This window comes from Neovison vison, chromosome 3, assembly GCF_020171115.1.
Source record: "Neovison vison isolate M4711 chromosome 3, ASM_NN_V1, whole genome shotgun sequence".
Classification (NCBI taxonomy): Eukaryota; Metazoa; Chordata; class Mammalia; order Carnivora; family Mustelidae; genus Neogale; species Neogale vison.
The window spans coordinates 182,563,503-182,635,591 of record NC_058093.1 but is presented as its reverse complement, the minus strand read 5'-3'; the positions used below and the strand labels follow the sequence as shown (position 1 = coordinate 182,635,591).

Here is a 72,089-nt window from a genome sequence, read left to right as displayed (position 1 = left end):
CATGACATCATGTTGTCCATTCTATTTAAAAAAAAAAGAGTTAAAAATCATCTTTCTTAAATTAAGCAGAAACATGTAAAATCAAGGGATTTCAGGAATTCAGATCATTTTTTTCCCCCTCTGTGAAAGAGTCTTTCCTGAAGAGATTCTTCTATGATTGATGAAAAAGGACAGGAGGCATCAGTTGTTTTAAAGTCCATTTCAGGGGTGTCTGGGTGGTCAGTGGGTTAAAGCCTCTGCCTTCGGCTCAGGTCATGATCTCAGTGTCCTGGGGTTGAGCCCCACATCGGGTTCTCTGCTCAGCAGGGAGCCTGCTTCCCTTCTTCTCTCTCTGCCTGCTTCTCTGCCTATAAATAAAATCTTAAAAAAAAAAAAGTCCATTTCACTTTTAGACAGGGTAGATTCACTCTTATGAAAAGTGGGATATTTGTGTACTTTTATTCTTCTTCCTGACTCCTCTCTTAGGTCCTATGTGAGTTTATGTTTTGTAACATTGATAGTTCATTTTGTAACCATAGTTTTCTTTGTAAATGGTTCCTTGCTCACCATCAGTTCTTTTAACGCTGGGTATTCTATTCCTTGTTTCTTCATTTTGATTTCTCACTTAATTGGCTGGATTTCATTCTTAAATGCTTGAAAGGAAAACTTGGCTAGATATCATATTCCTGGATCACTTTCCTTTAGCATCTTATAAACATTGCTTCACTATTTTCTGGCATTAAATATTAGTCCTTGGTTTGTCCATTTAGCCCTTGGTTACATCAATACATAGTTCTTCAAAAAAGGACTCTAGGGTGCTGTATTTCTTGAGTTCTTTCATGTTTGGGACTTTGTGTACTAGAATGACATCTTGGTTGGTTGTAACATTCCTGGATTATACTTTCTTTCCCTTATAACTTTGCTCCAATGTATTTTGGCTATGAATGTTGTGGACAAGTCTAACACTTCAGATTGTCTCTAGAAGCTTCTCTATTTGGATGACTGAAAAAATTTTGATTTTTATTTGGAAGGTTAGTAACAACCAGGATAAGTTTCAATGGTCATAATTTTTGTATCAGTTTTCCAGAAAACATGTGCCCATGGTTGGGAGGTTTCCTTGTCCCTACATTTCAGGAAAATGCATTTCTTGACGTATCTTTGAATACTTTTAGTTTTCATTTGCTGACTTTTTTCCTTTAAGGGTATAACTTCTATCTATTGCATTATTTCTATTCTGAATGGTCTATTTTGTCTCCATTTACCTTGATTTTTTGAATCTGTTATTTTATGTTAGTAATTGACTTCTGACTTTAACTATTTTGCTTCTTGCTATTTCAAATCTAGTTCTTGGTTTTTCCATGCTCAATTTATTTCTTCAGTTCTGCAATTCTATGAACCTCAATCTGCATTTTTTCTAAATTCTACTTTGCCTATTCTCCGGAGTTCTTTTTAATGGTAAATCAGTGACTTAATGTACAGAAAAGATTATTTATAAGTTATTTGGCTTAAAATGAATATTTGACTGATGAAAATTGCAAATGTTAAAATACAATTTCGGCTTCAAGCTGAATCCACAAATCTAACTGTTCTATTCAGAAATACAAACTTCGCACAAAAATTTAAGCTTGAATTACTTTCTCTCTATACTTATTTCCCAAAGCCCCATGATTGATACATTTCCATATTCAACAAAAAGGAAGAGTTTTGCCTCCACAGGTGGAGTGGTATTTCCAGAACCAAAAACTCTAGGCATCTGTGCTGTTGCTTAGCAACCAGGAATCCCAGTGAGGATGCAGGAGCTAAGACTATACTTGCAGGATGAGTTTATCCAAGTAAAGAAGTCGGGCACGGTTGTGCAGGTGGTGCCCTGCACCAGGATATCTTCAATGGGGCATTCTAGGAGTTGCAATCCAGCCTGCACTCTGCAAAGCCATGGTCCCAGCATTGTTCTTCCTAGGGGGCTGGCCTTTTTTGTTGCTGTTTTTGTTTGTTAGTTTTAATTTTAAGCAATCTCTATCTTCAACATGGGACTTGAACCCACAAATCCCAAGATCAAGAGTCATGTACTCTACCCACTAACCAGCCAGGAGACTCTTGCCGCCTTCTGCCTGGTCTAGCTGGAAGGGCCTTCTTTTACTGAACAACTTGGTCTCCTACTGCTCATGCCTTCTTCTAATTTGTACAAAGGCACCTCACGTGGTCAAGAGTGAGGGGTGGCCCCAGACCACAGATGTATAAGTTTTGTCTGATGGCTTTTAGGTCAGCAGGGAACCCCAAACCCTCACTTTTAGGTGGGATCTTGGTTTTACAACCAGCCCCTCCTGGGCTCACCGTTCATGCGTGCCATTCTGCTCTTCTGTTCAGTGTTCATCCCTGACTTAGATAAGTGGAATTCTGCACCGTACTCACGTCCCTGCCAATTTATTTTGTGGCATGGTAGATTTGGTGAGCCTCTCTACTGCCCTGACGGATTCAGCATTATTTATTTATTTATTGAGGCTAGATCATTGCCATTCTACAGTCATTTGTCAACATGTGTTTTCCAAATGCCCGTGGTGTAAAGCACTTGAGGCATTTTTTTTTCCTTTAAGTTGTGTTTAAATTTCTTCCATTTCTTTTTTTTCTTCTTTTTTTTTTTTTTTTATAAAGATTTCATTTTTTTACTTGCCAGAGAGAGAGAGAGAGAGCGCGCGTGCGTGCAGGCAGACAGAGTGGCAGGCAGAGGCAGAGGGAGAAGCAGCCTCCCTGCTGAGCAAGGAGCCTCAATGTGGGACTGGATTCCAGAACGCTGGGATCATGACCCGAGCCAAGGCAGCCGCTTAACCGACTGAGCCACCCAGGCGTCCCAAATCTCTTCCGTTTCTTAACTGATGTGTTGTTCCTAATTGGGTCCTTTGTCATACAATGCTTCTTTTCTTCCCTCCCTTGCCACACCTCTTTCTCTGTCTCCTTTCTCTCTTCTCTTATTACTCTGTTGCAGCAGACTTGTATGCTAAGAGGAGCTTTTTTTCCTTAATTAAAACACTTTTTTAAAAAGTCATTTTTACGTTTACAGAAAATTAAGGGAAATTAAGGGAAAGTACAGAGATCCCACATACCCCTTCCCTCTGTGCCCCAATCTCCCATTATTAGCATCTTGCACTGGTGTGGGGTACATTTGTTATAAGTGATGAGCCAATATTGATCCCTTATTAGTAACTAAAGTCCCTGGTTTACATTAGGGTTCTGTCTTTGTGTTGTATATTCTGTGGATTTTGACAGATGTATCCAGCATTACACTATCATACAGAATAGTTTCACTGCCCTAAAATTCCCTGGCGCTCCCCCTATTCACCAGAGGAGGCTTTCATCACCTGAGTTCATTTTGGTGGCCCCATTGATTAAATCTGATATTCGCCAACATTCTATCTGTACTGCAAATAGGGAAGAAGTTCGGATTCCTGAGGATGAATAGTAATCTCCAAAGTATCACCCATTCTGCTCTATGCTGTAGATAAGAAGGCAGCCAATTGGTCCAGATGAGGGGATTGCCTTGGGACAGAAATTGTGGGTTCCATGACCATGGTCCCCTCTTAAATGTGAATGTCCCACTTAAGTCCTGGTAAAACCAAGCTGACAGAAATGAAGTTGGTTTACAACACATTTCCTGAATAAAATTTTCAGTAAAATACATTTTAAAATACATAACTGAAAAGAACCGGTTTGCTCAAGAGTGCAATTTACCTGCCTTTATTTATTGGCACGATGGGAAGTTAGTTAAAAATCTACTAGAAAGGGCGCCTGGGTGGCTCAGTGGGTTAAGCCGCTGCCTTCAGCTCAGGTCATGATCTCAGGGTCCTGGGATCGAGGCCCGCATCGGGCTCTCTGCTCAGCAGGGAGCCTGCTTCCTCCTCTCTCTCTGCCTGCCTCTCTGCCTGCTTGTGATCTCTCTCTGTCAAATAAATAAATAAAATCTTAAAAAAAAAAAAATCTACTAGAAACGTCTTCAATGTCTGACAGGGAAGGATAGCCATCTTTGGAGCTTGTTTTCCCTCATGATTCTAGTAACACTCTTCATAAAATAAATAGAAGCATTGAAGATAAGGTTTTGACATCATACTGGTAACGTTACTGACAATGTCCTACAAAAACATATGAGAAGTGCCAGAAGTTTAGAGATGTGAAAACAGCCCCAACTTTCAAAAGAAGGGAGAAAGGTTGATGGCAAAACCCAACAGCAAGTTATTCAAGAGTTATGCATGAGTATTTCTTAAACAAAGGAAGTAAGAGTTCCACGGGATACCATCCAGGTAGAATGGCAGACAGTTCTGAGTAGCCCATTCTGGCAAGTTTCTTGGCATCTTGAAGCATCTTTGGGAAAGAAATATATATCCTTCCTCTCCAAGCCTTCAAAGGAGAGGCTTCTTGACCTCAAGAGGAAGTTGGCACTTTGTTATATGACATAAGAAGCCACAGAGAAAGGACTAGTGTATGTTACCTGTTTAGCTCTGATATCAGCCAGACCTGTTTTTCAATCCTGACTGTGCCAGTTATCAGTGGTGTGACCAAGGGCAAATTAATGAGTGTGTCTAATCCCCAGTTTCTTTATCTACAAAATAGGGACACTGGCAGTTCCTATCTAATCAGGTTGTTATGGAGATTGAGAATATGCAAGTGAGATGTTTAGCCTGATGTGTGATACCTTGTGTGCTGCTCTCAAGGAGTGAAAGCTACTAGTCTTAAAAAAAAATTAATTTATTCATTTGAGAGAGACAGAGGGAGACCCTGAGCAAGGGAGAGGGTAAGGGGGAGGAGGAGAAGCAGACTGCCCACTGCAGACTGCGGATGTGGGGCTTGATCCCAGGACCCCGGGATCATGGCCTTGAACCACAGACAGATGCCTAACTGACTGAGCCACCCAAGTGCTCTAGAAGCTACTAGTTTTGGAAAGGCTCATTATGGTTATGCCCTGGATACCTCTTCAGCTGGAAAGTCACTCATCCTTGTAAAGGTCTTGTACATCTTGCTGGGGTTACTTTGGAGAAAATTCCTGGACTGACTGAATGTTGGAGTAGATGATCTTAACCTCTAAGATTCCATGACTCTTGAGCTTGTGCAAAACCATAGCTCCCAGGATGAACCGAAATGGTATTGGGCCCCAGAATGGCTCCCTTCTTCTCACTCATTTGGGATACTTGTGTTGCTGTGCCTGCCTCTTGCCTAGTTGTCACTGTGACTCTTCTACACCAGTGGGTGACACTCTTTGGGGGAAAACAATCCCAAGAATCTCTGGAAGTCAAGGCTGCCGCAGTTTGCTCTTCCTTATTCATGGGGCTTCCTCACCCATTCCACTTCTATTCTGAGTGTACCTACTTGGTCATGCAACAACAGTTCATAAGGTCTGTCCCCCAGAGCCCAGAGAGTTGCCACTGCAACTTCATGCATGTATTAATTCATCCAACAAAAGGCATGTGCTCACCTCTTTGGTCACTGCAAAGGAAAACCCTCAGGGGCCAGGCACACCAGATATTTGTGGCTTCAAGGAGCAGGGCTCTGTGGCGGGTGTGGGTGTTGGGGCTGGCACACACTGGGGATACTTTTCCTGTCATTTCCCAATCTGGCCAAGGCAAGTCTGCATCACCATTTCCCTAAGTTGGGAGGAAATTGTGTCTAATCAGAGATATTCAATCCTTTAATTCTAAGAAGTTAGTGTTTCCCAGGCTTTGAGATGGGAGGAGACAAAGGGAGACAAGATCATCAGAAATACAGCTGGGCTATAAGGAGGAATGTGACAGTAGCTCTAGTCGTGTCTTTGTTACCGCACGTGTTTATAAATGTAGATTTTTAAGGAAAACAGCCATTTCAGCAATTTAAGCTGGTGTTGGTTAGGCTTCTGCTTATAAAGAGTTCTTTGCCCAAAAACCTCATTCTCGACCCAAATTTCAAAAACAAAAGATCAGAGATTTTAACTGCAATTGTTTGATTAAGTGCCTCCGCTTGGCATTGCCGCACATTCGAGAACATTACAGCTCAGTGTCAAGAGTCCTGGTAGAAGTCACAACCAAGGAAAGAAAAAATCAAAAGCAGCAGCAGCAGGGAGTGATCTGAACATCGAAACGCTGCCAAGATCTGTCCTTCCCGGGACATAAAACTGAAACAAATCAGTAAATTTGCTTCATAATGAAATGCATACCACTTTTAAGCTGTGCTGTCTTTTCTGGAACATTTATGAATTCTGAACTTGTATGTTCATTTGTGGGTTTACCATTTGAGAGCGTGTCCCTCCTTAGCCAAAGTGGCTGTCCCTGTGGTTTTCTGCGTGTTTGCTAATCTGTAGCCACCCAGCAGAGGTCACAGAGAATGTGCCATGTCCCACTGCCCACATCCGGCTCCCACGTCCTCTGCCTCATAGGGTCGTCTCTGAGTGGCTCTATGCTGGGCTCTATGCTGAGAACATTCCTTTTCTCTGAAACTAAACTTCGGTTTGGAGTGTTTCTAAAACCTGACCTTCACCTTCACCTTCTGGAAGTACTTTTGTTATTTCACTGTTTAGGGTAATTCCCTTATTACATACTGCTTTTAAGAAGGTAAAAAATGAAACATTAGGGGCGTTGCCAGGGTTACCAACTCTGTCTTTTTTCCAGAACATATTTATCGGGGACTGCCCTCTGTTGACCACCATGTGGGTACTGTGGAGACCAGCAAGGAAAAAGATTAAATATAAGGTTAAGGCCAAGATCAGGTGTCCATCCTCTTCACTAAGGCAGGCTTTGGGGTTTGAAGGGCTCTGGGCCAATATTTTATATGAAGTCCCTAACTGTACAACTTGACTTAAATACGTATTACAATTTTGTAATGAATTTTCATGGATCAATGAGAGGTATATTGATTTATATCGGCAAAGATTGAGAATAATGGAGAGAGAGACCTATTTATTTGCTGGTTTATTGTCCATTAGTGCACTAGCTTTGAGGATTCCAGGCACCATCTCTCCTGTTATTTATTGTCAAGTCACCATTCCTGGTTAATGTCATAGCTCCTATTTTGAGAAAAAGTAGCCATGTGGAGTTGGCGCAGAGTGGTGGGCACAGGGCAAGGTTTAGGGGGTTGAGCACGTTTTGTTCAGTCCAGGCCAACCTAGAAAAGTGTCCTTTGAGGCACAGGAGGCTAGGCAGCTGACACCAAGCAAGGGTCCCTGGGGCTGTGTGGAGTGTTGTGTTGGCCAAACTCGGGTCACCTCTTGGGGACATGCTATTAGTGGAACTGTGTCGCCTAGCAACTTTCTAAGCACGCAACAGTAGGGAAGCAAAGTCCACCTTTTTTTTTTTTTTAAAGATTTTATTTATTTATTTGAGAAAGAAAGAAAATGAGAGAGAGAGAGAGAGCATGAGAGGGGAGAGGTCAGAGGGAGAAACAGACTTCCCATGGAGCAGGGAGCCGGATGTGAGTTCAATCCTGGGACTCCAGGATCATGACCTGAGCCAAAGGCAATTGCTTAACCTACTAAGTGACCCAGGCGCCCAAAATCCACTTCTTTAACCAAGACGCCGAGGAAGAGCTGTATTTGCCATCATAACCTAGTACCCACACATTTAACTGAAATGATACTTCCCAGGACAAGCCATATTCATACTCCATAAAACATTCTTCCATGCTATCTTATCCTACCCTAGCCTTCAAAAAGCTGGCCTGGTAATAGCATGAAGAATTCTTCCAAGTTTAATCTATTGCTATACTTCTGTCTTATTGCCCCAAACCTGATGCCCCCTGTGCCTGGCTTCTTTAGTAGGATCCTCCCTTGCTCTTGATTTTGGTTTCTACAAGAGGTGTTTTCTCTTGCCGGTTCCCTTGTCTCTAAGCATCAGAGCCCAGGGGCAAGTTCTACCTGAACTGCCACACCCAGTCTTGGCATCCAGACCCCACCCACCCCAACTCAGGTGCCGCGCCCCAGGTTCTGCTGTGTGGGAGGAAGGCTCAGACAGTGAAGGACGTAACTTATAGGCTGAACAAATGGAGAGTCTACCCCACGTTTCCTGAATCAGGGCAAGCCAGCTTTGTGACCCTGAGCATGATGGCTCATTGTCTGGGACCCTGGAAGAGCCCAGTAGCCAAAAATAAAGGCACAAAGACACCTCGGAAAGACCAGGTAAACCGAGCATACCGTCTGGGCAAAAGTCATTCCATTCATTGAAGTGGGATTTTCATGCTGCCTGTCTGTCCTGGTTGACTCTTCCTTGGGGAGTTTTTCAACTGCTAGCTGCTTGCACTTTTAAATTTACTCTTTTTGCAAAGTTGTCCCAGATGTAGGGGTAGTTTCTATATCCTTGGGGCATACTTACTGATAAATCAAGGGTAACCTCTGTCCCTCTGAGGGCCTGGGTCCTCTTTCTCAAACCAGCAACGAAGAGTGTATATGTCAAGGCTGGTATTTCTTCTTCTCTCCCTTAAAACCATTCTTGGAATGTCTAAAAAATTTCCTTTTGAGTTATAGGGCCTACCTCATATGAAGAACTAATGAATATAGGTGCCTGGGTGGCTCAGTCGGTTAAGCATCTGCCTCAGCTCAGGTCACGATTCCGGGGTCCTGGGATTGAGCCCCACATCATTCTCCCTGCTCATTTCTCCCTCTCCGTCTGCCTGACACTCCCCCTGCTTGTGCACACTCTCTTTCTCTGTCAAATAAATAAATAAAATCTATTTGATTTTAAAAGAACTAATGAGTGTATTAATTCTAATGTGTATCTAGCCATTTAACTTTGAGCTTGGAATCTTTTGGAATTATCTCATGAAATGCCTTTCCTCTACATAGGAAATCTTAGATCAGCAGGGCATTTCTCTTTGAGAAACATGAGAGAAAATCAATTATTTTGCAATAGCATTAGCCCTCTGGTAGGCAATACTCTGTAAGTACATACGTATGTTGCTAGGCTGAGGGTCTTCCTTTTGGGAGTGTCATTAACTCGGGGCAGGGAGTCTACTGGGTCAGCAGATAGACTGATCACACTGGAGCGGAAAGTCCATCTTAAGGTGATGTGGGGTCAGCAACTTGTTTATGACCCGCTACCTGCTGAACACTGTTTAAATATCGAAGGTTACAAAAGACAATGCTTTAACAAATGGAATTTCTTCCCAGGTGATCAGAAATTCACACTGGTGACTTGAAGCCCTTGTTCAAATAGGAACCATAAATCAGATGCTGAGCTGTATCCCAGTTCTGACTAGCTATTGGGCCCTGAACAATTCACAACCTTCTGGGCTGTGCTTTCTTCTATGCAAAAAAAAAAAGAAAAGAAAAGAAAAGAAAAAGGTGGGGGTATAGGGTGTTAGGCTCAGAATCAGTGTTTTCAAACTTTAGGTTATAAACTTAAAGGTTAGGAAATCAATTTAGTGAGTTAGGATGGCCTTTTGAAGAGTGGGATAGGATGGGATGTGATGAGATGGAATAGAATCAAATAAAATTAAATCAAAACGAATTAAATTGACTAGACTAGATGTATAGGGACCATTATATGTAGTTAGGGCACAGTCTGTTCCATGAATTGCTCATTTCAACAATGTTTGTGTCTGAGTACCAGATTCCCGATATAAAATGTGATTCATACTGTGGGTCTTGGGTAAGAAAAAAGGGATTAAAAAGCCTCTGAGCTAAACGGACAATCCCAAGTTTTTTTGGCATTCTGGTTCTATGTTCAATGATAAGTTAAGACCTAAAAATTACTTTCCTTTAGTTATCAATATATATATGACCAAGGTACCTTTTGGATCTCCAAAGATGAGTGACATAGGGAATGGAATATATTTTTGTCACAGAAGCATGTTTTGTTTTTAAATGTTAGAAGAACTGGGTATCCAGCAGGAGACCCAAAGGGATACAACAGTGGTGTTAAGCAAACATTGAAGGCAAGAACATTGTTCTTACGATTGTGTTCCTGGAACATATTTTTCCCTTGCTGGGTTCAAATGGTCATTTATATTTTGCAACTAAGTTTATTCCCATGTGTGACCAGAAGAGCATCACATTCCTACAAGTTTGTGAATAAATAAGTATGCCCATGTTGAGAATCTTATGGGCACTGAAATTTGGGGGGTGGGTAGGATTCTCACAGCATTCTGTACATTCATTCCTTCTTTAAAAAGGAAGGATTGACTATATCAGTAACCCCCAGGACTGTTCTAGATTCTAAGGACACAAGCGGCCTGTCCTCATGGCGCTTGCATTCCAGTGGGAGAGAGAGACAATAAGAAAGAAAACAGCAACAGTAAGTACAAAGCAAAGAATGAAACAGGCTTTTAGGGACTGAGTGGCTGGTCCAATGTTAGTGCAGACAATCCAGAAGGGCCTCTTTGATGGCTTAACGTATCAGCTGAGGTGTGAAAAGCAAGGAGGGGTCCCTGGGTGGCACAATTGGTTAAGTGTCTGACTCTTGGCTTCAGCTCAGGTCGTGATCTCAGGGTCATAATCTCAGGGTCTAGCTCCATGCTCAGAATGGAGTCTGCAGGAGGATGCCCTCTCTTTCTCCCCCTGCCCTTCCCCCTACTTGCTCATTCTCTTGTTCTCTTGCTCTCAAATAAATAAATAAATCTAAAAAAAAAAAAAAAAAAAAGGAAAGGAAAGCAAGAAGAACAATTACTCAAAGATCCGCCAAGACGAACAATATTTGTGGTTTGTGGCGCCACATCCCTTGCTCTGTTAGTGTTGATTAAATACATTTAAAATTTAAAAAAATCAGGGAGAAGAACACTGCAGGCTGAGGGAAGGGCAAGTTAGAGCTCTAAGGTGAGAATACGCTTAGCAAGTTCAAATATGAAGAAAGCAGGTCTGTGTGCTGGGGCAGAGGAGGAATCCGGAGCCCCAGGGCTGGGCAGGTGTGGCAGGGTCACAACCTGCAGGACTCTGCATCAGAGCAGAGAGTCTGGACTGTGTTCTGAAAAGAGCATGAAGCCTTTGCAAGCTTAAGCGAAAAAGAGTGTGAGAAAACAAATGTCAAGAAAATGAGTCTGGCCACTGAATAGAGAAGGGATTGTGGAGAAGCCACAGTGGGAAGGGACACCAGCCCAAGCAGCAGAGAAAGAAGTCTGGGCACCTTCTGGGGGGTACCTGTCCCCCATTCCATGCTGTCAGTAGCCAAAGCTTTCTTTCTTGGCCAGGTAGCAGAAGTTACACTTGCCTTCAATGGGCATCATTGGGATTCTTCTCTGTAGCCTCCACAATGTTTTATTTTGAAAGGGAAAGCCAAAGCCCATTGCCTAAGGATAATTCAAACTACCTGGTACTTGAAGAACAATACCTCTTCGGGGAAAATGGGAGAATGCCCAGTTCACCAGGTGCTTAGCAAGGGGAAAGGTGATATTCCCATAGCAGCAGATATCTGGCTTGGAGCACAGAGGGGCCATGACCATGGGGGAGACTGGGACAGGCCTGCAGTCATTACTCATTGGTGCCCAACTCCAAGGCTGTCAGTGCGGAGCTGCTGTCAGGGCCCACACAGGGGAGTCCTAAGATCAAAACAGCCATTTGTACTTCAAATAATCACTTGGGAATAACTTCTGAGATGCTTCTGAATGCTATTACCTTCAAAGAACCTACTTCTCCCATTTGGGAAATGGGTATTTTAACGTCTGCCAAGCCACCATTCTATGAGGCGTAATAGTGTCCAGAATGTTCTGGAGGCTTCCAGATGAAAGATCTTCAAGGGGCAGAACTTCCTGAAATCATGGAGGCCACCTCTAGAAGACGCAAGTCTCAAAGGTAAATACAAGCCTCCAGAGAAGTCCTTCTTCATGATATGTCCCATATCACTCAGCATTGCTCCTGCTGGGCTCATTGTTGATGACAGAGGAGGAACTAAGCAATTCTTGATTTCGGGAAGGAGAGCAGAGCACTGTGAACATATGGGTGTGATTGTCTCACCAACATAGGGTGGCGATAGGAGGGTCTGAACTCACAGATATACGTGTTTTCAGGAGAGGTGTCCAGGTAGCCTTGCCTTCTAGGTTTTGCAGACAACTTAAGTTGGGGATCCTGTCACCAGCAGACTCTACCTGGCCACCCAGAGATTTCTCTGCCTGATTTTTTTTTTTTTTTTAATAAATCAGAAAGGCAGATGCAATGTTGGGGTTCCCAGGATTGGGACTTGATTGAGAAGTTCCCCACCTCCTACTTGTGTTTACTCCCTTCTACCTGCCACCATTTACGGGAGCCCCCAGGGGCCAAGGGGCGCCCACACGGCCGGGAGACGTTGGATTTAGCCAAGCTCATTAGGAAAGGGTGCCCTTCCCACACAGTGGCTGTGCCTTGCAGGCACAAGGACGGGGAATTATGTGAGGAATGTGACAGCACCAAGTCTGAACACAGAGGATGGGACGTTGGCGCAGACCTGCTCAGTCTTGATTTCAGCCTCCGGAGGAGCTGGAGGACGTTGGCCACCTTTCTCTGCCTCACAGATGGGTGAGCCAGGCTGCCGGGGACTCTCCTGCCTTTCTGGAGGGTGGGGCCACACCCTTGCGACTTCAAACCAGCTATGTCAATGGGTGGGATGAAGAAGAGTGGGCCAGGTCCCTTGCTGGGGAGCAGGCGGCAGGGGATAGGGAAGGAAGGGAGCAGTAGCGTGTGCCCCTTGGGCAAACAGCTGGCTTGCTCTTCTTCGACTTCTCCCCACCCTGAGATGAGATCTGCAGCATGCTTTCAGAAGGACGGACGAAAACGTGTCCCGGGGAGAGAGAGGTAGAAAAGCTGCTCTGTGTGAAGACCCAAGGAGTCCGGGGTGGGGGTGGGGGGCAGGTGGGTGGATAAGATGGAACAATTAACTGTTTGCAAATGTGGAGGAATGTTAAGGAGAATGGAGATGAGATTCATTTTTTTATCAATGAATGGTGCCTGGGATGCTAAGTGGAAAGACCAGAGAAAAGTGTGTCTCAATAGGGGTGTTTTCTGGGGTGCCTGGGTTGCTCAGTGGATTAAGCCTCTGCCTTTGGCTCAGGTCATGATCTCAGGGTCCTGGGATCCAGCCCCACATGTGGCTCTCTGCTCAGCGGGGAGCATGCCTCCCCCTCCCCCTCCTCCTGCCTCTCTGCCTACTTGTGATCTCTCTCTCTCTGTCAAATAAATAAATAAAATCTTTAAAAAAAAAAATAAGGGTGTTTTCTCATGATGAGGACAGAGAAGAGTAGCGACTCCAGGTGGGCATGCCCAGAGTTCAAATCCCAGGCCTGTGACTCACCAGCTCTGCCATCCTGAATAAGTCAGACAACTACTGAGTTTGTTTTTGCATCTGTAAAATGGGCATTTGTTCAACCGTTTCTTATTGACTACCAATTACATGCTGTGTTCTAGGTATGGGAAACCCAGGAGTGGGGGAATAAAAGGGATACAACCCCACCATTTATAGTCTAATGGGGAGAAAGAATAAGGAACAAAGTAAAATAGCCACTGTGCTGTATAGTGAAAAGTATAAAGAGAGCAAAACACAGAACATAAAGAGAAGGTGGGGATATGTATGTGCATGTTCACAGTAAAAATCTCTGCCTCCTGAGGTTTTGAGAGGGAATGAAAATCTATCCATCAAAAGCCCTCCATACCCGATACCGGACTCTTTCCTGTCTTATTCAACAATGGAAAGGCTATTGACCCTTCGATGGCTCTCTGCCTCTTACTGTGTGACCATGGGCTTGTGATTTCTGTCTTCTTGAAAATGTTGTCTTAGGAGTAAATGAGCCTGTGTGTGGCCTGCTTGGAGTGGTGTCCAGCATGTAGTAGGTGCTATGGAAGTAACAACCAGGGTTCTGAGCACTTTTTCCCGAGTAGCAGGAACCCTGCTAGCCCCATCCATCAGCTGTCCCACCGTGGAGCACTGGAGAGGCAGAGTAAATACTCAGGCAGAGTAAGATGGGGCAACCAGCCAAGAGGGGGCTCACATCAAAATATGACCCCACCACCCCGAGAAAGTCCTGAGCACAACCTTCTTTTGACAAAGGGCAAATCCTATTGACGGTGTGGGTGTGGACCTTCAAGTCATCTCAGAGCCAAGATAATAACGGAAGTGCCACTTTGTTAACGATGCTGTCAAGGTTATCCCATTGCCAATGTCATGGGTGGGATTCGTTGTTCAGAGAGGTGACAGCTGAGGTGTGAACGAGTTGGGAAGGCTTCCCTTAGCTATGTGGGGTGCACTGACTAAGAATTCGGGTTTCTGTTTTACACCGGTGTAAATCATCATCCACATCCTTCCTAGTCTCTTATCGTCTGCTTGTTTCATGTAAGCCTCAGTACCAGATGGAGAGCTGAGACAAAGCCGGGACCACCCGTTTCCCCACTTACTGTGGAGAAAATGGAGGTGTGAGGACAACCAGTTGACCCTGCTCAGGTAGCCAGGGGTGGGGAGCTGGCAACGGAAACTTCGGGATCTGATTTCTGACCTCAAAGTTGGATTTCATCAAACTTTGCTAGTGACGTCACGTGTTTCTTAAAGTAAGTTAGAGTGATGTCATGATTACCCCTAGATCCTGTATGCTCCCACTCTTGGTTGGGGAGGGGGTTGGGTGGGACAGGAGCCAGCAACACCAGCCTGGGGTTGGGAGAGCATAGCACAAGGGAAAATATTGGATGGGTGTCACAGATCAGGGCAGGGCACTGTCCCAGAAGGACAGGATGGAGACTTGCAGCCCTAGCTCTCTCCCTTACCCAGAATCATAGCATTCTCCTCTTCACCCCATGGACCCTCTGGAGAGAAGACAGGAATTTGTATGGGGGCTGGGATTTTGTTGTTACTGTTGGCCAGAATGGTGGAGTTGAATTGGCCCCCAAAGGAAAGGCAGTCCCTAGAGTGCTGATTGAGTATGGGCTCCCTGCCCTGTGTCCAGAGGCTACCATTCCAGCTCTATTCAGTTGGCCTTCAGCCCTGAAGGCCCCCCTACAGTGCCATGACCTTGTCCCAGGGACTGCTGCCCCAGCTCTCAGGTGGGGCTGGTCAGTCACTCTCTTTGTTCCTCAAACTGTAGGGAACATAAGTGAAGGTGTCCGGAGGCCACTGTTGTTGGCTGAACTTATTCTGGCCCTACTTGAGTGAGACTGCAAGCCTGTCAGAGAAAGGGGAGTTGGAATCAAACTTTGCAAACCTCTTCCCAGTTCATAAGGCTGGAGATACGTTCTGTCAACATTTGACTTGACGTTCATGTCTCCGAGTGGGTATTACTGAGGCTTCTATTTACTGTTCAGGAGTAGGAAACTCAGAGCTATTACATTACAAAGCTTAAAAAAGATCAGAGCCATCAAGAAGCATCCGTGAAGAACAATCCATGTTCTTTAGGCATTCTTCAGTGGGTGGTAATGAGATACGGAATAGCATATGTGTGTATAATGACATTAATTAAAGAAGCAAAATTTACATAGAGTGCAGAAAGCAGGAATACATGGCTGGGTATTGATTAAAGTAGGAGGGAAAAGGAATTGATAGAAACAGAATTCAGTGATTATTTGCTCATACTTTCTGCTGAACTTAATACATGTCCACCTTAACCCACTGAGCCACTCAGGTGCCCCAACACATGTCCACCTTAAATAAATGTTTGTATATAAACGATCATCATTACAAAATAGTTCTGTTTTCTTGATTAGCTTCCCTGGATTTTTTGGTTTTCTCTTTTTCCCTCATGGTCTATGGGAGGAAGAAATAGAAATTGATGTGTCATTTGCAAAATCCCCTATTATTGGGGAACTCAAATCATCCCAAGTCTCTGTAACTTCATGCTGGTAAATTGTATTTCCAAGGAAGAAAATAGTGAATGGTGCAAACTTTTCTGCACAAAAATGGTCTGGAACGCATTTAAGTTGATTTTCATTTTCCTCTACTTTTTCACAAGTCATTTAATTTTTCCTTAGTTTATTTCTGGATGTTGCGGGGGGTGGGGTGGTTGGAAGGGGAGGCGCTGATATCCAGAATGATAAAGGCTAAGTCTGAACAGTCAGCTTTAATCTTTAGACACAAAGCGCCAGAAATATTGGAACCATTCCCATTGGCATGGAAAACTGAATGGTTTACTCACCAGGCTAGATGTGATGTTTCTTAGATTTTATGGTGAGGCTTATAATGATTATAATGATGTCTTAGAATGGCTTCAGTTAGCGTTTACTTTATTGTCAGTGATATGGTTAATGTGCATTTGTAGAGTGACGTTTTTAGTTTTGAAATCATTTCATTGTGTACTCCTTTAAATAACATGACAGAACTTGAAACTAGAAATACCAATCGGTATGGTAGCATGCATCTTATGTCCATACAGGTTATGCTACGCTGAAGCAGAGGTTTGAACTCTGGGCTACAGGAAAGCCAAAACACAAGAGATAACCTGGGCGTTATGTATTTGGGGAGTGCTTACACACCCCTGGTAATCGATGACTTCATGAAAGTAGCTTCTCACCCAAGGTCAGCGCATAACAATTCCTTCTCATACAAGCGGAGAACAACACATCACATCTTGGGGGACTGAGGAAGCAGGAGAGGAAAGCAGGGCAGGTAAGAGTACTGAAACGGGAGCTTTTGGGAACTTGGGTCTAGAGGTGCTTCCAACACTCCTTTCCTCTGAAGTTTAAACTTGGAATCTGAGTTTACTTTACAAACAATGGATCTCAAGCATCCTGGCTGAAAGTGCTGATGAATCAGAAGAAAGCACCCAGCTGGGGTCCTTCCAGTTAAGTCCTTGATGTCAGGACCCAGAGTGGGACATTCTCCCCCACCCTGGGGGAGGAGCTGAAACTTCCAGGGCGGGGCTGAGGGGCTGGGCTCCTCCTGGGGAGTGGGCTTTGTGGACTGCGCTAAGATCAGGCTCAGGTTGAGGGGGGAACTTTCTGCTTAAATAAGGTTGAGGTGATTATGGGGTCACTCTTGCTGTGACAGACATTTACACAGGTGCCAGGCTGCCCGAACCTCTCAGCTCCTTTGTGGAGCTCCCAGCCAGCATTTCCTGGCCCCATCGACAGATGGTTCTCTGAAGCTGGCTGGAGAAGAAAGACCTCTTGATAATGAGCTCAGTGCTCTCTCCCTCCCACCCCCTGGGCTCTCCCTTTCTCCGCCTTTCTCTCTCTCTCTCTCTCTCTCTCTGTGCAATCTCTCTGTCTGACAATTTACATTCCTTGGCATGAAAGGTGCAAGACTAAAAGTCTTGCCTTCCTGACCAGCTCAAGAGGAGAACGTGATGCCCCCCACCCCCCACCTTGGTGCACACATGTGATCATGTGTACCCTTGTTAACACAGGGAGAGGGTCTGAAATCTCACAGCTTCTGATGGGTGAACCTTCTGTTTCTGCTGGGCTGGTGTTAGGTCAGAGGCAGTCCTCCCAGCAGAGAAAGCAGTCTCCCTGTCTAGTGTAGGACTACACATTCACAGCTCCAGTTTCTAAGGTTTTCAGAACCCCGGTGTGGATTCACGCAGGAGCAGCTTGGTCTTGCGAGGGTCGGTATCCATCCCGGGTTGACAGGGTCCCAGCCCTTAGATTGCTGGTTTGTAAGAGGGTTGGGGTACCATGGGCAGTGTCTGTGGGAAAGGCTTTCCTTGGGAGCCCCTACTGCTTTGAGGGTCCTATTCTGAGAGAAGTTGTTCTTGTTTAAGGTTTCCCTTTGTGGATAACAATATGCCAAGAACCTGGCTTTGGGGCCATGATACAAACCTTCTGAGTACTGTTTAAGATATACATCAACTTAGACCTCGGTTTTGCTTTTTCTCACATTTAACGGAGCCAAATTTCTTATCTTCTGGTTTAAAAAAGTATACCAAAATCTATTGTGTTTAAGGGAACACACGGCCGTTGGCTCCTTGTCATGTCACCAGGAGAACATCGGCTTTCATTTCAGCTCCCTATTTTCATCCTTAATTACTTCCCCTCCATTTTGATTTCAAATATTCTTCACCATCTGTTGATAATTGATCATGAAGTTGATAGAACCTAATGGATCCCCATAAAGGATGAGGCTATTTAATGTTTTCCAGACGGAGGCAGTTGTCAGGAGAACCAAATGAGGCTGGAGGCCCCGGGACCCCATGACTCACGTAACCAGCTCAGTTTTCCAGAATCCATGTTCAAAGCATGGGATGAGGTGGAAATGAAGGGAGTGACCCCCCGTGTGTGTGTGTGGTAGAACCACCACGCTGTGGAATCTTATATCCTCAAGTTAACAACAACAACAACAACAGGCACTCTTTCTATCACACTCTGGATGGGCTCATTTTTGGTGAAATAACAATCCCAGAACTGACAGATGCCACAGATGTGAAGAGCAGACTGAGATCGCACCCCAATGATCACTACAGGGCTGTTCGTATCGATGCAAAATCGGTCGCCTTTCTCTTCCAAATTCATCTTTCTTTAACAAATGGTAAGCCAGGTGATATTTAAAATCCATTTCCAAGCTAGAGGAGAGCGTAGGGTGACCACAGATAGCAGGTACCAGGTGTCTGGGACTCATGCTAGTTGTAAGCCCTGTGTCATGGTATGTAGTTGACTTTGCTTCATGCCCTCATCACGCCACTTTGAACATCGATGCCGTCTACAAATAAATATTATATTTTAAGTTGCTCTGGAAGCCTGGTGTGTTTTTAGGCCATTTTTCCTAGTTATCACATCTGGGAGCCAAAGGAGGGGTTAGGGACTCCGGTCCCCATGCACGATGTTAGAAAGACTTACAACCAGCCCCTCCGTCTTCCTCATTTGCTGCTAGAATCTGAGATGAAATGATGTAACAAAAATTTACAGCCTTCACCCTGGGTGAGCCCCCCACGCGGGGTCCCTCTCTCCTCAGCGCCTCTCATTTGTTTTCCACGGTTCTCCTCAGTGGACATTTAATCCTCTTAGGCTCCCATTCTCTGGGGTTGCCCCGAACCTCTGGGAACAGAGGAAGGAATTAGCTGCGATCACATCAAATGGCAGGAAGACCAGGCGGGGCTGGTGATCCCGCTCAGGACTCTGTGCTTGGGGACAAGGCCTGGTAGGCTTTGGGGCACCGCGTGGGGGTGAGGCAAACAGAGTCGGGCTGTGGCAGGCGGGTCCTTCGGCATTAGCGAGGAAGCTTCTCGAAGGGCTGGAATAAGATGATATTCTTAAAAGACCTCGTCGGAAACTTCGGCTTGACGCAGGGGACTTCAGGGATGAGGGTTTCTCTGCGTCTCCTTTTTATTTTATTCCCAATAAGTCAAAGTGCTTTTGAGTTCCTGGCGTGAAGGACACTCTGAGCATTCAAGGATATGCAGCGTTATTATGACTGTGCTGGGTGGAGTGCAACCCGCTCCTTCAAAGCCTCAGGAAAGGAAACCCATGCAGTAAATTAGCCACAGATTCAAAGCGCCGGCTTCGGGCCCAACTATTCACGCTACGCCCTGGGTCACGTGTTTCGGCTGCTCTTTTCTCTGCCCTCCATGTAATCCCTGAAAAAAAAAAAAAAAAAAAAATAGAAGGCTTTTTGTGTGTCTGAGGACCGGTGGGGGTGGGGCTGGCCGTGCAAATCCTAGCCTCCCCCCACAACCCTTCCAAAATGCAAAGCTGCCCCCGGGGTTGCCAGGGAGATTTTTCAGCCTCCAAGGAAATTAAGGAGCTCCTGGAAGCGGCTTATTCTCCATTTGTGGCGAGTTCAAGTGGGACAATACCTCTGTGTGGCAAAGGATTACCCGGCCAGTCACAAAAGCATCAGGACCTTTTAATCTGAAAATCAAAATTGTGGACCTGCTGACCCCACCACCAGAGGAGGGCGTCATGCTGGAATGAAGGGACGTTTTCTTTCTCTCGAGGGGAGGGCAGAACTTTCTCGTATGGAAATATCACTGTCAGGCTCTGACATTTCAGGGCTAAGGGTACATGCTAACACCCCCTCAGGATCCCACCGAGGTTGGCTCTATCTGCCGGGTGCAGTGGGCTGCTGCCCTCTCAATCGCCTATGTTCTGTGAGGCCCCAGGGAAGAGGGAGTTTGGGAGCGTTTTGGAGGAACAAAGAATGCCTGGTGCCTCAGGTGGGACTCTCCATTCTCTCCAGACACAAGGGTTCCTCTAAAGAATGTGCAAGGGGTTCATTTTATTCCCCAGTTCATTCCTGGCCAGTTTTGTTTCTTTTAATTCAAGGGGCTGATCCACTGGGAACGCCAACATATCGAAGTACAAGTCGGAAGAATAATAAAATGTATATAATCTGTCTATGAGGTGTATTCCAAAGCCAAGTGTAAACTTTTTGCTAACTTGGGGGCTAACTTGTGGGCTACTCCTTTTTTGTTTGGATAGATAAGAGAGCAGGTTTTGTTTGTTTGTTTTGTTTTGTTTTTTAAGAGCACAGTTTTTGAATGTCAGGCATTACCAGTGGCATTCACTCCAAAGAGGCATCCAAGGAGCCTTGAACTTCTCTGGAGAGAGCCCTTGCGTTCATGACTAGGTCTCTTAGTGATTGGGATACAAGGGTGCACCTCTCTGCGTGTTTCGTCAACTGTGAAGTCCCTAAAGGCATTTCTGTGAGGTAACCCATCAAGATGGCCAGAAACTCTTATACCTGATCATGCGTGTTTCCAAGTTTGGGTTTAATGGATCCTGTTTATGAACCTATGTCTGTTGAAAAGACCAAGGGCTACTCTGGAAACCCAGAGAATATGGCAGCTGAGTCTTTGGGTGCCAAGTCTACAGTAATGCCTTTGGGGAACAGTGTTCTTCTAATCTGATGGTCTCTGAGCTCCTGGCCCTAGGAATTACCTTAGATGTGTTTCTGGAAATCATCAGCCATTTCCGCTGTCCTGTGGAAGGCAGACTGGAAGACAGACTGACTGAGAGCTGACCATGGTCTGGAAGAAGACAAAGCTAGGAACAGCACCCCTCTGGGGACTGCGTTGGCCTGTGGTATGCGCAGCTCTGGGTGCCCCAGCTGAGGGGTCCCTGAGGGCGGTGAGGAAGGGAGGAGGGAGGCGGGGCCAGAGCACAGAAGGCACTGCTGCTTCCGGGGGTGATGCCGGCAGTATGGAGTTCTCCAACAGCCGCTCTGTGGTGGGATCTGACGACATCCTGGGAGGAAGAATAAGATCACTATGGCTTGACTCCATTTTTCATAACAGAACTGAAGACTCAGATGGCTGAAGTGACTTCCAACGTGACAGAGGCTCGCAGATCGTGCTGAAATTCGAATCTAGCATTCTTTCTTCCATTTATTGGTCATGTTATTACCATTGTGAAGTAAAAGGATTGGTGGGTATTTGTTTCTCTAATGACCAAACACTATGATTAAGTAGTACCACTGGGTTCTAAGAAATGGGTCATTTTTGTTGAAATCCAAGGAAAAATAGATGATAATAAATGTATCTAATTTATTATTCCAGGAGCAATTTCAGCCTAAAAGAAGCCTTTATCAGGAAAGCAAATGCTGTGTTTCCTCCTCTCCCCTCCCGTTCCATTCCCTGTCCTCCCCTACCCTCCTTCATTTCCCCTCCTTTCCCCTCTCTCTTTTCCTCCCTGCCTCTGCTCCCTCCCCTTCATTCCACTATTTCCACTTTCGACTTAGCCTCCAAAATGGCAAATCTACTTTAATAATTGAAAATTTATTTCTTTAATTTTCAATTAGGTAACACATTAATGTGTTTCACACATCCGAAAATATGAAAATTATGGACCAGTACATTCCACATCTACCCAGTTTTCTCCTTTACCAAATCAGAACAAAGCAACAAGTAACCGTAATAATTGGCTTCTTGTATATCCTCTTAGAGATTTTCTTCATCCTTCCTTAAGCAAATATATTCTCCACTTGGCAATGTGCCCTGTATGTCTGTAGCCTAACGTAACACTGTATCTTGCAGACTATTCCCCATCAACACATATACAGCTTCCCTTATTCTTTTGGCAATTATGTCATATTGCATTGAATGCACACACTAGAATAAATTTAATAAAATTGATGAATGCACCAATCGCCTACTAATAAACATTCAGATTTTTTACACTCTTTTGCAGTTACAATGCTATATTATATAACCAAATATATGTACATGGTTACATACATAGATATACAACATATATGTAGGATCCATTCCTGGAAGTCAAATTTCAGGGTCAAGAATGGATGTGTGGATAATCTACTAGATATTTTCAAATAGCCATTCCTAGTTACCATATATATTTAGACACCTGCCATTCTATATGAATTTGCCTGTTAAGCCACAGCCTTAGCATAGGTGCTTGATTAAACTTTATTTTTGTCAAACTGCCAAGCTAGAAATTGCATCTTAATGGGGTTTTATTTAGCATTTCTCTTACTCTGAGTGATATTGTTTCTTCTTATGTTTAAGATGCACTTTTTCCCTAATCATTTCTGAGGTTGGCATCAGGAGTACGTGCCTCTCTTGTGCTGTTCCTGGGACCAGAGCACTTTAGTAGTGTGGGTCATGAATCAGCACGAGTTCCACTGACAGAGGGAGGAAATGGCATTCTCAGCTGAAGAGATGGCCAAGCAAAGACACAGAACTTTGCTGATGCAGGGCTTGTTTGGAAATGGATCATGTCCATACGGCAGGGCCACAGGTCCATGAGGAGGCACGTGGGACTAGAGAGCTAGGATGAAGCCACATAATGGAGAGCCTTGAATGCCAGGGCAAGGAGTTTATTTAGACTCTTCTGCCTGGTGTGGGAAACAACAGCAAGTTACTGGCTAGAAAATCAATATCTGGATCGCCCCCCGCTGCTAGTGCAATGTGCATTGCTGTGCCCCAGACATTTATATTGACAAGCAGAACATAGTAAAAAGTCACCCACAAAAAATAACATGAGTTGCAGAAAATCCTGGAGAGTCACAGACTGTTGGCGATTTGTAGTAGCTCAGAGGGTTGTGGTCCAGTTTCTGGTATCTTAGCAGCCCTGCCAGGCACTGGCCTTGATCCTAGATCGGATATCCTACCTCGACTCCTAACTCGGTCTCAAAAATAATGCTTTTGAGGGACGTCTGGGTGGCTCAGTCTGTTAAGCATCTGCCTGTGGCTCAGGTCATGATCTCAGCGTCCTGGGATCGAGTCCCTCATCAGGTTCCCTGCTCAGCAGAAAATCTGCTTTTCCCTCTGCTTGTGCTCTCTCTCTCTCTCAAATAAATAAATAAAATCTTAAAAAAAAAAAAAAGATAATACTTTTGGGAATTGAGACTGGAGGAGGGAGATGGAAACCACCCCCTCCCCCAAACTGGGAGCAGTTAGAGGACAGAGAGGTTGACCCTAGGACACTTTATTCCTAAACTGGATTCACTAGGTTAGTAGATAAAGGACAGGAGAAAAAGAAATTATACCAACTGAACCAGAAAAGTTAGGGGTTTCCAGAACTCAAGGTTTTCATTTCTGATCATTCTCACATGGATGAAGTTCAACATCCACTGATATCTCTTGTTTTCATAGATAAAAAGAACTTGTCACCAAGGAATGCAATGGGTGTCCTTTAAGTTAGTTCATACTGAAATGTAAATTGTTTTTTGCATTGGCTATTGATATGAGTGATTTTTGTGTTATGTGTTTTTTATTGGCCTGATCAGCCCAAATTGAGAAATGTACACTGACTTCTTATTTGCTCAGGGCATGGGGGAAGGAAGGAGATCCTGTCATTTTTCCGAAGCCCACAGATTCATTCATTGTGCCTTCAATAGAGGGGAAGAGACCTCTGCAACCTCTTTCTGAGGGTACATGTGAAGCTCTTTTATGAGCTTGACTTTTTCATGTAAAATATAAGCTATATAAACTTTCAGCCTTTCCATGAAAATGAATGGGTTTCATTTGTTAAGAAATGACCATAGAAATTGATTTTATTTAACCAGATTATTAGAACAAACGTGTAAGCAGAGACACACAAGACAATTTGGATAATTCTGCTTTACACTTGGAGATTAGGGAGTGTGTGAACAGATGTGAGTGTGTGTGAGCGTGTGAATGTGTGTCTGAAAAGCCACATAGCGGGAACTGTCCCTTTAGATGCTCTCTCATGCCGGGGTACGTCTTCACTTGGCATTCTTTGTTACCTCTCCTGCCCCATGGAGACAGATGGTGTCCACACTTACGCTTTGCCAGAGATAATTAGATCAACACTCAGCAATTCTCAGGCCTCCTGGTCCTTCCAGCTCTCACAGCTGATGGCGAGGACTCCCAGGGTGGATGAGTCTGTGAGAAGCTGGCCTTCAGTATCAAAATAATGAAAAGGCTTTAATGTGATTCTAAAAAATCATTCAACCAGGAAAAGTTGGCTCCAATGTGAAAAGCAGTTTTCCCTGAGTTCTCATTTACATAGGGTTTTCCAACTGCATTTTCTTAGGAACACAAAAATACCAGTGGCTTGCCCAATAATTTAGTTAAAAATGATTTCCTTATTAACTGTAGGTACTCCATACCATCCAAACAAATGCCGGTTTTTCTATGCATTATAACTTTTTCGGAGCCATAATTTCAAATTATCAGATGAAAACAAAATCAATGCGGGGCGCTTGGGTGGCTTAGTTAGTTAAGCCTCTGCCTTCTGCTCAGATCTTGGTCGCAGAGTCCTGGGATCCATCCCTGTACTGGGCTCTCTGCTCAGCAGGGAGCCTGCTTCTCCCTCTCCCCCTCCCCCTCCATCTTTGCTCGTGCTCATTCTTTCTCAAATACAAAAATAAAATCTTTTTTTAAAAAAGAGGAGACTATCAACGAAATCAGGGACTTGTCTATTACATCACCATGTTCTTCTTAACCCTTAGCAATCACAGTCAGAGTGCTCACCTACACATCGGTTAGTTATAAAACGAAGAAAACTTTGCAAATATGTTTCTTGGCTCTCATATAACCATACAATCTATGGGTGTGACTCTTTGATGACAAGACTCTCTTGGGATGGTTGTTGAGTTTTCCAAGTTTCCCCAGTGGTGAGTCCCTTTTTTCTGCATCTCCCCATCTTTAGTGTAGCGTGTGTTATACCTCGATGTGAAATTTTAAACTTGGCAAGACACTGACTCTACATTTTTCTTGCATACGTTTTATTCCTACGGAGCACAGTGCTCTTTTGTACACAGTACATGGTTGTATTAATGTCTGGAGCAATAAAAGGGCAAAGTTATGTCCATTTTTAGGGGAGATTCTAGAAGGCCATCCTCCCAATTCTGAGCATTACTGAGATCATCACAGCAGTGGAGTAGACACTCTACCTTAGCAGTACATGAGTACCTACCTGCTCGACGTCTTTTTCCTTCCTTTTTTATTTTTTAAAGCAGAATATACAAACACCCAAATACTCAGTTTAAAATACAAAAAAGTTAACATTTAGTCTTTTTTTGTTGTTGTTCCAGATTTTATTAAAGGGTAATATGTAGAAGATGATAACTTTGCATCTGGCTTTGTCACCCAAATACCAACCTGTTCAACTCCTCCACACAGAACCACTGTGAAAAATTGGGTAAGTATCCCTCTAGTTTCTAACTTCTACACTTTCATTACACATATCCTCATAAACAATATGTACTGCTGCTCTTTGTATTTTAAAATTATGTTATAAGTGGTATCATCTTAGAAAACAATTTCATTTTTTAGGGGCACCTAGGTGGTTCCGTCAGTTAAGTGTCTGCTTTCTGCTCAGGTCATGATCCCAGTGTCCTTGGATCAATCCCCACACTGGGCTCCCTGCTCAGCAGAGAGTCTGCTTCTCTCTCTGCCTCTCCCCCTGCTTGTGCTCCTCTCTCTCTCTCTCTCTCATAAATAAATAAAATCTTTTAAAAAAAACTTCATTTTTTAAAATCAGCATTACATTTTCAAAATCTATTATCATTTATATAATCAGCACGTAGCTGAATTTTAAAATTCAATCTCTGTATTTTAACATGTGAGTTAAATTAATTTAAAGTTCATGTGATTACTGGGTACATTTGTACTTATTTCTATCATTGTATGTATGTTTTCCATTCACCATGTTTTTTCTGAGACATGTTCTAACTTTTATTCATTACATTTGTTTGAAGTCATGAGTTCATTAAAAGTGCACCATTATGAAAAGATGCTCAACACCACCCATCATCAGGGAAATACAAATCAAAATCACAATGAGCTACCACTTCACACCTGTCAGTATGGCTAAAATCAAAAACACAAGAAACAACAAGTGTTGGTGAAGATGTGGAGAGAAAGGAACCATTGTGCTCTACTGGTGATAATGCAAATTGGTGCAGCCACTGTGGAAAAGAGTATGGAGTTTCCTCAAAAAGTTAAAAATAGAACTATCCTATGTTCTAGTAGTTTAACTGTTCAATATTTACCCAAAGAATATGAAAACACTAATTCAAAATGACATATGCACCCCTATGTTTATAGCAACATTGTTTACAGTAGCCATATTATGGAAACAGTAATGTGTTTATTGACAGATGAATGGATAAAGAAGATATGATATAGAAAATATATACAAAATGGAATACTACTCAGTCCTAAACAAGAATGAAATCCTTGCCATTTGCAACACTGGATGGAAGATCTGGATGAATCTAGAGGGTATGATGTTAAGTGAAATAAGTCAAGTCAGAGCAAAACAAATTACATATGGTTTCAATCATATGTGGACTTTAGGAAACAAAAACAAATGAACAAAGGAAAAAAGAGACCAAGAAAGAGACTCTTTTAAAAAAATATGTTTTATTTATTTATTTGAGAGAGAAAGAGTGAGCAAGACAGAGACAGTGTGTAAGTTGGGGGGTTGAGAGTGAGAGAGGGACAAGTAGACTCTCCACTGAGCAGGGAGTTCAATGTGGGTCTCAATCCCAGGACCCTGGTATCATGACCCAAGTTGAAGGCAGATGCTTAACAACCTGAGCCACCCAGGCACTCCCAAAAAATTATAGAGAACAAACTCATGCTTACTAGAGGGGAGATGGGGGAGAATGGATGAAGTAGGTGATGAAGATTAAAAAGTGCGCTTTCCATGATGAGCATGGAGTGACATACGGAATGGTTGAATTACTATATTGTATACCTGAACCTAATATAACATAGTATGTTAACTCTGCTGGAATTAAATTTTTTTTATTAGTCAACCATATGCATGAAATATTCATTTCATCCTTGCAGCAATCATTCCAGGCATATTTTATCATATCTTAAGACCCTAACTCATGAGTAATCCTGGGCAAGTTTCTTCCTTCTGCCCTTATTTTCCTCTTCTATTTGGCTAGTTACGTGGCCAGGAGTTTTTTCCATATGCTGATCATCTTTGATAACAACATCAACCATAGAAGTAATGAGGCTGTCATTTATTGAAAGACTGCTATAGTTTAGATAGCATTCCTAAAAAATAATAAGATCTTGGTAAACACTGGTTGCAAAATAGAGGAAAAGACAGAGATGATTGCCTTCGCAGCTGGACTAAGAATGTGTCATGACCACCATCTCAAATGAGACTTCTCATTCCTTCCATCTCAGTTTAGATAGGAGGTAAAGACAAATATATAATCACACTGGGAATCTCTGGCTTATACAGAGGTGAATGCTTTTGAAACTGTCATCCCATAGAGAATAGAGACATGACAATAAAGTTGTCTCATTCTCAATTCATGCTTGTCCTATTACTGTGATAAATTCTTCTTGAATTAATCACTTTCACATTCTTATCATTAGCAAGGTGTGGTGGTGGAGATAATACTCTGAACTGATAATTCCTTAAATTTCTAAACAAATCACAAGTAGAAACCAAATTATAGTCAATCTTTATATAGTTGTTTACTTATGATTCAGATCGCAAGTAATATATTGCTTGTTCTTTGATAAATCCAAAGAGAAAAAACTTTCTCAAAGAAATGATTGAGCAGGATCATTTGATGGAATAATATCCCTTAAATATGTGGGGCTTTTTTTAAAGAATGAGAATTGCACAAGCTTGAAATACCAACTTGTTCTCATTTTGGAAGATTTTTCCAAGAGCTATTTACTGGTGAATTGTTATTTTCCTTTTCTTTTTCTTTTTTAAAGATTTTATTTGTTTATTTGACAGACAGAGATCACAAATAGGGAGAGAGGTAGGCAGAGAGAGAGGAGGAAGCAGGCTCTCTGCTGAGCAGAGGACCCGACGTGGGACTTGATCCCAGGACCCTGAGACCATGACCTGAGCCGAAGGCAGAGGCTTTAACCCACTGAGCCACTCAGGTGCCCCGAATTGTTATTTTCTTATGTAGACTTTAGTGTTATTAATTTCTCTCTCAGCAATGCTTTAGCTGTGTTCCACACATTTTGGTATGCTCCATTTTTATTTTTCTTCACTTCAATGTATTCTTAAAAATATTTTCCTTGAGACTTTTTCCTTGACCCTGGATTATTTAGAAGTGTGTTGTCTAGTTTCCAAGTGTTTCAAGATTTTCCCGTTATTTTTCTATTATTTGTTTCTAGTTTGATCCCATTGTGGTCAGAGAACACACTCTGTGTGGTTTCAGCTCTTTAATATTTGTTGAGGTTTATTTTACAGCCCAAGATATGATTTGTCTTGGGAAGAGCTTTGTGAACCCTTGAAAAGAATAAGTCTTTTGCTGCACTGCATGAGGTATTCTATGAATGTTGATTATATCCTGTTGTAATGGCATTACTGAGTGTTTTATATCCTTTCTGATTTTCTGTCTAGTTGTTCTAATAGTCATTGAGAGAGGTGTTCCTTACTTTTATTTGTAACCTACCTATACTGTATTTGAAGAAAATTCCTTTCAGATAGAGTGTGTGTTTGTACATATGTGTATATGTATATATGTGTGTGTATGTGTATATATGTGACATATTTCTCCTTTTTAAAAAAATCTACTTTGCCAATATCTGCATTTTAATTTGTATATTTAAACCATTTATATTTAGTGTAATTATTGATATGTTAAAATTTAAGTCTGCTATTTTGTTTTTTGTTTTCTCATTGTTTCCTGAGTTTTTTTTTTCTCTTGCCTATGGTGTTTTTGAGTGTATCTCTTTATATAGATTTTTAGTGGTTCTAAGTGTTATATTATACATGTATAACTTATCACAATCTATTGATGTTGACATTTTATCAATTTGAGTGATGTGTAGAAACCTTACTCCTTTTCAGTTCTTTTACCATTCCTCTTTTACAATTGAATTGACTTAAATATTCCCTCTACATATGTTGAGAACCACATCAGAAAATGTTATACTTTTTCCTTCAAAATCAAACATAATTTACAAAACTCAAGGAAATGGTGAGTTTATTTACCCATATTTTTCCTTTTTCCATGATCTTTCATCTTTTCTAATATTTCCCAAATCCCCCCGCACCCCCCCTTTTTTTTTTTAATCATTTCCTTTCAGCTTCAGGAACTTCCATTAGCAATTACTTAGGGTAGGTCTACTGGTGACAAATTCTCTTAGTTTTCCTTTATCTGAATATGTGATGGTTTTCCTTATATCCCTGAAGGGTACTTTTGCCAAATATAGGATTCTGGAGTGAGAGTTATTTTCTTTTAGTATCTCCTGACGCTTACTCTTGACCCCCAAGGCTTCTGATGAGAAATCAATGGTCATTCAATTTGTTTTCCTTACAGCTAAGGTGTTATTTCTCTTTTGCTGCTTTCAAGATAATTTCTTTGTTTTTAGTTTGCACAAGTTTAATTATATTGTGTGTTGGCATGAATTTCTTTGGGTTTTTATTGTTTGGAGGTCACTCTGCTTCTTAATCTTCAGGTTTATGTCTTTTGCCAAATTTGAAAAAATAATTAGTAATTACTTCTCTGAGTGCCTTTAAGCCCTACTTTCTTTATTCTCTACTTCTGAAACTTTCATGACACAAGTATTAGGTTTTTTTTGTCATTGTACCACAAATCTCTGAGGCCCCGTTTATTTTGTTTTTTCAAAACAAAAGGTTTCTCTCTATTGTTAGAATTGGGCAATTTGTATTGTTCTATCTTCAAGGCCATTGATTGTTTTTTTTTTTTTCATCCTCTCTATTCTTCTGCTGAACCTATCCATAGAGTTTTTTTTTTTTTTCTAAAGATTTTATTTATTTCTTTGACAGAGAGAGATTACAAGTAGGCAGAGAGGCAGGCAGAGAGAGAGAGGAGGAAGCAGGCTCCCTGCCGAGCAGAGAGCCCGATGCGGGACTCAATCCCAGGACCCTGAGATCATGACCCGAGCCGAAGGCAGCGGCTTAACCCACTGAGCCACCCAGGCGCCCCTCCATAGAGTTTTTAATTTCAGTTACTATACACCTACGTTCTAAAATTTCCATTTGCTTCCTTCTTACTTCTTGATATTTTTTTCTATTTCTTTGCTGAAACTCTGTATCTTTAATTTGTTTCAAAACATGCTTGTAATTGCCCAATGAAACATTTTTTATGATGGCTGCTATAAAATCCTTGATTTCAGCATCTATGTCACCTAAGTGTTGGCCTCTGTTAATTACTTTTTCTCACTCACATTGAGATTTTCTATGTTCATGATATGACAAATGATTTTCAACTGTATCCTAGACATTTGGGCATTATATTATAAGATTCTGGATCTTATTTAAGACTTTTTTTTTAATAACAAATGTGTGTGTTTGTGTGTGTGTGTGTGTGTGTGTGTGATGTTACTGTCATTTAGTTTATTTCTACATAGAAGTCCCACATTGTTAATATTTTTGCTTTAGATATTCAACTATTTTAAAGATATTAAAAAGATAAGTGTCTTTTATATATAATATCATTTTTATTATATCCATCACCCTTTTTTTTTCTTTGTATATATCAAAATTTCTATCTACTGCCTTACTTTTTCTTCTTGAAAAACTTTCTTCAGTGTTTGTTAGGCAATGGATTCTTTCAGCGTTTGTTTGTCTAAAAAGTCTTTGTTCTGCCTTAATTTCTTTAATATATTTTCTCTGGACACAGAATGCTGGGATGATTGGTTTTTCTTTCCATAATTTAAAATACCTCTCAATTTTCTTTAGGCTTGATTAATTTCTGATGAGAAGTTGGCTCTAATTTTCCCCCCTCTGTGTAAATTTTCTTTATTCTCTGGATGCCTTCAAGATTGTTTTAAAATCTATTTTTCTGCAGTTTTATTCTGATGCACTTAAGTTGTTGTTGTTGTTTTTAATCTTGCTTCAATTTTCCTGAGATTCTTGTTTGTTGATCCTTACTTATTAACTTAAAAAGCCATTGTCTCTTCAAATATCTCTTCTGCCCATTCACTCTCTCTCTCTACTAAAATTATATGTATTTGATGTTGTTCTACAACATATCTGTTTTGTTCTATTATTTTTTTCTTTGCTTTTTGTGTTTCATGCTTTTTAGTTTCTATTTACCTATAGCTTTCCCTTTTTTTGTTCTGTTATGTCCATTTTACTGATAAGCCCGTTAGAGGATTTCTTCATCTCGGACATCATGTTTCTTATTATTAGCATTCACAATTGACTCTTTTTATGGTTTATATCTTTCTGCCCAAATTCCCCACCTGTTCATGCATGTTGTTCATCTGCTGTGCTAGATTTTGCAACATATTTAACATTTTTATTTAACTATTTATTTAAATATTTAACATTTCCCCCTATAGTTCCAATATCTGGGTCATTTTTGGATCAAGGTTGGTTGACTGTTTATTATCCTTGCCACAGTTTAACCTGGTACTGTAGGTGCTGGCTATCATTATCAAGAAAGAAAGGCAGAAAAAGCACCATAATGATTGAAAAGAAAGAAATAAACCTATGATTATTTCAGACACTATGATCATAGAAAATTCAATGAAACCCAATAAAAACAATAAGAGAACTTAGTAAGGTCAAATTTCAAAAATAAATACCATTTTTCAAGCTAATCAACAATTAGAAAATATTAGGAAAAAAAGAAATTCAAAATTGTAACATTATTTATAAAGCATTAGGAGTTAACAAATCACGAATACAAGTTGTTCAGAAAAATGTTAAAATTTAATTTAATTTTGTAAAATACAATTTGAATAAATGGAGAATTAACCATGTTCTTGGAATGACTAATTGTTTGAGGACATTAATTCTCCCAACAGTGTTCAGTAATGTCAAAAATACCTCAATCAAATAATATATATGTGGTTTTAAGAAAGTTGGTAAACTTATTCTAAAATGTATATGGCATAATATTGTAATATTTAACAGTCTGTGAAGAGTTAAGTCAACTTTGAAAAAGGAGAGCACAGAATGGGATCTTGCTCTACAGGCTATTAACATATGCTTCAAAGACACAGTGCTAAAAACAGTGTGGCACTAGTCAAGAAAAGATAAAAGTCCAATGAAATAGCATAGAGCGGTCAGACAGATTGCTGTGTACTTGGAAACTGATCAATGGAGAAACGATGATTAAATCGGTGACTTCAGTGGTATACCAGCCAAAGAGTTCTCCAAGGGTGGAGGGGGAAGACTCACTTTATAGCATTTGTTGATTCCCATTGTATAAATACTCCCACCACAGCCAATTTCAAACTACCAACAATTTCACAACCAAACTGCAAAATGTCTTAATGTTCGACAATCAGCTCTTGACATCTGGTACAAGGCTCATCAGGCTCAGATTCAGAAAGGACCTCAGCCACACCTTGTAGGAGATTACCTGGGGATAGCCACAGTTATAGACACCTTGGATATTACATGTGGGAAGTTATGCCATGGTTCAGCTATTAGGAATTATAGTGAAACCTTTGAATATTTAGCAATGGGGCTAATCATGATTTGCTTTGAAAGAACTCATTAGGTGAAATTTTGGTTGGAATTTCTAGTCATGCCATTAAAGAAGACAATGGTTCTGACCCCTAATGAATAACTCAGGAATAGAATCGTTGCTAGAGTTGGAATGATTGCAAAATTGGTTTCAGGTTATGGTACATCAGACAGTATAAATGATATGGACAGAGACCAAAGAAATCACATAGGAGACTAATTGTTTAGATACATCAGAAAGTGGTGATTATGGATGGAGAGTTCCCTAGAGACAAAAGAGGAAATAAATATAAAGAGATGTAATTACTGGAAAAGAGAGACCAAGCACATGTGAGATGTATCAGGGAATATGGGTCTATGTACTTCACCATCAACCTTGTCTTCCAAATGTGGACACTGGCCAAGGGGTGTGGGGTCTCCTGATTTTGTTTGGAGCTTTATCTACAACTCTCTCCTCCTTCCAGTATCAAGTACTCCTGGTTCTGGTTGCCTCTGTATCCTTCTGTTCCTTTCCTACTCTTTCCCCCACCCCCAACCCAACCCACAGATATTTTAAAAACTGCTCTAGGGACAGGCCCTGTTTCCAAGTGATTGTGGATATATTTGACTTCTTCTAGCATGTTAGGTTGTATCTGTCAGACCATCAGAGCTTAAGAAAATTCTCAGGATAAAAGTGTTAACTCTTGTGTGTATTTTTGCTCTTTAAAGAGCAAAGGAGGGCAGTCTTTGTGTTCTAATTATGACCAATTCTTGCTCTGTAGATTTCAGGTCCCGAAAGCAAGAGGAAAATACAGAGCCTCTGCCAGTGCCTGAAAGACTTAAAGTGGCCTGGTTGTGTCTCCAGTGCCTAGCAGTATGTCTGCACACACTTATTTAGACCTGACACTATACAAATGCATATTGTGCAGTATTTGGTATCTGTTATGGACTGTATGCTTGTGTCCCCCGCACCCCAAATTTATATGTTAAAACTCTAATCTCCATTGGGATGGTCTTAGGAGTTGGGGCTTTTGGGAGATAATTAGGTCACAAGATGGGGAGCCCTCATATGGGATTGGTGTCCATATAAGAGACAGGAGCTCTCTCTCTCTCCCTCCCTCCCTTCATCCCTCTCTTTCTCTACCCTGTGAACAAGAAGATGGCCATCTACAAACCACAAAGAGTTCTCATCAGACAGAAGATCTGCTAGCACCTTGATCTTGGACTTGCTAGCTTCCAGAACTATGAGAAGTGTTTCTTGTTTGGGCCATCCAGTCTATGGTAATTTATTAGAGCAGCCTAAGCCGCATCCTTAAAACAAATGAAGGCTAAGACAGCATCCTTAAGAGAAATGGGGGCTATTCTAACGTGGAAGAAACACTGCTTGTGATATTTGTTTCCTTAAGTAGTTAGACAAAAGACTTTCAACATGACAAGGAAGGTATACTTGGAGAAGTTGGATTACCATCCATGTGAAGAAAATAGGCAGGAATTCTCTATAAGGTTGTATCTAACAATATCTTCACAGGGGTGCATTCAACATAAAAATAAATAAATAAGAGAAAAAGGCACAACTACTCCCCTAAATATGAAAATTAGCAATCAATTATCTATGTTAAAATTAGTCATAGAAAATGAACAGTACTAATATCTTCATTTAAATTAAGGCTGGTTCACTTAATTGACACTTGCAAGTCTATTTATGGACGGCAAGGGATGGCTTTAAGAGGGGCTCCAGCTACCTGGAATAATCTCCATGAGACTGGGCCCCTTGGACAGGGGTACAGAAGACTCCTCTGAAACAACTGGAGCCCAAATTCCCAGCCTGGTAGCTCTTGCTTCATTTGACTATAAGCTTGCCCTCTGCCCAGGACCATAGGTTTGGGGCCAGGAGGTAGACCTGGGTAAGGCGAAGCATGTGACTCCAGGCAGTGAGGTGCTGAGAGCCTAAGTCTTTCACAACCAGAGGCTGAAGAAAACAAGACAGAGGGTCCCAGTGGACCAGAGCTCATTCACTGTGCCCAGGGTTCCCAACACTAGCAGAGATAGAATCATGAGGCTGAGCTGGGCCACACACTAGGGTGTAGGGTTGTTACTGATGGCCACCAAGTCCTCCACCACCAGCCTCCCCCAATAATGACCACAGTTGCTAATGAGTGCTGTTGACCATGTTTGTGACAAATATTTTTTGAAATATGATGAATTAGGATAAATTACTCCTTTTCACTTCTGTAACTATATTTTATGCTTCTTCCCCTCTTCCAGGATTCTGGAAGAGCCTAAAGTGGTTGTCATTAAAAAAAAAAAAATAGGTGGCATGGGGACAGATTCAGACAAAACTTCTTGTTGGAAGACATTGGGTCCTTAGGTGGTAAGAGCTGTCCTGTAGAGCCATCAGAAAGTGGCCCCCAGATATAGGTGAAACTGTAATCAGTAATAATAGCTAATATGTCCTATGCCAGAGACTATTGTAGTCATCCTACAAGCCATAACTCATTTAATGATCTTAACAGTTATGGGAGGTGAGCATTGTTATTGTCCCCATATGAAGAAGCTGAGCTGGAATGCATAACTCATCCAAAGTCTAGTCTCTTATAATAAAGGGTGAGCTGTGATGCGAACCCAGGAGACTGACTGAGAGCTGCCAGATGCCACCACTTAGCCCCACCTCTCATGACTGTGCTTGAGGTAAGTGTGCTCCATGCCTGCTCAGAACCTGAACAAGTCACTTCCACCTCCCGTGTCTTCCTTCACTTCCTCATCCCTGAAAGAAGCGGGCATGACAGAAGGGAGAGGAGGATGCTGCAGAAGGGCACCAGAAGAATTGCCAGTAATCATCTGGGTGTCCTAGAGAATTTACTCTGCTTCTCTGAGACATATCTCCACGAATCCACACAGACCTTGCACTTGGCGCCATTGGTGTCTCTGTTTCCTTCTGAAAAAATAGTGAGGCTCACAGATGGAAGGGACGCTGAGCTAGATGAGGGACCCATAGTTGTCTGGATAATTCTATGCCCGGCTCTTAAACATTGAACCATTTGGTCTCTCCTAATACTCTTCTGTGATTCTGAAGTCTATTAAACCTACTTTGCAGAATTGGTCGGAGGATGAAATGAGGCAACACTTTTGAGTGTAAACAAAACCCCCCATGCAAATGGAAGGTACGGCTGTGGTGTAGATGATGCACCACCCCAGCTCTCCAGTGTGTGGTGAATTTGCACACATCCTGGGGGCTGAAGGTGCTGGGATCTGGGCAGAAGTAAAAGAAAACAGAGAGTCTGCTCACATTCCACTCCAAGTTGGGGAGACTTTCTAAATGAGAAGAATACAAAATTATGAATACCAAATTTCTAGGGCTCTTCCTCATGTCTTGAAAGGGGTTTACTCTGAATCTGCAATAGGAAGTTGTGTGACTCAGTGTAATCACTTAACCTCTCTGAGACTCAAGTCACTGGCTGGAAAATGAAGATAATTATCCCTAACCTCAGAAATGAGTTTCCTTGAAGCTAAATGTTTGATTTCATTTGGAATTATGATGAGATGGTTTATGTCATTTAAAACAAAAATGGGGGAGGGGCCTGAATGGCTCAGTTGGTTAGCTGTTTGACCCTTGATTTCTGCTCAGGTCATGATTTCAGGTCATGAGATGGGGCCCCATGCTGGGTTCCATGCTGTGCATGAAGCCTGGTTGGGATTCATTCTCTCTCCTTCTCTCTGCCCCACCCACTTATGCCCCTCTCTCTATATAAACAAACAAACAAACAAATAAATAAGAAATTGACAGTAGGAAATAAATGAATAAATGAATAAATAATAAATGAGGGCCCAAGGGGTTATAAGCAATATGGAAACAACGCTGAAATTAAGGGTGGCTTAGAACAGATGCCCCGAAGCACAATGTGAACACCAATACAACAGGAATCTAAGAGAAAGCTACCAAGCAAGGCAACACACTAGGGTAAGGGCAGTAGTAAATGGAAGTAGATAATTCGAGAACTACTTGAGTAACTTGAGAACTAGTTGAGTAGTTAGCTCATGAACAAGTGCTCAAAGCAAAAGCTTCATACCAGGGTTTGCAATGACTCCTGCCAAGAGCTGTGAATGGAAGGGCAGACAAGATGCCCAGTCCCAGAGGAGTCACTGAGAGCATCATGCAGAGATGCTCTGCATCTTTAGTATCGGGAGGGCCCGATACTAAAAAATGTAATGTGTGATTTTAAGAGACTAAATCAGATTTTGGGAACCAACATCATCTTGGAAAGCCTTAATACTTATTCTAGTCATGCTTCCATTGCTCAAATTTTCTTTTGTGGGGAAATCTTTAGACCCTAATGTAGGTTCTGTAGACTGCTCAAAGTGCTGGCAAATCTTTCTTAGAGTGTCTAGATTTGTGAAATAGAATAAAATCATTTTGTGCAGTCTAGTGGTAAAGGTAAGGGAATGATCTGGGTGATGACATTTTTGCCAAAAAAAAAAAAAAAAGAGCAAATAAGTATCAAGTAATAAGACAGATTTGTGTGTGTGTTGTTAATATCCCAGTGTCCATGATATTTCCCAAAGAAGAACAGAGGTAAACTGTTAAAATACATTTATCGACTCCTAACGTAGCTATCCTTATTTGAAGAATTCCTGGTGTGTTTCCTTAGAATGGGAAGGAACATTTAATGATCTCTAAAGCTCTTCTATTACTTCATGTCTACTACCTACTCACAAGGTTGTCTTGAAGATTAAATGTCAGAATACTTGGAACGCACTTAGCATGATACCTAGAACACAGTAAGTACTTCGTAAATGTTAGGTAATATATTGTTGGTGTTCAGAACCTTCTGTTTTCAAGTCACCCTGCTGGGAGCACCTAAAAATTACCTAATTTAATGCACATAAGTGTTAGAGATTATAGTCTTCATACTTCAGGTTGAAATCCTAAATCTCAATAGAAGTGAGGAAGCAGTGAGCAGGAGGATTCCAGCCTGGGTTATCGTGGGTCTGTGCTCAGCCCTCCTTCAGATCACTGGGGTCTTGTGTGTGCTTTCATGTTACACGCAGTATTGCTACAGGAAACTCTGCAGATGGAGGTAGGTTAGATGTTACTCTCCCACTTAATAGGTGAGGAATTTGATGAGGTTCCCCTCACCTACCAAACTGGGGAAACCAAACTTGAACCCACATTGACAGCCTTCCAGTCCGGAGTTCTTTCTGAACAGGTGTACACACTTTATCTCATGCCAAGTCAAAAAAGTTCATTTGTAGATTTATCATAATTTATAACCCCCTTATTTCCTGAACTGTGGCCCCAACACATCATGCAATAACATAAGATTCATGGAAATGTTATTCACTAGGATATCTTTGTGGTGAGCAGGAAAGGATTGGGCATAAATCATGTAATCATCGGGATCTGCTGTAAAATGTTTGTGGAAAATGGTCAAACTTCTTTACAGAAAAGATATACCAATATCATCTGCTTGCTTTGCCACAACTTCCCATTTCAAATTTCTCTGTTTCTGCATGAATCTGGAGTCTTGTCATCTCAGTAGGAAATGATCATTGCTGGGTGAAATGCATGAAATTCTCAAGACTTGAAGTCATCTTTGATGGAGGCACTTTTGGTCTGTCATGAGGCATCTCACCAGGTCTCTATGACAGCACTTAGACTGATTTATGTGGGCATCAAAGACGAGCCATTTACAACCTATGGATTATGCCATCACCGTGGGTCACGAATCATGGCACATTGTTCTACCATTATTATGGTGGTGCAAGTTTTTCAACTGTTGTTCATTTTTTTTAAAGATTTTATTTATTTTTTTGACAGAGAGATCACAAGTAGGCAGAGAGGCAGGCAGAGAGAGAGAGAGAGAGGGGAGGAAACAGGGTCCCTGCAGAGCAGAGAGCCCAATGCGGGACTCGATCCCAGGACCCTGAGATCATGACCTGAGCCGAAGGCAGGGGCTTAACCCACTGAGCCACCCAGGCGCCCCTACTGTTGTTCATTTTAAAAATTCATATAAAATGGTTCTAGCGTGTGGATACTCTGATGTTTATGTTATTGGGCAAATGGTCTTTTACTCCATTTTCTTTTGTTGGAGACTGGGGCGTCGTATGGTAAAAATAACCCTTATGACCCCTTGGGCTTCCTGGTGACTGGGGTGCTAGAAGATTAACAATGACATAGACCTTTGAGCATTTTTGTGCTTTGCAGAGGGAGGAGCCAACCATGTTGATGCTGTGGGATTGTGCCACATGGGAGTTCTCCATTAAATGCTGGGCTTCATTTGTCCTGTTTGCTCATGAGACACCATTACTCTTCTGACTCTGTCTACCCTCCTGCTTACCGGGAAGGTCCTATGGCTTTGGATTTGTTAACAGTCATTTCTGTGGTAAAGACTTAAGACAAATCTGGACTCTGTTTTTTTAATTGGTTAATGTTTAAACAACTGGGCTTAGATATTTGGGTTGAAGAAAGAGGTCTGTTTGGTTAGTCAGTGCTTGGGGCAAGTGCATTCATTAGTAAGCACATACTTACATTAGTTTCAGTAAAAACACATTTGTTTGTACAAACATGGAACAGAGTAGGAAAATGTTTACAGCATCCCCATTTACCAACTCAGAAAGGACTTACCCTGCAGACAAACAGATGACTCAACCTCTCCCTCCACCCCCCCCCACCCTCACCCCCGCTGTGTGTTAGCATGGAAAGTAGCTGAAGCTCCTTGGGATGGTTTGTAAACATTGAATTTGCCTCCTATAAGGAGCTCTGGCTGTCCCAAATCAGAGGTATATCCTCCAGCATCCTTGACAGGTGCTTCTCTAGCTCTTCCTGAACAAGTTCAAAGACAGGATCTCTTCCTCCTTAGACAAAGATTATTGCTTTTCTAAACAATTCTGCTAGAATGTTCTTTTTCCATTGAGGCAAAGTCTGGATCCTTATAAGCTCTTACTATCTGTTGTAATTCCATCATCTGGAGCCAAGCAAAACAAAGCTTTTTCCTTCTTCAGACAATAGTGCTTCAAACATTTGAAGGAAGCTCTGTCAACCACCCTTTGTTTTTTGTCTCCAGTAAACATTTAGTTCTTTAAGCAACTCTTCTAAGACATGGCTTCTAGTTCTTGCACAATCTGGGCACCCTGCCCTGCCCTTGGGTTTGGCTTGGTCCAGAGACAAAATTACCCCTTCCCCTTGAATTTCTTCTGATAGACTGGAAATACAAAGCCACCAATGAACATCAGAAAGTAATTGTTTTTGAACACAATATTATCACTAGAAAATCATGGAAATGTACCTGATCTTCTGGTTAATTGGGTAGAGATGTGCGTTCTGAAATCTTAAATGATTTAGTTGCTATCACTTCTCCTTCCGCAAAAGTAGTGTGGATAGGCTCAGCTGGCATTACTCTGGGGTGGAGGGGAAGGCAAGTGAGGTACGGGAACAGCTGGAAAGTCCATTGGGGGGATGGAGGGGAGGAGACATTCACAGGCGGCTTCCAAGTGGCCTTGATATGTGCTTGTCCCTTTCAAAGATTGAGAACTCCTGACCTAAAGATTGTTCTGCCTTTGGAGGAAAGGTAACTGATTTGTCCCTCTTGGGTTCCAGAGAGGAATCCTGCTCATTGCCAGAGTGAACCTCCCATCCAAGTACTAACCAGGCCCGACCCTGCTTAGCTTCCGAGATCAGACGAGATCGGGCGCGTTCAGGATGGTATGGCCGTAGACGAGAGTGAACCTACTTAAACCCACTGAACCACTTTTTCAGAATTTTCAGGAAAGGATAAAAAAATTGTCTGTGAATTTGGAAGCTGATTCTGGACTCTGATGTCCAACACACAAACTGTTAGGAATGTTGTGTCCCATGGGAACACCAAGCGCCCAACTGCTTATGTTCCCACTCAGCACGACCTGTGTGTGTTCCCTCCCAGGACCCCCTGCCAATCTCTCCCTTGATGTTTTAAGGGGCCCTAAATGATGTCCAGACTCAGAAGCAGAAGGGATTACAGTTGGAGATCATTTTGAAGTTTAATGTCTTGGAACATTTTTCTTTCAAATTTGTTATTTTAAGCACACATTGTGATTTAATGACTCTTTTTGGGAGTTCAGTTTGTGGTTGAGGTCCGAGCACTGAGGAATGCATGTTTAATTTTTTTCATCCTATAACGAGCATTTCGTCTTAGACTAAATAGATGCACATTTTAGAAATCCCACAGAATCGCTGAAACGCTGATGTTTATATAAATGCTTGCATGTTTGAGTGAATTTTGTTAAAGGAAACAATCAGAGCTGGTTCCAAAGACTTTGTGGAACTCTGCTAAGTCCTTAATTCCCCATCTGTACCAATCCCTCCCTCATTTATGTCCCCACATAGGACTTGATGCATGTACGTAGCACCGAACCTGCTGAAGGACCCTGGGTCTTCCCCACGGATTCTGGCGGTCGTGACGATGAAGAGCCTGTCTTGTGCACTTGGACCCAGTGCCTCGCACAAAAGTGTTCACTTGCTGGGCTGAGGCTAGTCTCTGGCTGAGTTTGGACCCAGGGGTGGAGTTTTTAATCCTCTAGAAGAAGCCGCGAAGGGAACTGGATCGATACCTGGATGGAAACTGAAAAGGAAAGACATTTACAGGAGGATCTGTGACAACAAAAAAGCTTCTGTCTTCTCCGGGAGGCGGGGGAAATAAATGGACCACCTTTTCAGTTTCCTTACAATTGTAACCAAGGCAAGGCTCTGGTTTTACTTGAGCAAACATCTCCCAACACCAGAAAGGTGGTGAGCTATTGGCCACGTAAGAAAAAAATTGTCCAAAAACTTCTCTTTTGTTGGCTCGGCTCAGTGGGCTCTGTTTCTAGGAAACATATCCACACCTTTTTCTGTCTCCGGATCAGTAGTTCAGAACAGGCCAACCATGCCTGTTGCAGAAAAAAAGTATGCTTAATTTTAATGAACAAAAATAGGGAATGACTGAATGCTCAGAGTGGGATAGAAAACACACAAGAATAGTTCCAGGGGACCTCTCAGCCACGCGAGTAAGAAAAACCATTTAACAACATGCACATGATTTCCCGGTCATACGCATGGAATTCCTAGACCTAATTACTGCTATTCCCACTACTGGACATGAATATGCAAAAAAGGAGCAGTATTACCCAAATACATGCAGAGCATATACAGAGAAAGAGACATTGCAGATAAACAAATTATAGCTTGAACTCTGGTTCAGCCACACAGAGAGATCTCGGGTGAATTGACTATCTGGAGAGTTTTCTAAGTTCGGTGAATTCTATGACAATTGGAAAACAAATGTATTTTTTGGCAGAATTCTGAAGTGGGAAGAGGTGGGAAAAGAGGGTCACTCCCAGGCCCACCAGCTGGCAAAGGAGCTCAAGCCATTTTAATGGTAGTGCACAGAGCGCTGTCAGGGTTTCCAAAAGGGATTTTAATAGTCGTGTGGTCAGAGTTCCCTGAGTCAATAGCTCCCATTTCCACTCTAGCTGCCAGCTGGCCAAGTGGGGGACCACCTAGGTTGCCTACCCCCTCAAAGAAATGGGGAGGCAGGTTCTTTCCTTCTATAGTTTGCCTACCTGCCACTGTCCCTGGCTGTCTGACATTCCACCATTCGAGTGACATGCCCTAACTCACTCTTGGCTCCCAGTTAAAATTCAAATCCTACTCCCAAAGACAGTATTGGAAACCTTTGTTATTTCTCTCAAACTGATTTCTGCTTCTGAATGGGCTTTAGCACCTGTTTGGAAAGCAGGGATTGTGGGGAGGGGGAGAAGAGCAGATCCGCCTGGGTTTAGGAGCCTTCCTAGGTGTTGGTCACACATCAGCCTTCTTCACTCTCCTTCCGCGCGGCTCCTCCCCCATATGACACTGCGGCTTGTGCCATGGAAAGCTAGAGTGTGTTTGTAATCCCAGGACTCTGAGCTTGGCTTAATGTCTCATCTTGGCCACTGGGACAGATGAGAGGCTTGGGAGGCACTTGGGCGATCAGACTTGATTGCTTTTGTACTTTTGCACTGTCCTGAGAACATGCCTGAGTTAGCCTGCGGGGCAGCTCAGACACGCGCGGATCAAAGCCAGGGGGTACCAGCAAGCCCAGCCGGCATCACCCTCGGGCAGCCAGAAACCAGCCCAGTCGCAGAAATGTGAGGGAACCGCCCAGATCGCTGGCAGGCCTGAGGCTCAGGGACCACATAAATGTATATTGTTGTGTGCCACTCGTGGTCTGGGGTTGTTTGCTGGGTGGTGTTATTGTGATCATGGAGAGCTGATACATCTGAGAAGAAAGGGCCCAGGATAGAGAAGGCTGAGAAGTACCAAGGCCAAGTTTGCCCCCCTCACAATTATAAACACGTGGGCCTGCCTCCGCCTTTGGGCGGCTAGAAGACAGCAGAATGTAAACATGATCATAACAGTGCAGTCAGCCTGCCCTTTGCAGCAGAGGTTGGGTGGGGGTGGCGGGGGAGAGACTGGCTTGTCCTCTCCCAGTAGAGGGATGTGACATCATGTCTTCATTGGAGGGGGTAGGAGGAGGGACCCAGATTCATCTTCTGGCTACTGTGCATTAGTGACAATGTTACAGTTTCATCCAATCCATCCATGGTCCTGTGAGCTAGGAATCCTCTTCCCTACTCTTCAGACGGGAAGACTGAGACCTGGAGAGATCAAGTAACTTAATTATGCTAAGCATCAGGGCTGGCAGACCTGTGGGCAGCTGGTAACCACGTTAGGCTTTGCAGGCGTAGGGCAGCTTCTGTTACAAGCCAGCCCTGCTGGTGTGTCATGAAAGCAACCCAAAGACAACACCCCAGAGCACAAGGGCACACCAACACACACGTAGTTATGAATGCTAAACTGAATTTCATGTAAATTTCAAAAGTCACAAACAATATTCTTTTGTTGTTGTTGTTTTCCAACCCTGGTAAAAAACCATTCTTAGTTCACAAGCTGTACAAAAATAGGCAGTGGGCCAGAGCTCGCCTACCCCTGATATGAACGCCAGGGCTCAGATTCAAGCCTATAAAATTCTGCAAATGGCTGGGAAGCCAAAAACTCTTTGTGGAGGAGTGTGGATGTTTCTTAGGTCCCTTGCCTTTATTACTACCGCTGAATACCTCCCTACATAAAAACAGATAAACATCAATAAAATGTCCAGCTCACTTTGGAATGTGTTAGACAGGCATGCCCAACTCCTGACCCTTTCTTTCTCTGCCGTTCTCTTGGGGTCCAGTAGATTGACTCCGCTTGTGCCCTGTTTGTGTACACACGTTCTTGTGTACATGCGTGTGCAGTGCCTGTGTGTACATGTGCATTCCTGCATGCGTGTACGTGCCTGTGTGTGTAGGTGTGGAAGACAGAATTTAGCGAAATAATGGCCCAGGATGAAAGATAACATATACGGATAAGGCAGGTACACAGCGCTATTACTACCTCCCTGCTGCAGAGAGGGAGACTGAGGTGCCTTAGCTACCCATGTGCACCCCTCACTCTCCTGGGAAGAGATGGACCCCTCGGGTCCTGGCTGTCCCGTGAAGCCTTTACCTGCCACCAGCTCCCTCTGACTCGCACTCCGCCTTAGGCTCTCCCACCAGTACAAACCGGAAAATAAGTGGTCAGGACAAGATTAAAAGATCCAGCACGGACTGTTTCCAGTCATGAGTGGAAAGTCCTTGTAGGAGACAGTCCTTTCCGCTGGCCTCTGTGAAGTTCGGATATGTGCCGGGGTCTCATGTCATCCCTTGATAACGAGATGACGTCAGAGACGCGGATCCAAAGCAATCGTTGCACGTGCCGTCACGCCCCATTGCTGGAGTTTCGCCCCTGAGACTAGCCAGGTGCCCTTCTTGTCCCTGGTTGACATACCCCCCCAAAGCCTTCCCATGAGAACACAAGCACTAGCGTCTCCCACCTGGCTTGTCCAAAGGGTTCTCCATCTGGAGAGAGGGCTCGTCTCCTCTAGGCCACTTCTGCCCTGCCCATCCCTGTGCCACCAGGGCTCCGACCAGCAGACTTGAGGATCATCCTCCCCTCAGCTCATGACTTCCCATTAACAAGGCAGAAAGCCTCCACGGAATTGTTCGTTTTCTAGATTCTTCTCTGCCACGTGATATAGTGCAAGTAGACACTGGTGCAGGTCATATATGTGTCGGATTCTGAAACCCCCTGGTCTCCCTTTCCCCGTGGTCGGCCTTGTGAGTTTTAATATCTGAAACTTGGTTCCTTTCTCTGTAGCATGGGTGCTTGTAATCATAGTTGTGCAAGCATTTTAAAGACTCTAAAGTCCCACATGTAGATAAGTAAAAATTACATTATACCCACGGAGGGTTAGCAGCTCCGATTACAACAGCGCTCAGTGTCTGGGAGACATTTACCAGACTGCATGTGATTGCGGTACAATCACAAAGCTTAGGGGGCCGGCCCTCCGTTTCCAGCATAGGGCAGTCCACCAGCCCAGCCGCATCCCTGCTAGGGGCCCAGTGTCCCCTGAAGGTGCTCTGCCACTCCCGGATTTCATTATCCAAACACTTTCAATGCTGACACATGCAACTTTTTAAAATCTGCAGCCACCCCCTTTTACAGGCAGGTTCTACAGCCTTACTGACTCTTTCTTAACCTACTGCAAGCAAAACGCAGAGACAGTTTAAAACTACTACATGCAACCAACATGCGGTAGAAGAGGTCATGCATTTCTCCTCTTGTCTTTTAAGAATGTAGGATGAGTCATAAACAGGTATGATTTCATCTCAACAAATACTGGAATAGTGAAATGCGTTTTTATCTTTTCTGTTGCATCTCTTTTCTCTTCGGGTTGTGGCAACTATGCTGTTCTCCTGGGCAGTTCACGCCCGTGACCCACCGTCTGTAGAGTAATGCTCACCATATGACAGGTGCCATGAAACAGCTCTGATTGCTGGTGGAATATTCTCCACATGCTGGTCAAGGTGTCAAGTTTGGGCAGGTGAGATGGGGCCAGATAAGGAAAGGTCTTACCCTCAGAAACGACCCTAAATGTCATGGAGAGTTATTGGGAGGCTTAATGCGCTGGGTTGATGTGGACTTAACTTGCATCTTAGAAAGTTTAGTTGGGCAGTGGAGTGGTGATGGTTTGAAAGGAACCATCAAGGCAGGGAGATCAAGTTAGGAAGTGACTTGAATCATCGAGCAGAGGAAAGATGACCATTTTAAACCAAGACAGTGGAGCTGGAGAAGGGGAAGTTGATTTTATGTCCACTTAGGGAAAAACACTTGACAGATCAGTTGGATGATGAGGGCAAAGGGGAGAGAAAACTCCCAGGTCGGGCTTAGGACAATGGTGGACCACAGTGATGGTATCCGTAAGAGGGAAAATGAATGGGAAGTCATTTGTGGAGGAAAGAGGTGTGTCCCGTTTCTGATGTGTTTGGTTTGAAGTGCTTTGGAGACTTCCAGGAACCAGCATCCAGTAAGAACTGGGTAATGCATGTCAAGGCCAGAAAGAGTAATCAGCTTTCAGGTGGTAGAGGAAAACTGGGAGTTAAATGAAATCACCGGGAAGATCAGAGGATATGAGGAAAGAAGGCTGTGAATGAGGCCATAATGAATTCTAACATTGATGTTGTGGACACAGGCAGGGGAGCCCGTGAAGGGGGCTGGAGATCTGGGAGCACGGAGGAACAGGACTCAAAACATGAGCTGGGAGGGAGTCAAGGGAAATCAAAATGTCAAATTAAGGATGTCCAAGAGTGTCAAATACGTAGATGGTGTTAAGAAGTAAGGACCCAAAAGTGTCTGGTGGAATTTGCCTTCCAGAAGGCAATGCAAACATTTTGACAACAGTTTCACGTGAGAAGAAATTACCTTTATGTTCTTGTTTACTCCGAGATTCTCCAAGTCTGTGATGGCTAGTGATTGATTCATGAGGCCCATGTTTGAAAGAAGCTTAAGATAGGAGCTCTAGATATTTCTGTCCCTAAAAATTCCTAATAACCATCTTCCTTTTCTTTTCTTTTCTTTTTTTTTTTTTTAAGATTTTGTTTATTTATTTGACACAGAGAGAGAGATCACAAGTAGGCAGAAAGGCAGGCACAGAGAGAGAGGGAGAAGCAGGCTTTCCACTGAGCAGAGACCCTGATGCTGGGCTCAATCCCAGGACCCTTAGATCATGACCTGAGCCAAAGGCAGAGGCTCAACCCACTGAGCCACCCAGGCGTCCCCCATATTCCTTTTCTAGCCAAGTTATGTTTCAGTTTAACATCATTGAGAATTCAGTCCTTTTTTACTTTCTGCCAGTTTGAAGGGTGGTTAAAATCGGGGTAGCGTTATGTGAAACTAGGGTCGATTGTATCTAGAAATTAGACTCAGCTCCAAATGACTGCTCATGTTGGCTGAAATCTTGATGCCAATTCTGATTTTCCATTCAGAGAAACAGCAGTGAGCTGGATTTCCTCTTCAACTCTGTGGTCCAGTGCCCATTCCCTGGAGCAGGGCACTCGTTTTCCCACTACTGAACTCAACGGCCCGATGTCCTGGTATTTGTGGGTGAGGAGGCAGGATATAATAAGCAGTGATTTCATTTGTTTCTGCAAGTTACAGAAAATGTGCTGGGTCCTTCCTCGGGGTCTTGTGTCAAGAGGTTGGGACCCAGCTGAGACGTGAAGCCGCTCCTGTCTAATTGCTATTGGCGATCAGTGCAAAGCACAGCCTGAGCAAAGTCCTCAAAATGTTTACGTGCCAGGTTGGCAAACTGTATTAGTCCAGCATTTAAAATCCATACATGTTCCTTCTTTAAAGAACTCCAGATGTCCTCAGAGGAATGAGTGGGGGTTAGCAAAGATGTTGCAAAGCCATGCACGGCCCGCAGGTAAAGAACTGTCTCGACACGGTAGAGACGAGTTCCATAAGCTGGAATGAGCCATGTGTTATGACGACATTTCTCTCTCTCTTTTTTTAAATTTAAGATTTATTTATTTATTTATTTGACAGAGAGAGAGTGAGAGAGAGCACAAGCAGGGGGAGCAGCAGAGGGAGAGGGAGAAGCTGTCTCCCTGCTGAGCAAGGAGCCCAATGTGAGGCTTGATCCCAGGACCCTGAAGTCATGACCTGAGCTGAAGGCAGATACTTAACTGACTGAGCCACCCAGGCATCTATGATGACATTTCATTGCAAACTCTTTACTGGCTGCTAGAGTCTTTACTGTTACTTAAATTATTTCTCATATAACGTCACTTACTATTGTTCTAAAAGTAAAGAAAAGCTATGTATTCAGAGATCACATAAAGTGCATTTATTCACTTGCAAAGTGAACTGGGGAGACGTGCCTGTATTCGTCTGTGTCTCAGGTATAGTCACAGACACATTCCGGAGGCTGCACCTGTTCTAAATTCGTGAATGGGATCTTCGATCACAGATGTCTGAGGACAAATTTGGGACTAGAATGAAAAGTCTCACCAGTTTATTTAACTTTTTTTTTAAGTTCCAAAGAGTTGGTTTCAAAATCAGTTGTGAAACAGAACTTTCATTTTTAGAATTTGAAAGCCCCAGGTATTTTTTTTTTTTTTTAAGTTGTCTGGAGCTCAGTACCTTGAGTCTAGATCCTTCCTAGCACGGGTGGGACACACACCACAGGCTCTGCTGCCTTTGCCTCCCCATGCCTTGAAGCAGAGAACTGCAGAGTTTAACTGATCATCTGGCTTATTTTATCCACAATTGATTTTCATTGGTTGGGAGACGAATAATTCCTTTTTATCTCTTTTTTTTGGCTAACTCAATTAAATCAGCCCTCAAATATACCATGGAATTAGTGTGGGCATATAGTCTTATTCTTGAAGAAACAGACCTAACTTTCTAATTTCCAATAGAATACCTTTTTTTTTTTTTTTTTAATTTAAAACTTGCCTTGGGGCGCCTGGGTGGCTCAGTGGGTTAAGCCGCTGCCTTTGGCTCAGGTCATGATCTCAGGGTCCTGGGATCGAGTCCCACATCGGGCTCTCTGCTCAGCAGGGAGCCTGCTTCCTCCTCTCTCTCTCTGCCTGCCTCTCCATCTACTTGTGATTTCTCTCTGTCAAATAAATAAATAAAATCTTAAAAAAAAAAAAAAAACTTGCCTTTAACTTCCTGGTGATTTAAAGAAAAATTCAAATATCACAAATAATAGTAGGTCCAGATGGAGCTGAAAGGACTCTAAGACCCATTCCAAAGAAAAAAGTCTCTTCCATAAATGATTTGATATTTGATATTGATCAAAGCATCATGGGAATCACGGCAGAAAAGTCAGACCAACCTGCAGGATTTTAGCAGTTTAAGAAAAAGATGTCGGTGGGCTTTATCTTTGGCCTCCATGCAAACAGTTTGCTAAGGTTGTGGTGGTTTCTCAAATGGAGTTGTAAGGATTTTGTGGCCCTCTGGGGCACGGTGTAGTGAGGTGCCCCAGGGACAAGCCCCCTCCGCAGATGACAGGTCCCATCCCAGCAAGACCATAGGCCTCCGCCCCGGCGAGGCAACATGAATGCTGGGATCATTTTTTCTTCCTCAAGAGCCAACAGAAATGTGTGTGGGTGAGGAACAGAAGTCCGTAGAAAGGACAGGTTTTATCCCAGGAGCTTGCCCAGACACAAAAGGGCACCAACCTGGAAACAGGGTTGTGCCCACATCTCACTCTGGGAGGCCCCGGAGGCGAACCCCAAACCCCAAGGCTGGAGGTGTCGGCTTCAGGAAACACTGGAGCACAATGTGTGGTGACGCAGGGACACAGGCTGGACACATGCGAAGGCAAGAAGTGACAAAAATAAACCCGCGAGCAGGCGGGGAGCCCACATCACAAAGGATTCTATGAGGTTTCTGGAAGAGCTGATGCCTCACTTCCCATCAAATTTGGATTAGCCGTGGCAAAAGAGGAAAGAGAACAAATAAAGGAAATCCACAGATAATCCCCAAACCTCCATTTGAGCTAATAGTTTAAATTCCTTCGATGCCAAGTCAAGCCTTTTTTTGTTTACCAGCGTTGATAATGAGGGACAAAATAAACCAATCTCACTTTAACCTCCTTCCTGTGCATGTGGTTGGAAACAGGGTCTGGGCTGAGGTAATCCTTACTGGGGGCAAATCTGCACGAGTCCCACCCTGGAGTGGGGTTGGGGTGCGGAAAGAGTACTGGCTGTCCCTACCCCCAGTGGCACTGGCCACAGTATCGCCTGAGGAGGAATTGTGGGAAGCAAGCCCTGTTGCTATTGGGGGCGGGGGCAGTGATAGGTACAGAAAACGGACAGTAGGTCAGTGAGGGGCAATGTGGGGGGTGCTCTGGTGGTCCTAGCCGGGGTTGGGGGTGGTAGTGTGAGATGGGACCTACCATGCACCCACCCCAGTCCAGAGCTGCTAAGCACAGCAACAGGGAGAGGCAAAGAAGGGCGAAGAAGCTGAGAACAAGAAACATCAGCGAGCTGCATGGTGTTGACGCAGAGATCTCTCTCTGGATCTGCCTGTCTTGGACACCCACTAGATTCAATCCACAGTATTGGCCATGAGAAAACCAATCCCCAGCTAGAAGTCTCCTCGGCATGTCACTGCCTTTTCAGTGTGTCTGGAACCACAGCCCCAACACCAATGCTCAAGTAGTGACTGGCTTTCTTCACATTTCCAGACACCAAGCCTTACTCAAAGCTGGGTTCCAAGACGCCCTTTCCCTGGTGAACCCCCTTCTAAGATGACTTTACCTGCTTTTTCTGACCTTCTCAGGTCATTTTGCCTGGGGCCTCTTCCCCAAAGAGTAGAAGCAGCTCCAAGTTTGCAGGTCTGCCCTGAGCGCAGCTGTGTCACTGAGGATCTTTGCGCATCATTTTTCTGCTGTGTTTCTCTTGCCTCATCTGCAAAATGGGAATAAAACTAGCCATCTCTCTTCATCTCATGGCTGATAAAGACTAGAACAACTTATCCTTTCTATTTAATAAGCAAATTCCCAGAACACATCATAAGGAATTTCTTTCCTTCTCTCTTTCTCCCTTCTTCCTTCCTTCTTTCTCTCCTTCCCTCCTGCCCTCCGTCTTTCCTATACATTTTTGCTTTTCTTTTTCTGTTTTTCTTTCTGGAAATAGTTCTGGAAGAAACTTCTAGCATTCCCCTATTGATATGCTGGTTCTTTTTAACTCTTTTCCATTTGGTAATAATTTTATAAATGTGTTCTGGAAAAAATGTTTTAAAAGATGAAATGATATAAGTAACAATAAAACAGTGGATAAGAAAGCCTATTAGAACCTAATACTCAACCAATGGAAGTCGGTTACTTGTTACTAAAGAACTGGAATCTTCTGGGGGCCCAGGAGGTACAAAGGTCAGACTGAGCCTCAAATTCCGTGCAGTTTCAACAGGACCCATTTTCATACATATTCCTTCTCGAAAGTAGATCTCCTAAACAGCCCTGGAAGGACATTTGTAACCACCTCAAGTTCTTTTCCCTTAGGTATCTGAAATGATTTAACCTAAAAACAAGCCTCAGTGGGCTTCTTGGCAGCTGTTGATATTTTTAGCCTCTTAAGTCAGGATTGCCTCTGTCTCTGTTCTGAAAAGAGTTTAAAAATCCAGCCTACTAGTTAACTGCTATGCCCTTTAAGAGTTCCCAGTTCAGGGAGTCAACTCTGGTAGCCTCACTCTGAGGACAGAAAATGAGCCCAGCCCTTCCCCAGTCCCCCTCACTGGTCCTCCCCATCTTCCACCGCCCCTCATGTCCCTCTGAGAGCCCGCTGAGGAAGCAGAAGGAGGAGGAAAACAGCACCGCCTACTCCCTGGGGCTGCTGAGGGGGAGAACATGCTCCTCACTGGAAAAAGAAAGGGGCTTTTGACCTTGCCCTAGGTCAACAGAGGTGCACTCAGCAGCAGCGTCCTCTGAGTACTCCGTTAGGGTGGAGGCCCCTCCTCCAACTGGTCTCTAACCTACCCAGTAACCCCTTCTCAGAGCCTCATGCTCCAGGGCCATAGGTGCAAATGGCCCGTGGCATGGAGTCACCATGCCCTCTTACTTCCTTCTAGGGGAGAAGGCAGTTGATCCTGCACAGCTTTGGGGCCTCCTAAGTGAGCCCTGCTGTCCCTAAGAATCAAAGGCACACAGCCTTTCAAACAATATCTCCACATAAAAGTTGTTGGAAATAACACATCCACAGAGAGAGCTCAGGCAGCTATTGAGGGAAAACAAAACAGGGTCTGCCTGTCCCATTCTGCTTTGTTTTGTTTTGTTCTCTTCTCTCCTCCCTCCCCTTCCCCCTCTGCCTTTTCTCCCCCTATCTTCCCATCTTCTATGTGTGTGTGTGTGTGTGTGTGTGTGTGTGTGTGTTTTAGGACGGGAGGTGCGGTGTGGGCACACCCATAGAATTAAAATGTAGCAGTTATTATTATTGTTACTCCCTTGTTTTGGAGAAAAGCAGTGATGAGTTACAGCCCTAGGGCCTTGCTGTTGTTGTTCTTACCTGCCACCAGGAGACTGTGCAAGCCATCCCACCAACAGCAATAAGCAAGGGCTTAGCCCCCACTTCTTCCCAGAGAGAGGATCTCCCAGTTTGCAAAGAGCTGTCTGTTGTGATCTTCAAGGTCTTTGCTTGGCCTTGGCAATTTGGTGTCCCTTGAACTTTTTACAAAACACGAGACTCCTTTCACATAAGGCATTTGAAATCCAACCAGTTTTGCAGACCATCTGTTATGCAGTAATGTGCAAATTAGCAATAAATAATTCCAGATTCTTTTTTGCAAACCCAGTTATAAACAAATGCTCCACATGCCGAAATGGAAGTCATTTTCCCTTTGAAAACTCATTAAATGGTGCACGATGGGAAGAGGTTGAGGGAGAAGTTCCCTAGCAGATGCCAGGGAGGGTTACTACTGCACACAGATAATAACATGCAGCCAAACACTGACAAATCTTCGAGAATCTTCTGCTTGCTTCGTATGGACTCTCTTCCTGCTGTGCATTTGCCCCAGTGTCTTACCATCTGGTATGTATGTATGCCTATAAAACCCCTTAGGGCTAATCTGTGTGCAAGAGTCTTATTTGTTCTTTTAAGCAGTTAAAACATGGGAAAACAGGGCGCCTGGGTGGCTCAGTGGGTTAAGTGTCTGCCTTCGGCTCAGGTCATGGTCTCAGGGTCCTGGGTTTGAGCCCCGCATCAGGCTCTCTGCTCAGCAGGGAGTCTGCTTCCCCCTTTCTCTCTGCCTGCCTCTCTGCCTACTTGTGATCTCTCTCTCTCTGCCAAATAAATAAATAAAACTTAAAAAGAAAACACGGGAAAATGATTTCTTGTCTGCAAAACAATAAGATATCACAAATAAAAATTACATTTGACCTATTTATTCCTAACAGCTTGTCAGGAAACCAAGTTTCCTCAGTGCTTCACAAACTAAGCCACTGCCATTTCTGAACACTCTGCTTGACATCCCTGCTAAGTGGTTCTTGGGGGAGGGTTTATGGGAAGTAGGAGAAAGATGGTAAGAAGAGAAGTCTCAGAAGAGTGGATTGTAACTCTCATCAAAGCTAATTATTTATTGTCTTGGAGCAAAATCAGATTTCCAGGAGCAGCTTTCAGGCAGAATTGGGATGTGGGTCCAGTTCTCTGGGACTGTCTCTGTTCTTTTCTGAAGGGTGTCTCTTGGAGCACTAATTCCCTTCTACAAGTGAGGTCAATGAGTCTAAAAGCAAATACTTAGTTTTACCTTATTTTCAGTAAGAGACTTTTTTTTTTTCTTTGAAGAGATGAAGAGGAAGGCTCATTCTAGAGCCCAGGTAAATATGAACTCATGGCAAGCTAGACAGTTTTGTCTTCTAGTAATGAATAGAAGTTTGGCTTGATGAACATGCCTCCAGATTGCATGTATAAAATCTGCACAAAATGCCCTCCCCAACAAAAGTGTCACAACCAGAATCCACTGGAGAGCTACCAAGAGCAAGCAGAAACTGAAGGAAAGTGGACCTTGAAGGATGAGAACTGAACTGGGTTTAGTTTTCTAGGAGTTTTCTATTGCTGCACAATAAAATCATCACAAATTTAGTGCCCTAAAAAAATACGGATGCATTTTCTCATAGTTTCTGTAGGTGAGACCTCTGAGGACATTGCAGCTGGATCTTTTGTTCAGGGTCTTACCAGATTGCAGTCAAGGTGACAGCCAGTGTTGCAATCTTGTCTAAGGCCTGGGTCTTCTTGCCACTCACAGGTTGTTGGCAGAAGTCAGTGGCTTGCTGCTATGGGACCGAAGTGCTCTCAGCTCCTAGAGGCCACCCACTGTGCCCTGCCACAGGGTCCTCCCCCCTACATAGAGGCTTGGCTTCTTCAAGGCCAATAGGACAGTATTTGCTGCTCTTGTCTCTCCAACTTCTTGTAAAAGCTCACCCCATTAGATCAGGCCCACCTAAGATAATCTTCCCTTTGGTGCATTCCATGTCAACTGATTGGAAACCTTAATTATGTCTGAAAAATCCCTCACCTTTCCCACAAAATTAATCTAGTCACACAAGTGAAATCCCAATCCTCCCCACAACTCTCCCCCATACCCAGGGGTGGAAACTTTCCAAGGCATGTGCACTAGAAGCGGGAATCTTGGAAACCATCTCTGAACTCTGCCTACCACAGTGAAATTTACATGCCTGATGGCACTCTCCAATTTTAATTACAAATATAAATAGTCTTGTTCAAGTTTAAGGAGTCAGAAGTCATCTGACAAGATAACTAGAAGATTAGGAGGATACTAGAAGGAAAGAAACTGTAGAGAGAGTGAGCCCATAACTCTGCATATAAACTCATCATGAATAATAAACTCCTCTAACTATTGAACCAAGAGTGTGCATGGGAGACTTCAAGAGGCCTGGGAAACAAACAAACAAACAAACAAAAACGAAAAACAACAAGGAACTAAAAGAACCAAGAAATTTTGCCTGATGGACACTACAGGAGAGGCCATTTGGAGACATGCTAGAACAGAACTTGACACTTCTCAGAGGACTGTAACTAAGCCCAGAGTCTCTACATGTATTATTCACAATATTCATTATATAATAAAAATTTACTAGACATACAAAGAAACAATATATGTGACCCTAGTCAAGAAAAAAAATCCATAAATACTGACTCCAGAATAAACTAACATGAAATTAGCAAATAGGGACTTTAAAAGAGCTCTTACAAAGTTGTTCAAAAGCCTATAAATAGTGCCACCAATGCTTTCATTTTCTTTGCATTTGCATACTTCCATGTTTATCCCTTTATTTTAAATCCCTCTTGTTACTTTTAGTGATTTTCTAATTTTCAGCCTTTACTTGGGCTTTGTTGTTTTAGTACAATCTGGAAATGTCTTGTTTGCAATAGGAAAACTTACCCTTCTTTGTGTATATCAGAATAATTTTTATTCCTTATATATTAATTTCTGAATACTATTTCTCTTATCTGATTACTTTCTCTTTTTCTCATTTTTGTTTGTATGATCAGGTTTCATTTACTGCCCGCTTTTCCTTCTGCTAATGGTTATTTTGTCCTCCTTGGTGTTTGTAATCTTTACAATACTTTCAAGGCCCCACTCTTCTCTCTCAGCTCCTTAATCATCCCCAGATGAGATATTTGGTCTTTTATCACTTCTTTTCTTCCTTCTTTATCTTTTCCAACATCTAGGTTTTGCTGAGATATTATATTCCACTCATTGTATCAAAACTCACTTGCAGTTGTCCTCTGTTTTAAGTGTACTTATGTTGAATTTATATGGCATATCCTTAGGAAGTTTATCTTTGACTGTTAAATTATCTATCTAGCTAGTCACTTATTTCAGATTTCATTGCTTGTCACTTTTCTTCTCCTTTTCACCTTTCCTTTCACTTTCTAATTCATGTGTCCTTTGTTTAGAGCTCTTTAAAAATTACTTTCCTAATAGCTATACACCGGTTGTATAGTCTCTGAATCTTTGAGTATTGCAAATATTTTTTCTTTCAACTGGACAAATGAACAAGATGTTTGGAATATAGATTTCATAAACTGTAATGCTTAATTCTTTCTAGTTTATAGATATTATTCTGCCATTTTCTAGCATCCTGATGCTATAAAAGAAAATCTCTGTTGCAATTCTGACTCTTTCGGCTTTGTAAATAAATCATTCTTTCTCTCTGGAATTCATCACATTTTCTATTTTTCCTTGGAGTAAGATACACCTAGCTGTATGCCTTTTCTCATTTAATCTGCCTGGAACTCAGTAATTATGTGCAGTTTGACCTGTTACATTATAATTTTTCATTTGTGATTATTGCATCTGGGTTCATAAATGAAGTTCACCTCTGTTTTCCTTTATTTTGTGGTCCTTGTTGGGTTGTGATATCAAAATGCTAACTTTGTAAAATTAATTTCCTATTTTCAGGAGCAACAACTTTCAGGTTTGCACGGGTCCTGTCAGCTCCTTGAAAGTTTGGTAGACTTTATTTGTAAAGCCGACATCAGGCACTTGTTGAATTTTATTTATCTAGTTAAGGTTAAACAGGGTTTTGTTTACCATTTTAGTTAATTTAATGGCTATTAGTTTACTTGGGATTTCTATTTTCCCTCTTGTATTTTTTTAGAAATTCATTTTATCCAGGTTTTCAATTATATTGGAGTTCATTTGCTTATAATATTTTTCATAATTTTAAAACTGTATGTTATATCAAGGGTTATTTCTCCATAACCATTTTAAATTTGGTTTATTTGTGTGTTTTTTCTTTTCCTCATGATCATATTTTCCGAGAGATTTAAATTACTTAGCTTTTCAATGAATTGGCTTTATCTCATTTTTTGTTGTTGTTTTGGTTTTATAAATTTTTGGTTTTATATTTTCTTCATTAAGTTTTCTTTGACTGCACTGTTTTTTTTAATAGTATCTTGAATTGAATTTTTAGCCCATTTATTTTTATTTTGTCTTTGTTTTAGATATAGGTATTCATAATTAGTAATGTCTAAGTTGGTCCAACAGATTTTGAATATTTTATAACTCTCAGAGTTTCTCTTTTAACCTGGATTACCTAGTAACTTTTTGAATTTAGTTTCTAGTCATACAGGATTTTGTTAGCTACCTTGTCATTGCTGATTTCTGTTTTCATTACATTATTTTCAGAAAATAGAATCTGGATAATGTAGAATATTATAGCCTATGTTGTGAATTGTTTTGGTAAATGTTCCATGTGTGCTCAAAAATAATGTGCATTTTATTGATTAAGATCAAGTTTGATATATTGGATTGAAATATATCGAAAACTCCAACTGCAAGTGTTGAGCTATTTCTCACTTTGGTCCTATTGGTTGGTACCCTATTTCAAGACTGTATCATTAAGTAGTATTTTCCTGATCAGTATAACCCTTGGTCCTTGCAAGAGATTCTCTCTCCTGGATACCCACAGCATTGAGGCCCTTGTGTTTCAGAAATGCACAAAAGTGAAATTAATAACCCAAGCTCTCACTCATGACTAACTCTGTTCAGTCCCCAGGAAAATAACTTGCCCACATCTCTTGTGTTATGCCCTTGACATAAAAGGCAACTATTTCAAAATGTCATAAAGGCTTATGGGTGTGCTACTGATGACCTTGGAGAAGGACATTGCTTTTGGAGGGCTGGGAAGGATTTCAGCAGTGGAAGAATGTAGGTAAGAGAAAATAAAAATGAATTAGCTTGTCAGAGCCTTCCTCTCAAGGAGGACAGGGCAATAGATGCTCACATATTGAGGTAGTATGACCCAGTAGTATGGAGTGTCATTTATTTTGGTTTGACTCTCTTGGTTCCTAATTTGTAGTTCCAGAGGTTGGACATAAAAACCAAGGAACATTCTGTAATGTAAAAAAATACTGATATTACTCTTAAATTTATAGATGTGTTGATTTAAACATAAGGCTAGCAAGTTGATGATGTTAAATGCTAGATTCATAAAATTATTTTATAACATTTACTTAAATTTCATAAAACAAAAACAATGTTTTTTTATTTAGAATGTTAATATTTATTAAGTGTAGTGAATTCAATTTTTGAATTTTGCTTTTGGATTTTAATGGATAATTTTGAATACTTTAGAAATAAATTAATTTTGCAATAATTTTAGATGTTTTGTTTTTCATTTACCTTAATTTATGTATATGCATAGATTGAGGAAAAAAAACACCCATACTTAGAACAATTATGTTTTAGCACTTTATGGTACCTAAAAGAAAAGGAGTACAAATAGAGGTCAAAATGGGGAAAAAATAATGCAAAAGTAGAGCCACAAAAAAGAAAAAGTAGGAAAAGAATAAAAGATGTTTTCCAAACTCTGGTCTTCTTAAATGTTTAAAAACTGGAAAAATTTTAAATTAGCAGATTTCTTTTAAAGGTAACATAAAATGGAAACAAAAGATTTTATTTATAAATACTTAATCCCTTATTAAAACAAAAATATGAACAGTAAAGTATCTTCATCAAATTTACAAGTTGATAAAGTCATATGAAATCCCTAATATTTCATAATCTTCACTAAATGAAGATTTAATTACTGATTTTGAAAATGACAGAAAAAAGTCAACCTTAATGCACTAATTACAACTCTGACCCGTCCTTTAGGGATAAAGTTGGCAAATTCTAATAGAAAAATGAAGCCTGAGTGATGTTTATTGAATAATGATCCTGGAAAATGGACATCATATGCATGTGATGGTGTGAGGATATTTCCAGAAACTGTAATGCAACAGAATTTGCAGTCTTCCTTTGGTTGATATGGCAGAAATTTTGAGGTTTCATTTTATACCAAAATCCTTTAAGTGAAGGGAAAAAATATACCTTAGTGTGTTAGGCTAAAACTAAACATATTGTTACTACAGTCAAAATGGTTTTTTTTTGTTTGTTTTTTGTTTTTAAGATTTTATTTATTTATTTGATGGAAAGAGAGATCACAAGTAGGGGGAGCAGCAGGCAGAGGGAGGGGGAGAAGCAGGCTTCTTGCTGAACAGGGGGCCTGATGTGGGACTTGATCCCAGCACCCTGGAATCATGACCTGAGCTAAAGGCCGAAACCTAATGACTGAGCCACCCAGGCACCCACCCCAACTCACTTCTATATAAAGACTAGGTTTTGGCCATTAAAGACACAGCAAAATGTAATCTTAATAAAAGGGAGACATCCAGATGGCCAAAAGACACATGAATAGCTGCTCAACATTACTCATCATCAGGGAAATGCAAATCAAAACTATATGGTGACATCATCTCACACATTTCAGAATGGCTAAAATCAACAACACAGGAAACAACAGGTGTTGACAAGGATGCAGAGAAAGAGGAACCCTCATGCACTGTTGGTGGGAATGCAAACTGGTACAACCTCTTGGAGGTTCCTCAAAAAGTTAAAAATGGAACTACCTTATGATCTGGTAATCGCCCTACTGGGCATTTACTCCCACAATATCAAAACACTAATTCAAAGGGAAACATGCACCTCTGTGTTTATAGAAGCATTATTTATGATAGCCAAGATATGGAAGCAGCCCAAGTGTCCATCAACTGATGAACGGATAAAGAAGAGGTGGTACAGGAATATTGTTCAGCCATAAAAAAGAATAAAGTCTGTCCATTTGCAACAACATGGATGGAGCTAGAGAGTGTAGTGTTAAGCAAAATAAACCAGTCAGAGAAAGACAAATACCATATGATTTCACCCATAGGTGGAACTTAAGAAATAAAACAAAAGAGCAAAAGAAATAAAAAAGGAGAGAGAGACAAAAAGACTCTTTTTTAAAAAGATTTTATTTATGTATTTATTTGTCAGAGAAAGAGAGAAAGAGAGTGAGCACAAGCAGGCAAGGTGGCAGGCAGAGGCAGAGAGAGAAGCAGGCTCCCCACTGAGCAAGGAGCCTGATGTGAGACTCGATCCCAGAACCCTGGGATCATGACCTGAGCCTAAGGCAGCGGCTTAACTGACTGAGCCACCCAGGAATCACAAAAAGACTCTTAACTATAGAGAACAAACTGAGGGTTACCCGCAGGGAGGTGGGATAAAGGAGGGTGCTTGTTGTGATGAGAACGGGACGACATATGGAAGTGCTGAATCTCTATATGGTACACCTGAAACTAATGTAATGCTGTATGTTAACTATATTGGAATTATTAAAAAGAAATTAAAAAATAAGAAAAAAAGAAAAAGATTTCAAAACTGAGGGAAGAAAAACACATTAGAAGAGAGTGACATATAAAAGTAAATAGACAAAAGCCGAAAAAGAGAGCGAGATTTAAATACATTGAGCAATATAACTGCTACCTTCAACTTTCTTTATCATAACCCCAAATTAAAAAATTGGGAAGCAGAAAAACCGAAATACAACTGGCTCTAGATGGTGAGAATCATAATACAAATGACAGGATAAATTTAAATGATGATTATAAACAAATTAAACATATATAAAATAAAAATATTTCCTAAGATTTTCTGTGGTGAAGATAATTAACATAAATAACCCATTATATGGCTATGTATCATGATATATCAGATTTATAACTGTTTTTGAATCTAAGAATTTTTTTAACATTTTTTTCATTTAACATTTTTATTGACATTCTGCTTGCTATTCCTCAGGTGGAATATTTTCTCCAAATTCAAATTAATTAAATTCAATGTAATAACTACAAAGACAAAAAACTTCAGTTCATTTGAAAGTGCTTCACTGACATGTGACAACAGAATATAAATTTATGTAAAATTTGAATTATGGAAGTGCCACTCATGACTCCATTGAAAGGAAGACAAGAAAATAAATTTCACAAGTAGGTATATAATAATTTATTAATTACATGGATCTTTATTGTTTTATTCTCCCGAACATCACCAGCCATCAACATTCCACTTGGGCATATGCAATAATAAATAAATTCGGTTATCTTTGATATTGTGCCAACCTTCACTCTACACATATTTTTCAATTTAGATAAAATTACTTGAATAACACAACTTGCTAAAAGCAGATTCTAGAAGAAATAGAAAACCAGAATAATACTATTTTTAGTAAACAACTCGAATTTGTAATTAAACACATTCCCCAAATCTCCAGGCCCAGAAGAATTTGCTGGCAAATTCTTCTTACCAATCATACATAAACTATTCCAGAAAATGAAAAAGAAGGCCCTACTTCCCAGCTCACCGTATGAGTCCAGAATAACTAACAACAAAACCTGGCCAAGGACACACCAGTTCAGACCAGTGACCATCATAAGCAGAGATGCAAAGCGCTACATAGTGTTCATGAATATTTTACATCATATATACTTTCTGGAGTGTCGTACGCTTTGACACGTACAGTGACTACCAGCAATATGTAAAAATGATCATCTATCAGAAACAAGCTGGGTTTATTCTCTGAAGCATGGTTGGTTTAACATTGGAAAATGAACTTGTGTATTTGACTATATCCCCAGAAGAAAAGGAGAAAAAGTCACGATCACATCGGTAGATGTGTGAAACATGTTTGATAAAGTTCCTTGCCAATTCATGAGAAAAAAATAATAGCTCTTTGACAAGTCAGGAATGGGAAGGTGAAGGTAGTTAATGTCGGTGTCTCACACATGTTCCAACCTTGACTCGCGCTCTGGCTTTTTTGTAGCCCCTGGTGGATGGGGAGAGGAAGGATAAACTTCAGAGATCCCTCGCCCTTCTGACCAGGGTACCTCTGAAGTATGCTTTACACTGACCTCCAAATACCCCAGAGCCCTGAGCTCTGGTTGCCCCCTGGGGTTCACTAGTTGATCCTGCCCCCACCCCCATAACCCCGGGGTTGATCTCTGTGCCTCTCTTTCCTCTACAAGATTCTGCTCCATTGCCTCCAGCCAACCTGTCCTCCCCAGATTCTGGCTCTGCCTGCCCTGCTCTGGATCAGACCAGGGGGTCTCCCCTCTGGTGCCCTCCCTGTGCTGTGGCTTGGGCTGTGACCTGGGGTGGTCACGGAGCTCATCTCATTGTTGCCCTTTTTGGAAATAAATGAAGACCACCCAAATGAGAGCAAGCAAGCTCCCGGCTTGGAGGCTGCTGGCTTGGAAATCTGCGGGTGGGCTAACCAGAATTGGGACATACTGTCTGACAGCTTAGGGATACACATTCCCCTTTCTCCAGTTGTTCCTAAATTGGAGATAGAGGCAAAAAGTAGGTAATCTACCAGTCATTAATCAGATCCTGGCTATTTGGGGACGACTGTCACAGGGTCACTGTTTGACTTTCTGAAAGGTTGCTTTAGATGGAATCTCACTTCCCGGGCTGGGTGTGGCAGAGGGCCGGTCACCCGCCTGGGTTAGGTGCCACAGGTTATGGCCAGACTGCCATTTTTACATGTCGTCTGTTTGTGTATTTCACCTCTCACCTCTCGGTCTGAACACTGTCATTTCAAAGGTTTTCCTCAGTGTTTTAGATTTTTTTGGTGGAGTGTAAATCACGCCCTGCTACCCTATCTTGGCTAGAAGTCTCAACCTTCCCAGAGTGAGTTTTTGGGTTAATCAGCATTCCTGAAGTCCTTGTTTTTTGTTTTTGTTTTTGTTTTTTTTGGTTTGTTTGTTTGTTTGTTTTCTGTCCATCTCTCTCTCTCACTTCCTCAGCCCCTTGACTTAGACCTTTGTATCCCCTTTCACTCCCGTCTGTCCCTAGTCCTGGGCAGTCAGACCCTGAAATCTCTGGTCGGGATCCTGTCCTAAACTGAAAGGACTCCTGCAGACAACACTTTGTTGTGCCTATTTCCCGAGCCACTCCAGCCCTTGCCTGAACCCTGGGACTCTGATCCTTCCCTGAACCATAGCAGGATTCCCAACGCCTTGCTTGGGCTCATCTGGTATCAGTCCACGCCAGCTCTGCATCAGAAAAATGCACCCCAACTCTTTGTCTCGGTGAGCAGAGCTCTGTCCAGCTTTGGGCACCCCCTCCCTATTTTGTATTCCTAATGGTCTAGAATGGCTTGCTTCCAGATGCACTCCTTTTAAGGCCATTTAATTGACCAGAATTTCTGAAGCATCTGAAAACATCACATAGGAAATCTCAGCTTTTATGTTTTTCCACACGAGGCTCTTCAGCTTGTGCATTTTCTCCTTCCTGTTGGTTCAGCCGGCCCTGCCTCAGATGGAAGTTTGGGGAAAATGATTTTCAGAGTATGGAAAAGTGGCTTATTTCCCTTGTATACTATCATGTGTTGGCTGTGGTCATTAGATTGTTTCTTTTTTTAATTTTAAAGATTTTTATTTATTTACTTTATAGAGATCACAAGTAGGCAGAGAGGCAGGCAGATAGACAGAGAGGAGGAAGCAGGCTCCCTGCTGAGCAGAGAGCCCGATGCGGGGGCTCCATCCCAGGACCCTGGGATCATGACCTGAGCCGAAGGCAGAGGCTTCAACCCACTGAGCCACCCAGGTGCCCCTGGTCATTAGATTCTTAAAGAGGTTTACTTAGCTCTTTAATGAAGATATATATATTTACACACATATGCATACACACCCAGAGAAAAGTGTACAATTCATTGAATTTTCACTAATTGAACACACTTGTGTAGCCAACGCCCAGATTAAGAAAGACAACACTGAAACTGCATTTCATTTATATTTTGCTTGTCCCTCTCTGCTGTTAGGCTGACGGCGGGCTCAGTGAGGACAGGACTGCCTCCCTATTGCTCATTTTTGTGTCTCGAGGTTACAGCCGAATGCCTCACCCGTCCGTATGAAGGGTATTAAATACCTTTTTTGACTGATATTGATGAGACCGGACCATGCTCTTATTGGAAAGAACTCGAATCACATCTGTAAAAAATGAAATTCCTTTCTCTTTGGCTGTTACTAATAGGTTTCTCCCATGTGTGTTAATACACAACAGAGCTCAGTAAAATCACTGTAATTGAAAGTAAATTCCAAAACAAAACAAACTCGCTCCCTCCATTGTCCCTATGAACAAAGCTGTCACGGCCCCTCCCACTCTGGCCACCGCTGGCAACCAAACGGGCGTATCGTCAGGGTCGTGTGAATAGCTAGCTGTGTGTATTTGTGAGGGCAAATGTGTTTGGGGAAGAAAATGCACTGAGGTTGGCAAAACCCATTATTGTCTGGCAAGGCGAGTGATGATAAGAATCTCATTCCACTCCTTTTGGATGAGAAGGTGAGTCTTGCGGCCGCTGTAGGGACAAGTGGGGAGGGGTTTGAGCTCAGACTAACTCAGGACGAAGTTTTACCCACAGTGAATGTGCCTCGTCTTCACCAAGCCAGGTGCTCATCATTTTGTATTTATCTTTGAAAGACAGAAAGGTGGAGAAACCTGTGGCCTTGGTTTGTTCCTCTGCACACCTGGAAAAATGGGTGGCTGTATTATCCCAAAGTGCTGGACACTTACCAAGATAATCAGGGCTGGAAGCAGGTGAATTTTCTGTTTACTTCAGAGAAGAACGATGGGAAATGGCTGAACAAGGGGATCCTGAGTGTCCGTCCTTGCAGAGGTGAACGGACACCAGGAAGTAACACAACTTGCCAGCCACCATCTTGTCATTGGTCCTACCACTGCTGCGTTTTTCCCTTTCATGAAGGCTGTCTTTGTTCACACTCTTGGGAGGAAGAACCAAGTTAGAACCTTGTTTATCTTGTGAAGAGAAGGCGGAAAGCCTGGTGTAGGTGAGAAAAAGCAACAATCCTGGATTAACTAGAGACATGGGATGGAGGGCCTCCAATGGGCCACCCCACTAGATGCAGGGGGGTAGGGGGGAGGCGAGGTGGGGAGTGGGCGGGAGAAAATGCATTGTGGTGTGAGCAGGAGTTGCGCTATGTGTGAATTGTTCCAAATCTTTCAAGCCTCCTGCCAGGACATTGAAATCCTTTGGCTCGTTGTGGAATTTGGATCTGGGACAATTTGCTCTAAAGGGGGTTTGGCATCCGTAAGTCATTATTATTAATAAACACTTGGTGAATGCCAACCATATGCCTAATGCTGAAATAAAGCTCTTTCTTTTTTTTTTTTTTTTCCCCTCTTAGGTTAAGTTACCAAGTAGAGGGGAATGTTGCTTGACTCCTTGTTATCCCAGAAGAGGCAATTTCTTCATACTCCTGAACCTACACTTAGGTCTTTGAACCCCTGGGTGCATTTTCCTAGGGTCTATTCTCTTTTAAGAAAACATTCCAGAACATCATAAGTGGTGACTTTAAACTCTTCACCCCTTTCATTATCAAAAGAATGGATTTCAGAGAAGGAATGTAAGTGTCTTCTGACATAGCCTTCAGTCCAACCTGCTCTTATAGGATGACTCACTTCATAGTGGCTGGGTTTTAATGCTATGTGGCATTGAGTGGGGCTGCTTCTAAATGACTGATCTTGAATTACATGGATGGATCTTTAAAAATATATACTAGACTAGGATATGTTTATTTTTAGTGGGTTTCTCCCCATAATGTCTATCTGCATGTTTCCCTGCTGTACCCTTGATCACATCTGGGAAGCAAGGAAGGGTGGGCTTCTCTAAGGAGAACATGCAAAAGACGTTTGAAAACTTTCCCTTCCTTCATTTCCAGCATTGACTTCTGTTTAGGAGAATTGGCACCCAAACAAGCTACTTTGACTCTTTTTATTTTTTAAGCAATAAATAGATCTTTTAAATGACAGTGATCCCCACTAAAGAAGGTGGGGTAAGGGACCAGAAGGAGAATGAAAGTAGAACATCAAAAAAAAAGAGATGGAGAAGCAAACCTTATGGGGTCACCATGATGATTTTCATCTCAGAATTTCTAAGTGACTTATCAGATTTACAGAATAAGGAGACTACAGGAAATCTGACTTTTTTTTTTTTTTTAAAAGAAGCGTTCCCATATACATCTATAGTGTTCTGGGGACTCTGGCCACAAGATACTTCCACTTCTCTGACTGCCTCTAACATGCCAGTCCTATAACTGTACACTGTACCGATTGTCTCTTCTTAATATAATTTGAGAAATCCAGCTCAGAGCCACAACCACCACCATCACCACCACCACCATCGCCACCACTATCACAACCAACACCAGCACCAACACCACCATCGCTGCTACCACCAGCACCAGCACCACCACCATCATCACCACCACTACCACCATCACTATCACTGTCACCATCACCATCATCACCACCACCACCACCACCGCCATCACCACCATCATCATCACCACTACCACCATTACTACTACCATCACCACCACCATCACCACCACTATCACAACCAACACCAGCACCAACACCACCATCGCTGCTACCACCAGCACCAGCACCATCATCACCACCACTACCACCAGAACCACAGCACCAACACCACCATCACCAGCACCACCACCATCACCAGCACCACCACCATCACCATCACCATCACCACCACCATCACCACCATCATCATCACCACTACCACCATTACTACTACCATCACCACCATCACCACCACCACCACCAATATTCTTCCTGGCTATCCCTTCAAGGTGCTTGAAAGTTTACCATGGAAGACTCACTCATTTATTCATTCATCTGTTTAACGGGTTCTTACTCTGGGCTTAGTATGTGCTGGAGCAGAATGATGCAGCCTCCCAAGATCCTGGTCAACATCCCTTAAGAGCTCATTCTGCTGTTTCTTGAAGAACCAAGATGCAGGCAGCTATCCCAGATGCGTCCATTATTTCATGTCACTTCCCTACTTAGAATTCTTCATGGCTTCCCTCATTGTAAGTGAAGACCAAAATCTATTCATCATAGCCCTTTGTGATACTCCTCTGTCCTCTCGATTCATGCCCTGGGACCCGCCTCGTCCTTGCTCTCTGTACCCCAGCTCCCCCAGAGTCCTGTATTCCCTATGGCTTTAGGATCTTCAACCTTGCTGGCTCCCTGACTAAAACAGCCTCTGCTTGTCCCAACATACCCTCTTTACCTAGTTAATTGCCATTTATTCTTAAGACCTCAGCTCAGACGTCTCTTCCTCAGGAAACTTCCCAGATCAGACAAGCAGACTGAGAGATTAAGAGGTCACACAGCTAACTAAATAAATGACAAGGTGGGATTCCAATTCATGTCTGCCCAGTGACAATGCTTATGCTCTCAAACACCACCTGTATTGTTTAACAGCTGCGAATGTCGGTTTTCTCATTTTGCAGCAAAGCAATCATTTTCTAAGTGTCTCTGCCATAAGAGCTCACCTCTCACAGGATTCTCTCCCTGCTCTGTCACCCATTAGCCATTGTCAGATTAACCCCTGGGCTCTGTGAACACTAGAGATAAATGCTTCCTAGGGTTCAGTAGGGTGAGATTAGAAATTGGTCAAATTCACCATTTCCACATTAGGAGTGGTTAGCCTTTATTGTACCCCCAAAGGACCCCAAAACTGGTGAATTTCAAACAACAGCTATTCTGGATTTCTCACAGTGGTGTGGGTTGTCCGGGTGGCGTCTCAGCTTTGTGGGGCTCTATTCAGCTGGAGGGTTAGATGAGCTGGAAGACCCAAGGTGACCCCACTCCCATGCCTGGCTCTCAGGACTGGCTCCAGGATGGGGTGCCTCTGCTGTCGCCTCTCAGCCTGCTGGAGTGGGGGGAGGGGATAGAAACTTCAGGATTTCTTGAGACCCAGCCCAGGGGGCCCCTAATATCACATCCACTACATCCTATTGACCGGGACCCTCACAAGGCAAACCAAATTCAAGAAAATGGAGAAACAGGTACTCCCTCTTGAAGGGGAGGCCAAAGTCTCACCACAAAGGAGCATCAGAGAAATTGTCGTGAACACCTTTGGAAAAAAATACACAACCAGTGATGGTCTATGAGGCAGGGACTGAAAATAGGATTCACAAAACATTTGCCACTGATATTAAAAAAGCCGCATGAAACTATCCACATGTACTATCATCATAGCAGAGTTTAGAAGCAAAGAAACCACCCATGGACTGAAGCACAAAATGAAATACTAAAAAAATAGGAGACAGAAGGTTGGAGCGGGGCCTCGTAGGCACTCCCAGGACCCACAGCACGGGGCAATGGTTCAAGGCAGAGGCGGCTTTGACACCTCCCCTCAGAGACTGCCTCAGGGGATGGCACCTTTGCAGGTGTGGGTCACCTTCCTCCTCTTCCTGGTGGACCTGCTGGGGTTCCAGAAGGCCGGGCTGGTTCTCCACAGCTTTCCTTGATTTACCACTTCCTGCCCAGTCCTCTCTCACCTTTCCGGTTTTCTTCCATCACCCTCCCTATAATAGCCATCAACTCTGAAGCCCGGTGGGTTGTTGTGGTTGCAATTTTGCTCTCCTCTCTCATAGAACTGCCCCCCTACCCTCCCCTACCCCCATCCCCTCTATGCTTACTTCAGCAGCAGGGGCTCAAGCCATGAGCCACAAGCCTGAGGGAATGCCCAGGGGCCAGTGCCCATGGTGTCCCCCAGGCCTCTCCAGGGTCCTCTCGCCTCCTGGAGGCTCTGTGAGGAGACCCAGCTGAGAGGAGAGGACCCTGGAGCTCAAGTACCAGGACTGGAGAGGAGCCTGGGAGTGGGAAAGTGGTGTCACACTTAACCAGGAGTGGCTTCTCCCTTGGATGGAAACCCAGACCTCAGTTTAAATACAAGGGCTACTAATGCCTTTTAGCTCTCTGGGATGGATTGTTCTTTAATGAAGTGAAGACTTTCTTCAGGGCCTCTGGACACATCTTATGCTCTCTTCGTGGAATCTTTGGGCTTTAGAGCTAAAAAAGTGCTAGCCATCACCATGCTCTCACAGGGACCCACCCAACGGTCCTGGGTGCCAGAAGGCTCTGCCCTTAACCAGAAGGTTTTGCTGACTCTAGGGCATTTCTCTTCTTTTGAGAATGCCTGTGTTAGCTTTAATTCTTCTGCAAATTTGATATTCTGGTCTGTTATAAATCTGATTGCTTTAATGAAATAGTAATGTTTTTCGGTTTCCATCAAATAATGATTTTCCAGGGAGAATATCTGACATATTCTTTTGTGTCTTCATGTGTCCCAAGCTTGAGTTTCCGGGACTGAGGACTACAGATAAAGCAGCATCTCTTGTTCCATGGGTAAGGGACTGAGGTCCCAAAGATGAGTGACCATCCTTGGTCATGGAGTGAGCTGGCAACACCAGGCTGGCCGAACCCCTGAGCTGACTCCTGCCTGGGCGTTCTCCCCTCCTGGACATTTGTGTTCTCCCCTCCTGGACATTTGTGCAGGGTGTTCCCGCTCAGCCCTGGATGGGGGCTTGGTTGGAGAGAAAGGAGATGAATGGTAATATCTTCCAGATGTGAAAAAGATGATGTTACTTCTGCAATTTAATTGCTTATAATAATGAAAGGGTTGAGAGAAGCAGGGAGTAATTAAAGATTTTGAGTCAAGCAGAAGTTCAGGTTTAGCGAGTTAATGACATTGGCAGGCACAGAGGACAGGGAACTCCAAAGCCACAACCACCTACTCTTTTTGAGAAGAATGAGGCTATGGTGACTGTATTTTATAAACCAAAAATACGGCCTGACAAAGGAATCAAAAACATGCTTTAAAAAACACCATTTTTGACTTAGGAATTTATTTTTTATAAGCCCTAACAAAGAAATAAAAAGAAATCTATAGACTTGTACATTTTAAGTGGCCTTTGAAAAAGAATAAAGCACCTATAATTGGGACTCTCTCAGAAAATCTGCCTTATAAATATGCCTCAAGAGAGAAGAATTGTTTTTTTTTTTTCTTTTTGGTGTGCTGTAGACATGAGTTTGTGGGGTTGAGATGTTTTCATTTTGCTACATACCTACTCCCTCTATCAAATCCCTGAACTCCCATGGGTCAATTCTCAGGTCCGTAAAATAGCTACGGACCTGTAAAGTTTTGAAATTCTATGAGTCTATACCTGCCTCCGGCATTTCCTTTCAAATGCGCCTTTCATATTTTATTTTAAAAATCACTCTTGTGGTTGGCAGAAGAGGCACTCAAGGAAAATGCTTGTGTGACTCATGTGTGCTATGCAGGCTATGGCGGGTAAGAGAACGATGTGGTGAGGACAGGGCCACGGTCTCTTCTGTTCCTGCCTGGATTCTCAGCAGCTAGACAGGGGATGGTGACTGGTAGGAGTGCAATGGCTACTGAGTGAACGAATGGATGGATGGAGAGATGAATGGATGGATGGATAGATGGAGAGATGGATGGATGGATGGATGGATGGAGAGATGGATGGATGGATGGATGGAGAGATGGATGGATGGATGGATGGAGAGATGGACGGATGGATGGATGGATGGATGGATGGAGAGATGGATGGATGGAGAGATGGATGGATGGATGGATGGATGGAGAGATGGATGGATGGATGGAGAGATGGATGGATGGATGGGTGGAGAGATGGATGGATGGATGGGTGGAGAGATGGATGGATGGATGGATGGATGGAGAGATGGATGGATGGATGGATGGATGGATGGATGAATGGATGGAGAGATGGATGGATGGATGGATGGATGGAGAGATGGATGGATGGATGGAGAGATGGGTGGATGGATGGATGGAGAGATGGATGGATGGATGGAGAGATGGATGGATGGATGGGTGGAGAGATGGATGGATGGATGGATGGATGGATGGAGAGATGGATGGATGGATGGATGGATGGATGGATGGATGGATGAATGGATGGAGAGATGGATGGATGGATGGATGGATGGATGGAGAGATGGATGGATGGATGGATGGAGAGATGGGTGGATGGATGGATGGAGAGATGGATGGATGGATGGAGAGATGGATGGATGGATGGGTGGAGAGATGGATGGATAGATCCATATTTATTGTTACTAGGTTTATTAATTCAGGGAATGGCTTCTTTTTTCCAGAAGGACCCATATATTTTCACTAAAATGCTTTGTGAAGTTTCAATCTGAAGCAAAGTAATCACCCTTTACCAACTCACAGTTAGTGTAACAGACTGGTACAAACTGATACTTATTTAATGTTAGGTGATGCAAACAAAAAGAGGATTTTGTGCTGTGAAATCTCGGTGTGTAGCTAACTGCAATGGTTTAACAGTTTTATTAATGCATAAATTACACACCATTAAGTTCACCCAATTTATGTGTACAATTCAATGGTTTTAAATAATTTTACATGTTGCTCAATCATCATAATAATTTGAGAACATTTTTACCTATTAGCACACTTCCTATCCCCTTGCACTTTACCTCCTCATTCCTCAACCACTAATCTGTTTCTCTATAATTTGCCTTATCTGCACATTTCATATAAAGTGAAATTGAAAAAAATTATTGTAGCATCATCCCAATTATGACATAACCAATCTATCCCCATGGATGTGCAAAGGCATATTCCCATATATCTCCAAATTAAAGGAAGCACACCTAAATATGAAAATTGATTGCCTTCAGCTACACTTCTCTTTATTCTCCAACTTTCTACGATGTGTTAATTCTCTATCAAAAGTAGGGTGTTTTTAAAAAAAATTTAGAAGTTTCTAGTGCACTTAAGTCATATTGATGATGCTATAAAATGATGATAGAGGGAACCTACAATCTTTATTTTTATGAATTAATGAAGTATTAGAGTTAGGTTGAAATATTTTTACTTATTTCCATGTTCAACTTTAGTAGCTTTGCCTCTTGGTCTGTATTTTCCCAATCCTTTACCATAAATTTTATCTCAGCTTATATATGATGCAGTTTGAAGAGGCTTTTAATCCTTCCTGGAATGAGACCCAATAGAAACATATAGGTGAACAACATAAAAGAGGATGATTTTAATACAGATGCATTAGCTAAAGGTGGATGGGGGGAGGGAATCCTTAGAAGTTGAAACCCATAGTTAAATACATCAGTGTCCTTTCCAGATAAGTTAAAAAGGAGAAATGTTGACTGATCTGGGTTCTCTCTATTATCATTTCTAGTTCCCTTCAGGGGTTCCTAATATGCAAAGAAAGTTTTCAAATTGGGGAATTAGATAAACTTTATCAAAATTATGTATGGTGTCTATTAAAAATGTGAGACTTACTGAAGCAAAATCTCTTGAGGCCATGTCTAAGAATTTATCTTCCTTCCCCTGGGTGCTTCAAGTGTACACAGAAAGTTCTAACTCCAGAATGGAGGCAATGGTGAGAGCTTTACCACCTGAAAAACACATGACCCCACTAAGAGCCTCCCCTATAGTGGGGCCCTTCTTTTCTGGGGAGGACAAGGGTTGACCAGATGACTGCCAAGCTGCCGTCAAAATACTCCAGAAACCTTTGCCCAGAGGGCTGCCCTCTGTCCTCAGCCAGGGCCCTAGCATTACCCAACCATGAGCTCAATTCCAAAGATCTGGAGTCCTCGGGTCCTGAAATTTTTATTAATATGGACAGACAGCATTCATGTGCAAAAACTTGGTGCCCTTACTCTAAGCCTGCAAACTTACTTTACTGCACTTTCCCTAAGCCTGGCTATTCTAAAGCTGGGTTTGCTTTCTCCTCAAGGTTTATTTTTCCACAATGGCCTTCCTCTGTACCAGCTTGGCTCTCCCCCGGGTCATTCGGGGGCCTTTCTGCACACAGATGAGGTCTCACCAGGAGTACAGTTTCA

General features: G+C 42.5%; 1 long non-coding RNA gene across 2 annotated transcripts; it reads left to right on the top strand.

Moving 5' to 3' along the window:
- The first annotated feature begins 16,209 nt into the window (after positions 1-16,209).
- On the top strand, positions 16,210-41,188 carry LOC122901964. 2 transcript variants are annotated; one of them, XR_006383717.1, is made up of 3 exons: positions 16,210-16,469; positions 25,254-25,360; positions 40,944-41,188. It is a non-coding gene; the product is annotated as an uncharacterized LOC122901964 (long non-coding RNA). The 2 variants fall into 2 exon arrangements; XR_006383718.1 differs by lacking the exon at positions 16,210-16,469 and adding an exon at positions 21,054-21,160.
- Positions 41,189-72,089: the final 30,901 nt, after the last annotated feature.